At 42.5% G+C, this 72,089-nt stretch overlaps 1 protein-coding gene and 1 long non-coding RNA gene across 2 annotated transcripts; both read right to left on the bottom strand.

Moving 5' to 3' along the window:
• Window positions 1-27,235: 27,235 nt before the first annotated feature.
• On the bottom strand, window positions 27,236-32,056 carry LOC123458506. Its single transcript, XR_006635694.1, has 3 exons — window positions 31,957-32,056; window positions 28,824-28,968; window positions 27,236-27,832 (listed from the first exon to the last, which is right to left on the bottom strand). It is a non-coding gene; the product is annotated as an uncharacterized LOC123458506 (long non-coding RNA).
• Window positions 32,057-38,203: 6,147 nt separating this feature from the next.
• Sox11 (SRY-box transcription factor 11) lies at window positions 38,204-47,163 on the bottom strand. The gene has a single exon (XM_004656883.2). The coding sequence runs from the start codon at window positions 47,092-47,094 to the stop codon at window positions 45,751-45,753; it is 1,344 nt and encodes a 447-aa protein (XP_004656940.2). The 5' UTR covers window positions 47,095-47,163; the 3' UTR covers window positions 38,204-45,750.
• Window positions 47,164-72,089: the final 24,926 nt, after the last annotated feature.

The raw sequence follows: 72,089 nt of genomic DNA, 5'->3' as shown, positions 1-72,089 counted from the left end.
GAGCCAAAGCCTCAGAGGCCCCCAACACCTCAGTACTGAAGCAGACCAAAAATGAACCCAACATGGCTCAGGGAAATCTTGCGGAAGAGGGGGCAGAAAGAATGTCAGAGTTACATGTTGGGTCATGATTTGCAGAGACATTTATCATACTGATAACTGGGGGCTAACTCCACAATGCACGACCCATTTTCATTAACAAGGAGGGTCTAATGGGAGGGGGTAGATCACAGATGAGCCTAAATAATGGTACCAAACTTCCTGTATTTACTGACAAGAAAACTAATTAATTAAATTTAAAAAAATAAATAAATAATTCCAGACATATGCAACACATTGTGCATCTGGCTTACATGGGTACTGGGGAATTGAACCTGGATCCTTAGACTTTCCAGGCAAGGGCGTTACTGCTAAGCCACCTCTCCAGCCCCCTACCCAGCCTTTGTTAAAGTTGGTGAAGATAGCTGGGCATGGCAGCACACGCTTTTAATCCTAGCACTTGGGAAACAGAAGTAGGAGGATCAGCATGAGTTTGAGGTCACCCTGAGAATACAGAGTGGATTCCAGGTCAGCCTCGTCTAAAGTGAAACCCTTCCTCAATAAATCAAACAAACAAAAAATCTGGTAAAGCTGGAGAGATGACTTAGTGGTTAAGGCACTTGCCCGCAAAGCCTAAGGATCCAGATTCGATTCTCCAGGTCCCACGTAAGCCAGATATACAAAGTGGCACAAGCATCTGGAGTTCATTTGCACTGGCTAGAGATCCTGGTATGCCCATTATCTCCCTACTTATGTCTCAAATAAATAAAATTAAATATATTTTTATAAGTTTTTTAAAAATTGGTGAAGCTAATTCCATGGAAGGGCCTGGCAAACATTTAAGCAGTTTAATGAGTATGTCATTACTACTGTGGTGGCTTTAGTAGTCTGACTGATGAAACCAGGTGTGATGGCTTATTTCTGATATTCCAGTACTCACAGATCCACATCCTTGGAGACCTGGACTGGCTTGCAGAGTATGGTCCACCTTTGCAGAATGAGATATTCTGTTTTCCATTCCTTCTCTGCAGTCTGTGCTTGAAGACCCACACCAGGTTCCCAATGCCTCTGTGCCAAATCTGTTCCGGATCATTCTCTCTGTTCTGGCCCATCTTAGCAGACCCACAAGCTCCTCTCCTCTGTGTGAAGCCTGGTGGAGGCAGGGAAGCTCCCATAACACTTCTGAGGCCCTGGCCACCTGCCCGCACTTCCCTTGCCTGGTGTCAACAAGGTGCAAGAAGTGAATCTGTGATACCTCCTCCTTCCCCTGTAGAGCTTCCATCTTCGAGGATAAAATCCAGTACAGTGAGCCCTTGTCTTCTGCATCAGTTCCCCAAGTTAGCCATGATGCAAAAATATTAAATGGAAAATCCCAAAACTCAACAATATATAGGTTCTAAATCACTTGCTGCTCAGAGTGGCATGACAAATTCTCTTGCATATCACTTGGCATATGACTTCCCCTTTTATCCAGGGTATCAGCTTTATATGCTACCTGCCCATTAGTAACTTAGTACTTGAGTCAGTCAGCTTTCTGTTGCTGTGACAGAATACCTGGGAAGCTCCACTGAAAGGAAGAAAGGTTTACTTTTATCACAGGGGTTCAGGCCATAGTCACTTGGCCCTTCTGCCTTTGGGAAGTACATTTCAGTACACCATGGCAGGAAAGCCTGACAGAGGAGATTGCCCACCCTAAGATGGCCTAGAAGCAAAGTGAGAGACTGGAAAGGGTCAAAGCTCAATGCCTAACTCACGGCTGTGTCCCTCAGTATGCACTTCCTTCCTTTAGGCCCCACCACCTAAAGGTACTGCCACCAATAGCAATAACACCCCATGGTGGTCAGCAGGCCTTTAGCCAAGGAGCCTTAGGAAGACATTTAATGCTTAACTACAATGGAAGTCATCTCCATTGTCAGATTCATGATGGTGGTACTGCTCCACTGCATTCAAGGGATACTAATTTTATTCAGTAAAGGCCCAACACAAGAGAGTAATGGTGTTTCCAATTTCATCCCAGTATATATGATAATGATTCTATTTTATTCTGAGTTATGGCTGATATCTAACTGAACCTAGTTTAAGGATTAACCTTTCTAGGCATCTGTAGGAAAAAAACAAACACAAGCTATAAGGGGTTGGTACTAGTAAAAGTTTCAGAAATTCACTATAGGCTTAAAACACCTCCCACTTTTCTTGGACAGAGGATGAGAATAGCACCTCTAGTGCTTTCCTAGACCAGATGAAACAGGAAACCATCAATGGCATGCCAAACAAAAACTATGTGTTCCCTGAGTCTCAGTGGCTGGCAGGGTGCATCCAAGGTGAGAAAAGGTTGGATTGACTCCATCTGTCTGTCTTCTGGAAGTCTACTGGCCATTCTTGCTGGTCCTTGGCATTCAGCAGTGTTATCCAGCTCTGAATGTTCATCCTTACTGAGCATGTGCCCAGAATGTGTCTGTCCAGTTCTCAGCATTCTTCCTTACTTAGGATGAGACCTTTATGTGTGTGTCCAGTTCTCAGTGTTCTTCCTTTCTTAGCATGTGCCCTGTATATGTTTGTCCAGTTCTCAGTGTTCTGTCTTGCATAGCATGCAACCCATATGTGTCTGTCCAGTTCTCAGCATTCATCCTCACTTAGCATGCACCCTGTAAGTGTCTATCTAGTTCTCCTCATTCTTTGTTACTTATCGGCATCTTCTATGTATCTCCTGGTCTCAGCGTTCTTCCTTTCTTCGCATGCAGCCTGTATGTGTCTGTCTAGTTCTCAACCTTTATCCTTACATAGCATGCATCCCGTATGTGTCTGTCCAGTTATGAGCATTTTTCCTTACTTAGCATGCACCCTGTATTTGTCTGCCCACTTATCAGTGTTCTTCCTTACTTAACATGCAATCTTAATATGTCTGTAAAATTCTCAGCATTCACCCTTATTTAGCACACAACCCTTATGTGTCTGTCTAGTTCGCTGCATTCTTCCTTACTTTGCATACACCCTGTATGTTTTTGTCCAGTTCTCAGTGTTCTTCCTTACATAGCATTCAACATTTATGTGTCTGTCCCATTCTCAGCATTCGTGCTTTCTTCACATACATCCTGTATGTTCTAAGCATTCATCCTTACATAGCATGCAATCCATATGTGCCTGTCCAGTTCTCAGCATACACCCCTACTTAGCATGTGCTCTGTATGGGTCTATCTATTTCTCAGCATTTTTTTGTGACTTATCTGCACCCTTTATGTAACTCCTGGTCTCAGGGTTCATCCTTCCTTTGCATGCGTCCTGTATGTGTCTGTGAAATTCTCAGCATTCATCCTTACATAGTATGCAAACCCTATGTGCCTGTCCAGTTAACAGTGTGTTTCCTTACTTAGCATGCACCCTGTATGCATCTATCCAGTTCTCAACGTTCTTCTTAGTTAGCATGCACCCCTAAGTGTCTATCCAGTTCTGTGCTCATTCTTATATGCATGCATCCTTTATTTGTCTGTACTGTTCTTAGAGGACCACCTTACATAGCATGCACCCCTATGTGTCTATCCAGTTCTGTGTTCATTCTTATATGCATGCATCCTTTATTTTTCTGTACTGTTCTTAGAGGACCACCTTACATAGCATGCACCCCTATGTGTCTATCCAGTTCTGTGTTCATTCTTATATGCATGCATCCTTTATTTTTCTGTACTGTTCTTAGAGGACCACCTTACATAGCATGCACCCCTAAGTGTCTATCCAGTTCTGTGTTCATTCTTATATGCATGCATCCTTTATTTGTGTGTACTGTTCTTAGAGGACCACCTTACATAGCATGCACCCCTAAGTGTCTATCCAGTTCTGTGTTCATTCTTATATGCATGCATCCTTTATTTGTCTGTACTGTTCTTAGAGGACCACCTTACATAGCATGCACCCCTATGTGTCTATCCAGTTCTCAGCGTTCCTCCTTGCTTAGCAAGCACTCTGTATGTGTCTGTACAGTTCTCAGCTTTCATCCTTAAATATCTTTCAATCCTAATTTGTCTGTCCAGTTCTCAGCATTCTTCTTATATAGTATGCACCCTGTACGTGTCTGTCCTGTTATCAGTGTTCATCTTTACATACCATGCACCCTGTATATGTTTATACACTTCTCAGCTTTCATCCATATTTAGCATGCAACTGGATGTGTCTGTCCAGGTATCAGTGTTCTTCCTTACTTAATATGCCTGTACAATTCTTAGCGTTCACCCTCATTTAGCACAAAACCCTTATGTGTCTGTCCAGTTCTCTGTATTCTTCCTTAATAGCATTTACCACCCCATATGTTTTTGCCCAGTTCGCAGTGTTCTTCCTTACTTAGCATGCACCCTGTTATTTTCTGTACAGTTTTCAGCATTCATCCTCACTTAGTAAGTGCCCTGTATGTGTCTGTCCAGCTTTCAGCATTCATCCATACTTAGCATAGACCCTGCTATTTTCTGTCCAGTTTTTAGCATTCAGCCTTACTTAGCATGCACCCTGTACGTGTCTGTCCGATTCTCAGTATTCTTCCTTAATATCATTTACCATTATGTGTCTGTCCAGTTCTCAGGATTCTTCCTTACTCAGCATGCACTCTGTATGCGTCTGTCCAATTCCCAGTGTTTAATGCATGCCTACCATATGTGTCGGTACCATTCTCAGCATTCATCCTTACATAGCATGCACCCTGTATGTGTCTGTCCAGGTATCAGTGTTCTTCCTTATGTAACATTCACCCTGAATATGTCTGTACAATTCTCAGCATTTACCCCTATTTAGCACACAGCCCTTATGTGTCTCTCCAGTTCTCCACTTTCTTCCTTATGTGGCATGCACCCCATATATTTTTGTCCAGTTCTCAGTGTTCTTCCTTACTTAGCATGCACCCCATATGTGTGTGTCCAGTTCTCAGAGTTTTTCCTTACTTAGCAAGCATCCTGTGTCTGTCCAGTTCTCACCATTCATCCTTACATAGCATGCAATAAATGTGTGTCTGTCCAGTTCTCAGCATTCTTCCTTACTTAGCATACACCCTCTATCTGCCTGTCCTGTTCTCCGTGTACTTCCTTACATAGGATGTGACCTGTATGTGTCTGTCCAGTTCTCTGCAGTCTTCCTTACTTATCATGTACCCTGTATATGTCTGTCCAGTTATGTGTTCTTCCTTACATAACATGTGCCCTGTTTGTGTCTGTTCTGTTCTCAGTGTACTTCCTTACATAGGATGTGACCTGTATGTTTCTGTCCATTTCTCTGTGTTCTTCCTTACTTAGCATGCACCCCATATGTGTCTGTCTAGTTTCCAGTGTTCTTCCTTAGTTAGGATGCAACCTGTATCTGTGTGTCCAGTTCTCAGCATTCTTCCCTACTTAGCATGCACCCTGTATCTGTCTGTCCAAGTACCAGTGTTCTTCCTCATTAAACATGCACCTTGTGTGTGTCTGTCCAGTTCTGTGTTCATCCTTACATACCATGCACCCTGTATATGTTTTTACAGTTCTCAATGTTCATCCATATTTAGCATGCACCTGGATGTGTCTTCCAGTTTATCAGTGCTCTTCCTTACTTAACATTTACCCTCAATATGTCTGTACAATTTTCAGTGTTCACCCTTATTTAACACACAACCCTTATGTGTCTCTCCAGTTCTTTGCATTCTTCCTTATTTTGCATACAGCCCATGTGTTTTTGTCCAGTTCTCAATGTTCTTCCTTACATAGCATTCAACCCATATGTGTCTTTCCAGTTTTCAGCGTTTTCTTTACTTAGCGTGCATATTTTATGTGTCCATCCAGTTCTGAGCATTCATTCTTACATAGCATGCAATCCATATATGTCAATCGAGTTCTCAGCATTCTTCCTTACTTATCAGCACCCTGTATGTGTCTGTCTATTTCTCAACATCTTTTGTTACTTATCAGCACCCTCTATGTATCTCCTGGTCTCAGCATTCTTCCTTCCTTTGCATGCATCCTGTATGTGTCTGTCTAGTTCTCAGCATTCTTCCTTACTTAGTATGCAACCTGTATGAGTCTGTCTACTTCACAGTGTTGTTCCTTACTTAGCAGGCACCCTGTATGTGTCTGTCCATTTCTCAACATTCATCCTTACATAGCATGCAATCCTGATGTGTCGGTCATTTATCAGCATTCTTCCTTACTTAGCATGTACCAAGTTATTTTCTGTCCACTTCTCAGCATTCATGCTTACTTAGCATGCACCCTGTATGTGTCTGTCCAGAGATCCTCTTGTCCCTGGACAGCAGTCACATTTTCTTAGTGTTTTCTCTAAATACCTTGGCTAACCTGACCATTTTTAAAGATAATTTTCAAATAAAGATTCAATCGCAGATCCTCCAATTGGGCACTGAAAACACATTCACCATAGGTACCCCTTTACTTTGTGATGCTCTGCCTTGTCCCATCAGTGCAGAGCCACTTCTTCACCTGACATGACTACTCCTTATTTTCAGCTATGCAATTTAGTCTCACAGTGGAATTAGCTCATCTAGAAATTCTGGTCCTACTTCTTGCCTGCATCATGAAGGTGGGGACAGGAAGGACAACTAAGGAATACCTGATGTTGGTTTGACCAGGCATCCTGGTACAGGTCTGAAGTCCCAGTGCCTGGGAAACCATGGTAACAGTTCCAATACATTCTGAGCTACCTAGAAAGACAATATTATGAACGAGAAAGAAAGAAAAAAAGAAAGAAAGAAAGAAAGAAAGGAAGGAAGGAAGGAAGGAAGGAAGGGAGGAAAAAGAGAGAACAGATAGAAAAGGAAGAAAGGAAAGAAGGAAGGAAGGAGAGGGAAGGAAGAAGCAGGGAGAGAGGAATAGATGAAAGAAGGGAAAGAAGGAGGAAGAGAGAGAGAAGGAGGGAAGGGGAGGGCAGGAGGGAAGGAAGTAAGTAGACTTGTTGTTTTGAGTCTTCTGATTTTACGGTTTACATATTCTCAGTGTAATCTCCTCTCTGACACCATCTGCTTCTTCAGATGGGCCCAGTGGACCCCACAGAGAAAGTCCGGTTCCACCCACAGGCATAGGAGTATGCAAGACCCCCTGAAGCTAATGCTGAAGCCCCCCCCCCCCTCCACCATACACACACACATACACACAAGTGGATTCTTCAGAAACACGCTTCTTCCCTTGGGAATCTGCCCAGACCCTGAGAGCCACTGTCCTCCAGCAGATATCCCACATAATCCCTACCTCCAGGGGTCTAGAGTAATGGTGTCCTCAGAGTATTTAAGTTGCTAATCTCCTGACCCCTCAGGAGACCACTCAGTAAACATTTTTAGCCTTTAAACCAAAGCAGCAAGTGCTGCCTGACTCCTTAGGCCTAGCTGTCCATGATAAAGCCTGGGACTCTGAAAGGAAATTTCCTGGCTTGCATGAGGACCAAGTCTGCTCTGAGGCACCTGGATCTCAGGTTTCAAGGCATGCTTCCTGAGACTGCAGGGTAAACAAGCTTTACTCCCTTCTGCAGTTGAATCTTCTAATTGACTGAGAAAACAAAAGAAAAGCCCAGGCTTTCCTTATCTGACCTCGGGAGATACCACAGACATGTGCTTCCTGCCTTCACAGCGCACCTGGAGTTGGGAGTTAGGAATAGTCACCACAGTCATCCTCCAGCCGGAACTCCTGTATCCTTTTTCAGACTCACACCTTCTAGGAGAAGGCAAGACAAGTAGCTAGAAGGTCAAGATACAGTCACTGTCTTTGTTAGTCTTAAATAACAGTATTATTGCTATGTGTCCCACAGACCAAAATCCACCTTTAAAAATATTCAATTCAGTGGTCTTCAGTGCACCTTAGCATATACATACCAGAGCACTTCATCACCATGAGAGATATGGTGTGATAACCAGCATCCTGTTCCCACCCTGTCCTAGAAATCAAAACTTTACTTGCTATTTCTCTCTAGATATGAAGACTAGCCTGAGAGCTTGGTTTGTATATGAAAAGCTATGTTCAGTAAGCAGAAACAGAATCCAGAAACCCAACACTAATTCAGGCTAAATTTTCTAGGAAATTCATTGGGTATTAAAGAAAAGTTTGTGGCTTTTTCTAAGGACTGAGGAGTCTAGGAGACTCCCATCACAGAGTAACATAACAAATAGGAAAGAGGTTTTCACGTCCACTTTGAGACTCTTCTACTGTGCTCTGGCCTAGAGACACCAAATGACTGAGAGTACTGGGTCCATCAGTGAAGCCACCAAGAGCTGCAGGAGTACTGGGGTCCTTCAGTGAAGCACAGATACCCACATAGAAAAATGTCCATATAGGCACACTCAAATAGACACGTATAACATGCACACACAGACTCATGTTTATAGACAAACTTGTATTTATAGGTTCATACACACACTTATTACACACTCATAACACACGTGCACACACAATCACATGTACAAACATAAATACACACACACACACACATGGACACACACACATACACTTGATACACACAGGTAAAAAAGAATCCCTCTATTTCTGAATACTTACTCCTAGTAAGATTTTTATGAATGACATGATATGCATATTATTTTCTTATGTATTAGAAAGTCAGAGACAGGAATATTATTCCCCTTTCTCAGGGAAACTGAGAGCCATGCACCATGAAGCTAGTTTGAGGGGTCTGGACCTCTGTCTCCTCCAGCAGGCTTCTGCCCACTCTGACTCAATGATTGAGGAAGTAGAATCCCTACTCATTCTGAGAACAAACATTCAGAATGTGTAAAGACAGGGAGGATATCCAGTTGGGTAAAAGACAGAGAGAAAGGAGCCTGGGAACAGGAGGAGAGGGCACATGAGCTGAGTCAGGCAATATAGCAGAACTGGGATTCTGCTTCAGACTGGGCACAGAAGCAGGGCTCTGACTCCCCACAGTGCCATCCTAAGTGACAGAATCTATGTGACTCTATTTATTAAAAGGCTTATGGGGTTCTGTCTAGAAAAATGAAAGGCTGATATTGCTAAACAAAGCCTTAGCAGGAATGTAGAGAGTAGGGCTCTTCAGTGTCCCATTTGTCCAGGAGTTAATACCTTATCTAATGAGCTCTTCCCAAGTCCTATGTACCCACGGTCCATCCACATCCAGGCCCACGTAGACAAAGGGTGATGAAGCTGCAGATTCAACCAACGACCCTGAAGAAGAGGCTTCTAAGAGGGCTGGGCAGATGGCCATCCCCACTCTCATCCCTGGAAAGCACAGCATGGGGGAAACTGACCAGTGTCTTCAAGGAGAGAAATATCACTCCTGGGATCACAGCTGGATCCAAAAAAGAAAGGACTGACAGATCACAGCACTGGAGAATTGCTCAGCATTCTCATGCAAATAAAAAGTCACCTGTATCCAACACCCTTCTGTGAGGGTAGCCCAAACCCACAAGCCTGGACCCAGAGGATGTGGGTCCATAGGAAAGTTTACCAGTCTCTCTGTTGGTTTTCTCATCTGTAAAATCCAGACAATCTCCATTGAGTTGTGAGGATTAAAACCATGCATTCTTGAGAAGCAGCTTCAGGCACATGTGAGGCTTGCAGATGGAGCACCTCTGCTTGTTGTGTCGACTGCCCTAGCCCCCAGCTCAGGACTGCAGGTCTGTGTTCTCCACAGGCTGAGCTCTCCATCGACTATTCAGATGAAGAGGGTTCTGCAGAAGGGGTCTTTTGCCACTGCCAAAGAACTCCAGATATATGTGTCACTTTGTGTGTCTGGCCTTACGTGGCTACTGCGCAACTGAGACCGGTCAAAAGACTGCAAGTAAACATCTTTAACTGCTGAGCCATCTCCCTAGCCCCAAGACCAATTAATTCTTCAAAAGGCATTTAAGACTTTATCGCTAAATTTCCCCAAACAGGCTAAGTTTGTAAACAGTGACATACATCAGAGAATAGATTCTGGAGTCCCCTTCCAGACACTGCTGCCTTGAAAACCTTGCTAGCAGTACTGGTGGTTCCAGGGTGGTTCTGCAAGCACAGGGCATTTGATCCCATGGTTGTTTTCTAAAATGTCATATCCTCTGTTTTGTCCCTGTGCCAGATATTCACTGATTTTATAAATAATGCTGAAGACAGTATGTTTGCTCATAGTGTGTTATAAAAGGGGTAACAATGATGAGTTTACCTTACCAAATACAATTATAGAGAGGACATATATAAAATCACTGAGGTAAACAGGCGTAAAACAACATAATCACTTACAGAAAAGAATAAAATTAATACCTACAGGGATGGAGAGATTGTTCAGCAGTTAAGTACTTGCCCACAAAGTCTAAGGACCTAGGTTTGATTCCCTAGTACCCATGTAAAGCCAATGCACAAGGTGCACATGCATCTGGAGTTGTTTGGATTGGCTAAATACCCTGGTGTGCCCATTATCTTTTTTTTAAATTTAATTAATTTATTTATTTGAGAGCAACAGAGAGAGAATGAACATGCCAGGTCCTCCAGATGTGTGCACCCCTTGTGCATCTGGCTAATGTGGGTCTTGGGGAATCAAGCCTTGAACCGGGGTCTTTAGGCTTCCCAGGCAAGTGCTTAACCACTAAGCCATCTCCCCAGCCCAGGATCCTGCTTTTTAACCCAGTCTGCAAACCTGTGTCTTTTGGTTGGGGTTTTGAGGCCGTTGATATTAAGAGTTATTATTGAACAGTGTGGAGGGCTTGGCACACATTGCTGCTGTTGTTGTCTAGGAGTTGATGTCCACCCTCTGCTCATGCCACATCATTTCCCCCTGCCATCATGGTGCCTCCCCTCAGTCTGTAAGCCCAAGTAAACATGTTTTCCCCACACACAAAAAAGAAAGGTGTGCATTTATTCTTGCCATTCTTGTTTTGTCCTTCTTCAGGTTTTTCCTTTACTTTCTTGTATTAACTAGTATTTGAGTATGGTTTGCTTTTTCCAGGTTCCTTATATGTCTGCTTCTCTTTCTCTTTAGCATGGAGGAAACTTTTAAGTATTTTCTGTAGAGCTGGTTTAGTATTCATTTAGCCTGTTTTTGTTGTGGAATGTCCTTATTTCTCCCCCTATTTGGATGGATAGCTTGTAGGATAAGTAATCTTGGTTGACAGTTGTTATTTTTCAGAACTTGGAATACATCACTCCAAGCCCTTCTGGTTTTGAAAGTTTGTGCGAGTAATCTGCTGTGATCCCGATGGGCTTGACTTTGTATGTGACTTGGTTTTTCTCGCTAACTGCTTTCAATATATTTTCTTTGTTTTGTAGTTTAATTATAATATGATGATGAGGTTCTTTCCTGATTTTATATGTTTGGCATTCTATAAGCTTCCTGTATCTGCATTGGCATCACTTTCCCTATTTGGGGAAAGTTTTCTTCTATGATTTTGTTGAAAATACCTGTTGTGACATTGTAGTGAATTTCTTCTCCTTCTACAATGTCCTGAATTGTTATGTTTAATCATTTCATAGTGTCCCAAATGTCTTGAAATTCCCATTCATGCCTTCCTATTAGTTTGCTTTCTCTCTGTTGGCCTGTATTGGATCTGCCACCTGGTCTTTTTTTTTTTTAATTTTTATTAGCATTTTCCATGATTATAAAAAAAAAATCCCATGGTAATTCCCTCCCTCACCCCCCCCCACTTTCCCCTTTGAAATTCCATTCTCCATCATATTACCTCCCCATTACAATCATTGTACTTACATATATACAATATCAACCTATTAAGTACCCTCCTCCTTTCCTTTCTCTTCCCTTTATGTCTCCTTTTTAACTTACTGGCCTCTGCTACTAAGTATTTTCATTCTCACGCAGAAGCCCAGTCATCTGTAGCTAGGATCCACATATAAGAGAGAACATGTGGCACTTGGCTTTCTGGGCCTGGGTTACCTCAATTAGTATAATCCTTTCCAGGTCCATACATTTTTCTGCAAATTTCATAACTTCATTTTTCTTTACTGCTGAGGAGAACTTCATTGTATAAATGTGCCACATCTTCATTATCCACTCATCAGTTGAGGGACATTTAGGCTGGTTCCATTTCCCAGCTATTATAAATTGAGCAGCAAGAAACATAGTTGAGCACTTACTTCTAAGGAAATGAGATGAGTCCTTTGGATATATGCCTAGGAGTGCTATAGCTGGGTCATATGGTAGGTCAATCTGTAGCTGTTTTAGGAACCTTCACACTGATTTCCACAATGGCTGGACCAGATTGCATTCCCACCAGCAGTGTAGAAGGGTTCCTCTTTTTCCACATCCCTGCCAACATCTATAATCATTTGTTTTCGTGATGGTGGCCAATCTGACAGGAGTGAGATGGAATCTCAATGTAGTTTTAATCTGCATTTACCTGATGGCTAGTGACGTACAACATTTTTTTAGATGCTTATATGCCATTCATATTTCTTCCTTTAAGAATGCTCTATTTAGCTCCAAAGCCCATTTTGTGATTGGCTTGTTTAATTCCTTATTATTTAACTTTTTGAGTTCTTTGTATATCCTAGATATTAATCCTCTGTCAGATATATAGCTGGTGAAGATTTTTTCCCATTCTGTAGGTTGCCTCTTTGCTTTTTTCACTGTGTCCTTTGTAGAGCAAAATCTTTGTACTTTCATGAGGTCCCAGTGATTAATCTGTGGTTTTATTGCCTGAGCAATTGGGGTTGTATTCAGAAAGTCTTTGCCAAGACCAACATGTTGAAGGGTTTCCCCTACTTTTTCCTCTAGCAGTTTCAGAGTTTCAGGTCTGATGTTAAGCTCTTTAATCCATTTGGACTTAATTCTTGTGCATGGAGAGAGAGAAGAATCTGTTTTCATCCTTCTGCAGATATATATCCAGTTTTCCTAACACCATTTGCTGAAGAGGCTGTCTTTTCTCCAATGAGTATTTTTGGCATTTTTATCAAATATCAGGTGGCTATAGCTACTTGGGCTTACATCTGGGTCCTCTATTCTGTTCCACTGATCTACATGTCTGTTTTTGTGCCAGTACCATGCTGTTTTTGTTACTATGGCTCTGTAGTATAGGTTAAAATCAGGTATGGTGATACCACCAGCCTTATTTTTGTTGCTCAGTATTATTTTAGATATTCAAGGTTTTTTGTGACTCCAAATGAATTTTTGGGATGTTTTTTCTATTTCCATGAAGAATGCTTTTGGAATTTTGATAGGGATTGCATTAAATGTGTAGATTGCTTTTGGTAAGATTGCCATTTTCACAATATTGATTCTTCCAATCCAGGAACAGGGCATGTTTCTCCACTTTCTAGTGTCTTCTGCAATTTCTCGCTTGAGTGTTTTAAAGTTCTCATTGTAGAGATTCTTTACTTCCTTGGTTAGGTTTATTCCAAGGTACTTTATTTTTTTTTTTGATGCAATTGTGAATTGGAGTGATTCTCTGATTTCATCCTCTGTGTGTTTGTTGTTAGCATATATGAAGGCTACTGATTTCTATGTATTTATTTTGTATCCTGCTACATGGCTGTAGGTTTTGATCAGCTCTAACAGTTTGCTAGTAGAGTTTTTAGGGTCCTTTATGTATAGAATCATGTCATCTGCAAATAATGATAACTTGATCTCATCCTTTCCAATTTGTATCCCTTTTATGTGTGTCTCTTGCCTTAATGCTATGGCTAAGACTTCCACAACTATACTAAACAAAAGTGGGGACAGTGGACACCCTTGTCTTGTTCCTGATTTTAGTGGAAAATCTTCCAGTTTTTCCCCATTTAGTAATATGTTGGCTGTAGGCTTGGCATAAATAGCTTTTATTATATTGAGATATGTGCCTTCTATTCCCAGTCTCTGTAGGACTTTTATCATGAAGGGATGTTGGATTTTGTCAAATGCTTTCTCTGCATCCAATGAGATGATCATGTGATTTTTGTCCTTCAACCCGTTTATGTAATGTATTACATTTATAGATTTGCATATATTGAACCATCCCTGAATCTCTGGGATAAAGCCTACTTGGTCAGGGTGAATGATCTTTTTGATATACTCTTGTATTCTGTTTGCCAATACTTAGTTGAGAATTTTTGCATCTATGTTCATGAGGGAGATTGGTCTGTAATTTTCTTTTTTTTGCTCTGTCTTTGCCTGGTTTTGGTATCAGGGTGATGGTGGCCTCATAGAAGGAGTTTGGTAGAATTCCTTCCTTTTCTAATTCCTGGAAAAGCTTAAGAAGCAATGGTGTTAGCTCTTCCTTAAAGGTCTGGTAAAATTCAGCAGTGAATCCATCTGGGCCTGGGCTTTTTTTAGTTGGGAGATTATTGATAACTGTTCAGATCCCCATGTTTGTTATAGGTCTATTTAAGTGATTAATCTCATTTTGATTTAATTTAGGTAGGTCACATAAATCAAGGAAATCATCCATTTCTTTCAGATTTTGATACTTTGTAGAGTATATGCTTTTATAGTATGTCCCTATGATTCTTTGAATTTCTCTGGAATCTGTTGTTATGTTACCTTGTTCATCTCCGATTTTGTTAGTTTGTGTCTCTTCTCTCTTTCTTTTGGTCAGATTTGCTAAGGGTTTATCAATCTTGTTTATCCTGTCAAAGAACCAACTCTTTGATTCAGTAATTCTTTGGATTGTTTTTTTTTTTGTTTGTTTGTTTGTTTCTATTTCATTAATTTCTGCCCTAATCTTTAGTATTTCTTCCTGCCTACTGATTTTTGGTTTGCCTTCTTCTTCTTTTTCCAAGGCTTGAAGGTGAAGCATTAGGTTGTTTACTTGCGACCTTTCTAATTTCTTAATATAGGCACTTAAGGGTATAAATTTACCTCTTAGAACTGCCTCCATTGTGTCCCAGAGATTTTGATATGTTGTGTTCTCATTATCGTTTGGCTCTATAAATTTTTTGATTTCCTTCTTGATTTCTTCATTGACCCATTTATCATTTAGTAGTGTATTGTTTAGTTTCCATGATTTTGTGTATGCTCTACAGCCTTTCTTGCTACTGAATTGTAGTTTCATTCCATTGTGGTCAGATAGAATGCAAGGAATTATTTCAATTTTCCTGAATTTGTTAAGATTTGCTTTGTGTCCTAATATATGCTCTATTTTAGAGAATCTTCCATGTGCTGCTGAAAAGATTGTATATTCTGCAGCCTTTGGATGAAATGTCCTGTATATATCTGTTAGGTCCATTCCTTCTATGACCTCATTTAGTCCAGATGCCTCTCTGTTTATTTTTTCCTGGGATGACCTGTCAATTGATGAGAGTGGGGTGTTAAAGTCACCCACTACCACCTATATTGTTATTGTCTTTGTCAAATATCAAGTAGCTATAGCTGCATGACCCAAAGTCCTGGTCCTCAAATCTATTCCATTAGTCTATAGTCCTGTTTTTATGCCAATACCATGCTGATTTTATTACTATGGCTTTGTAATATAGCTTTAGATCAGGTATGGTGATGCCTCCAGAGGTATTGTTTTGCTAAAGATATGTTTGGACATATGAGGCCTTCTGCCTTTCCATATGAAATTTGAGATCATTTTTTCTATCTCTGTGAAGAACACTGTAGGGATTTTAATTGGAATTGCATTATATCTGTATATTGCTTTTCATAGGATTGCCATCTTCACAATGTTCATTCTGCCTATCCAGGAGCATGGGAGGTCTTTCCATTTTCTCAAGTCCTCCTCTATTTCTTTTTTGAGTGTTTTTATGTTTTCATTGTATAGATCTTCTTTGGTTAACATTATTCCAAGGTATTTTTGTTGTTGTTGTTGCTATTGAAAATGGAACCATGTCTCTTATTTTTTTCTCTGTATCTTTGTCATTTGCATATAGAAAGGCTACTGATTTTTGTACATTGATTTTGTATCCTGCTACTTTGCTATAGGAGTTAATCACCTTCAGGGGCTTTGGGATGGAGTGTCACGGGTCTCTTACATATATAATCATGTTATCAGCGAATAGAGCTAACTTAACTTCTTCCTTTCCAAATTGTATCCCTTTTATTTCTTTCTCCTATCTAATTGCTTGAGCTAGGACTTCCAGTACTATATTTAAGAGAAGAGGTGAGAGTGGGCAACCTTGTCTTGTTCCTGATCTTAATTGGAATTCCTCCAGTCTGTCTCCATTAAATATTATTTGAGCCTTAGGAGCTTGGTATATTGCCTTTATTATGTTAAGATATGAAGCAAACATGCCAATTCTCTCCAATGTTTTGATCATGAAGTAATGTTGTATCTTGGAAAGGCCTTTTCTGCATCTATTAAAATGATCATGTGGTTTTTATGTTTAACCTTGTTTATGAGGTGTACTACATTGATAGATTTCCATATGTTGAACCACCCCTGTGTTCCTGGGAAGAATCCCACTTGGTCAAGGTGGATAATTCTTTTGATGTGTTGTTGGATTTGGTTTGTGAGGATTTTGTTCAGGATCTTTGCATCTAAGTTCATCAGAGATATAGGCCAGTAGTTTTCTTGTGGCATCTCTGCCTAGTTTTGGAATTATGGTGATACTAGCTACATAGAAGAAGTTGTGGAGCTTTCCCTGTTCTCCAGTTGAGTGGTGCAGTTTGAGGAAGTTTGGTTTGAGTTCTTCCGTGAAGTTTTGATAGAATTCAGCTGAGAAGACATCTGGTCCTGGACTCTTCTTTTTGGGGAGTTTTTTGTTTATTATTACTTTTTCATTCTCCATAAGTTTGATGGGTTCATTGACAAGATCTGACTATTACTGATAATGTTGTATTGAAGTTCCCAACTATGATGGTGTGGTGATTATTTTTGTTTTATTGTCAAGTAGGTTTTGGTTTATGAACTTGGTGTCCCTGTGTTTGGTGCATATAGATTTATGATTGTAATATCCTCTTGAGGGATCATTCCCTTGGTAAATGGGAAGTGGCCTTCTTTGTCTTTTTTGATTATTTTTGGTTTGAAATCTATTTTATCTGATATTAATATAGCTACACCTGCTTGTTTCTTATTCCCATTTGCTTGGAATAATGTTTTCCACCATTTCACCCTGAGGAGTTGTCTGTCTTTAGTGGTGAGGTGGGTTTCTTGAAGACAACAGATTGAGGGGTCTAATTTTTTGATCCATCCTGCTGGCGTGTGTCTCTTGATGGGTGAATTAAGGCCATTAATATTTAGAGTAAACACTGTGAGATTTGATTTGATTCCTGCCATATTGTGATGGTATATATGGTTTGGTGTTTTCATGGATTTTGAAGTTTGTTGTGCCTACTCTGAGTTTGGTTTTTGTGATATGCTTATTGTAGGCATTTGAGTTTGATTATTTGATTCTTCTCTGTGAAGTGTTTCCTGAAATACTCTCTGTAGGTTTGGTTTTGTGTTCAAATAATGGTAAAGTTGAGTTTTTTTCATGGAAAGTTTTTCTTTCACCATCTATTATGAGGGATATTTTGCAAGGAGAGTAGTTTGGTTTGGAAGCCATAGGTTCTTAGACATTTTAGTGTTTCATTCCAGTTCCATCTAGCTTTCAGTGTTTCCATTGAGAAGTCTGGAGTAATTCTGATAGGGTTACGTTTAAAAGTGGTGTGCTATTTTTTCCTAGCTGCTTTTAGGATTTTCTCTTTGGTATCAGTGTTTAGAGTCTTAATGACAATATGTCTTGGAGAGGTTCTCCTTTGGTCCAGTCTGTTTGGGGTTCTGTTAGCTTCTTGTATCTTGATGGGCCTATATATTGATAGAGTGGGGAAGTTTTCTTTGATTATTTTGTTAAATAAGTCCTCCATGCCTTTTGACTGAATTTTTCTCCTTCTGGTATTCCAATGATCCTGATATTAGGACATTTAAGTGTATCCCACAACTCCCTCATGTTCTGTTCACTTATTGAAATTTTTGAAATCTCAAACTGTTTCTTCCATCTTGTCTTCAGATTAGAGTTTCTATTCTCCACATGGCTGACTCTATTCTTGAGAGCTTCTAGAGAGTTTTGGACTTGTTCAATTAGGTTTGTATTTTCTACTACTTTTGTATGTATAATTTTCATCCCTCTGTCAAGCTCCCTTTTCACAGATGATTGTTGTGGTCCTCTTTTTATTCAATCTCCTCCATATATATTAACTGTCTTTGAATTCCTTCCATTTTCTTAACTATTAGGTCTAGTCTAGAGATGGCAGCATCCATATGATTATCGGTCATTTGTTGATTTTCTGCATGTCCTACCAGTAGTTTGGTCAGGGTTGCATTGCTCATAGCTTCATTTTTGTGTTCTGATCTTAATGATTCTTCCATGTTTTGATTGGAGATATTCATTGTAGGACTGGGTGATCTAAGTAGATTTTCTTGCATTTGATTTTCCATGTTATTTTGTTTGTACTGTGGTCTGCCCATCACAGTGTATAGGCACACAGGTGGGTGGATCAGCCTGGGCTCAAGGACAGTGGGAAGCTGAAACAGCATGAGGCAGTTGCCAAGCAGGCTGAGCTTTGGCTCTCACTTGCCAATGCCACCTGAGCTCCTGGCTAGCAGGTGTGCCAAAGTTGTCTAAGCAGTAAGGCACCAAAGCTGTCTGTGCTTGTGCTAGGGTGGATACTGAGGCACCAAGTACAGAAGCAGCCAAATCTCCAGCAAGGTGGAACACTGGGACCCAGAAGCAGTCTGAGCCCCCTCCCCCCTCCCCGTAACACAACAATGGTGGTCAGCTGGTGTGGCAGACAGAGAGGGATTGGCACCTGAGCTGAGGCAGGTGGGTAGGCAGAGACAGCCTGAGCTCCCATGGGCAGTTGGAGTGGGCCTGGTCTTGCACTTGAATATGTGATGGCCAGAGCAGTAAGTGAGCCAATGAGCCAAGCAGGCTTAGCTTGCACAAGCAGGGATCGGCAGTGGTGCAAGTGTGTTGGGGAAATTGTTCTAAAGAGACTGAGCTCCAATGGGCCAGCAGATGGAGCCTGTCCAAGATCACTTGTGGGCAGGGGTATCAGGGTGATTGCTCCTGGGCTGTGAGGTAACTGGAACTGTGTTGGCCTTGGACCCTTTTCCTACAGTAAGTGCAGGAGTATCCTGAAGCTGGGACTGTGGGTGTGGTGGCTGCTTGGAGGTGGGGGGTACTGGTGGGCTACCCTCACAAGAAGGAATCAGTGCTTCCCTGTTTCTTCCCTTTTGTGCCCTCCCACTGGCAATCTATTGGAGATTTCTCTCCTCTAAAAGACCCAGTGAACCTTAATGTCTTGCCTTCCTTTTCTGGGGATGTGTGGAGCAGTTAGGTGGTTGCCATCGTGGCTGGAAGTCCCCTAATAACTTACTTTTAATTGACAGTTGCCCCAACAAAGTAACCTTTAAGTAACCTCCATTGTTGGGTTTTTCAAATGCTATAAAAATCCCTTGAGATGGGATGATGCAAGGAGGGTGTATTTGAAAGGACAACCTCTTTATGAAAGATATTCTATTCAATATGTCCTAAGATATATAACACCCCACTTACTTGGCCTCAAATACAGTTTGCAGAGCTGTGATTTTAAAACCTTAGTCATAGAAATTTTCAAGTACACACAGCTGCACAGTGGATGGTTTGGCTCCACCCTCTGTACCCACACTAGTGTCCTAAGGAGCTCATCCTCTGAGTTCTTTTGAAGACAACCCTAGGTATTGTGTTCGGTCAGTGATTTCTAACTATCTTCCTTTTAATAAGCTGATAATGTTCCAGAAGAACTTTGTGGCCATTAATTTTATTGATTTATTTGTGCTACAATTTTCTTACAAAGCATAAGTCAGCTATGACTCAATTGGAGCCTTCCAGAGAGATGGATAACTGGTGGAGCTGGCAGTAGGAACAACTCTTTATTCAGTGCTCTTTCAATGCTGGCCCTGATCTATGCCAAACACTCCAGGAATATAATTGTTAGGTGAAATATTTTGTTCAATCTTAATCAATAGGTACACAGTTGAACAAAGATTAATTATTTAAGAACCTGAGATTCTTCAGGTGTCATATTGGAAAAAACACTGTTGATATTCCACTTGTCCCTAACAGAAACTAGCTATGTGCAAAGGACCTATCATGACCACCAGGCAGGTATGAGTTCTGGGGACAAGGCTGGTGTGGAGTCAGAGTAGGGCTGACGGAAAGGTGCTGGAGGGAAGCAGGTACTATTTTGTCTCTAGTAATTTCAGACACCTCAGAGGAGAAAGCAGCTATCCTCCCTTTCCTCTAGCAGAGAACAACAGCATGACCTGGAAGCCTCCAGGGAATGCCAACAGCACAGCCTGGAAATAGGCAATGATGGACACTTTAGATCTGAATGACTGAAAGAACAATGATTGTTTCCCATCAGAGTCAGCCCTTCACTGTGACTTATACAAAGTCATGCACTTGACAAAAGTGACCTTAATTTTCTAGGATTAAGCATCTGTTACTTAGTATAAGATCCCATTATGGATATTATATTCAGTTTTATAATACAAAGAAAATCATGACATTCCCATGCAACATGTGGCCTTCAAAACCTTCCCTTTTTGTTAGCATTACATGATACAAGTTCCACTCATTTATTTCACCTGCTGAAATAGACACAACCAGATCATACATTCATTGCCACAGCTTCTGACACACCTGAGACCTGACAATAGAGTTGTGATTCTGTGCAGGTTGTGGTGGTGAGCCACACGATAGTGACAGCTAGTGACTTATGAGAGGCATGGTATATTTAGTGTCTAGGCTAGTACATTGCTACTGACTCCAGACTGTACAATCTTCCCACAAAAAGCAGGGGTACTCAGCTTTGGTCTGGCCATAAATTGATGGACCAAGGCCACAAACAAGAAATAAACTTTTGTGACAGACGTGGTGGCACACACTTTTAATCCCGTTTGGGAGGCAGAGACAGGAGGATCTCTGTGAGTTCAAGCCCAGCTTGGAACTACACAGTGAATTCCAGGTCAGCTTGGGCTAGAATGAGTCCCTACCTTGGGAAGAAAAGAAAAGAAAGAAAGGGAGGAAGGAAGGAAAGAAGAAAAGGCGGGAGGAATGATAAAAAGAAAAGGAAAATAAATCAACCTTTGTATTTTGAACCATAGAAAATTCAAAGGAGGAGGCTTATTTGTTTTTTCATCCTGACTAACCTGGCTAACTTTCTTGACTAGAAGAAATTTAGAAAGCTTAAACTTCATTGGTATTGTCCTTGAAACTCTAAGAGGCAGGGGAGCTGTCTCAGTCGGTAAAGTGTTCGGCACACAAGCATGGGTACCTGAGTTTAGATCCCCAACACCCACATAAAGCTAGGCATGGTGGTACCTGTCTGAACTCCCAAAATGGGTCAGAAGGATTCCAAGGGTTTGATGTCTAGCTAGTCTAGCCAAATCACTGAGCCCTGAGTTGAGTCAGAGACCCTATCTCATAAAAATATGGGAGAAATGGGGCTGGAGAAATGGCTCAGCAGTTAAAGTACTTGCCTGAAAAGTCTAAGGATCTGGGTTTAATTCCCCAGTACCCATGTTAAGCCAGATGCAAAAGTGGTGCATATGTCTGGAGTGTGTTTACAGTGGCTAGCGGCCCTGGTGTTTTCTGTCTCTCCTCTCTCTCAATCTCTCTCTCTGTCTCTCTCTCTCTCATAAATAAGCAAAAAATATTTTTAATAATATTGGAAAAATGATAGAGAAAACCACTCAAAGTTGATCTCTGAACCTCCACATACATATATGTACCTTTAGCCATACACATATGTACATCCACTTGCATATGAACACATGAATACTACATGTATGCACGTGCAGAGAAAAATAACAAAGAACTCTGAGCTATAAATTATTACACTGGGAGCTGCTGCTTTCATATTTTAGTAACTTAGGAAAAAACATTTGAAATGAAATGGTATTATACTATTAACAATGGCTGTCTTCTCCACAAAAATGAATCCCCGCATGTTGAGTAGAATAATATGATAAACACTGTATGATAAAACATGTTACTACTAGTTCACACTGTGACAGGAGTTGTGTACATGCAGACATGCTTCCCTGGGTGTTGTAGAAATTTTAATGCACCAGTGAGGCCCTGAGGTGGAAGCAGAAACATGACCCCTGTTTCACCTCCACGTTTTTGCCTCTCATTTGTAGTCTCAAGTCACTCCTCCAGCTCTCAGTTGTCACTGCTGACAGATGTCATCATCAGGGGATATGTGCTGGAAGTGGTTGTAAGGTCTGGGTTGTAATTCAGCCCCAGGTCTCACATCAGCTCCTAGAGATGGTGGCTTGTACGATTGAGCTCTGCTTTGCATAGTGCCTTGACTTCCCCAATTCTAGAAACTGTTCCCAGAAGGGAAGTCCCCTGATTAGTTAGCAAAGGAGCCTTTGTACTGAATGTGTTCTTGAATGCTGCTCTCTCCACACCAATAGCCTCTCCATAGTTCCTTTTAAGTTGCAAAAGGCATGTACAACTTTCCAGCCTCTTGGGATATTTCTTGTCCAAATGCTCTTACCATAATTTCATGGATGTGGTCTCAGGTATATGCTAATGGTATTTTCATGGAATTACAAGGGAAAAGACACAATATTGGAGGTGCTGACCCAGAACTGGTCCATTGTAACTAATGCAGGGAAATGGAGGATGGTGTAGCTGCCAGGTCTGAGGCAGAAAATCTAAGAGAACTGGCAGACAGACAGGCAAAGTGTCAGGAGGCCTGCCTCCTTCTTAGCCTGGGAGACAGAGTCTCTTCCAGGACACCCCTGCTTCTGGTGATTTGCTGGTGACATTTGATGGTCCTCTGACTGTAGGTATGTCACCCTGACCTCTTTTGGTCTTCTTATGATGCTTTTCCTGTGCCTGTGTAAAGAAATTCCCCCTTTGGAATCTGAGCCCACTCTCCTCCAGTATGATCTCATCTAAGGAGGTACATCTATGATAACTGTTTCCAGGAAAGGGCATACACATTCAGATGCTTTGGTTAAGACTGCAACCAATAACTGATCAGACTGGGAACATTGCTCAGAAATTATATGAGGTTCACAAAATGTGGCTTATGTGTAGAATTGTGAACTTAGTTCAAATTGCTTACTTAATTGGCCTTAGGTATATAAGGACTTACATGTCAGCGAGACTTTCAGTACTGTGTGAGTTCCATCCTGGTGTCCTATAAATCAAAGGTAAGTAAAGCCATCTGGATAGAGGTCATCTTAAATATATATAGCAGTCTTTTTGTCTTTTCCTGTTATTTTTGAGACAGAATCTTACTGTGTAGCTCAGACTGGCCTTGAACTCAAAATCACCGTGTCTGCAGTATAAGCACAGCAATTATAGGTGTACATAGCTGTGGGTTCCTGGATCCTTGGGCTTGCCATGGTCCCCCAAGGCATCTCAGGCAACCATGGAGGTGAGCGGGCAAAAGTAAAGACTTTCAGGAGATAGTTTCTATGAACAGTTCTCCCGATTTATTGTCAGAGAAATGGGTTTATAAGCAGTTGAGGGTCCTAAGGGGATTGGATATACAAGGTTCCTTGCTGATGCCAAATTAGCATATGGGTACATTCACTCCAGCACGTAGGCAATGGTGGGGGGATTCAGGTGATCTAGGACCTCAGGGGGATGGGGTGTGTGAAGGTGCTGGCTAATAAGGAGCTTCCAAGGCAACTGGCCAAAGGTCACAGGGCTATGGGCCTAAGTTCAGGGGTGCTGGGCTTGGAAGGGGAGTGGTCTTCTGTAGCCCAGGGGTCTTTAGCCATGCCTGGCAGCTCAGGCCCCTTTCCTGAAGGCTCCAGCCTGTGCCTGGCAGTGCCCAACGCATAGCCACACTTTGCTTCTCTCTGTCATGTGTGTGTACGTGTGTGTGTGTGTGTGTAGGTCAGTGGTCAACTTTGAATGTCTTCCTCAGTCATTCTTCACCTTCTTTTTGGAGATAGTGTCTTTCACTGAAACCTAAGGTCACAAATTGAACTATATTAGCTAGCCTCTCCAGTTCTAAGATTACAGATTAGCATCACCACATTCAGCATTTACATGGGTCCTGGGAAAAGAACTCAGGTCCTCAAGCTTGTGCAGCAAGCCCTTTACACAGGACTAAGCCATCTCCCCAGTCCCCAGTCCAACATCTCTTGCTTTCTTACTCGGAATGCATTGCTGTAGCTCTCCACAGCTAGATGGTACACAGAGAGTCTGGCACTAAGTTGTCTGTCTTTATATTCCTGATTTATATTACAGGTCTCGCCATAATAAGAACTTAATGAATGCTTTTGGGATCCAGAAGAAAGAATGTTGAATATAAGTATAAACTCATAGTAACAACTTAGGGTTGTCATATATGCAGACATCAGTTACTGTACTTTACACAATGAAGTGACCCCCTGGAGAGACTTGAGATACTGGGGACAATTCAGACATACACTAAATGTGTTTAAATAACCATCCATGCTGTGTTCTGATCTAGACATCTGGCAGCTCTAATACTTCCTCAATGCTATTTTTGGGTTCTTGTCTCCTCTAACAGACACCTCCTTTCTCCTATTTTGTTATTTTTTTAAAGTGTGTGTCACCACACTAGGCAACTAAGGAATTATTTACTTATTTATTTTCAAGAAAGAGAGAGGGAGCAGATAGAGAATGGGTGCACCAGGGTGTCTAGGCACTGCAAACAAAGTCCAGATGAATGTGCCCCCTTGTGAATCTGGCTTATGTGTGTTCCAGAGAATTGAACCTGGGTCCTTTGGCTTTGCAGGCAAGTGCCTTAATTGCTAAGCCATCTCTCCGGCCCTTATTTTGTCGTTTTTATAATTTCCACTTGTATCCCATTGCATTCCCACCTCGGAAGGCTTTGACACATACTCTTCCCTCTCTTTCAGTCACTCCCCACTTTCTTCTAGGTTACATTCCCAGGGCCTTAGGGTTGGAGGTGGGGCCTTCACTGGCAGGTCTATGAAAGTTTATTTTCACCATGGACATCATCACTCTATTCCCACATAAGTCCTTGCCACTAATTGGCAGAACTTACTTGTTTGCTATATTCTTATCTAGCTCCTTGGGAAGAACTAGGTCATTTTAGTTCATAGTGTTTCCTTTGAACTTGGCTTGAACTTGGATGAGATCCTGCTAGAAAGGGGTACCAGAAAGATGGTATGTTGACTGGGCAAGACACCTTACATTGTTAGACTATCTGGTGGCTTGATTGTAATGTCACCATAGCCTCAGGTGCTTGTGAGTGATTTCCTGTTTAGTTCCCACCTAGTAGAGTCTTTGCAATGTACACAGTGTCACTGGGGGCAGAGCAGACCTTGAGGTGGAGTCCAGCCCCGTATGTTCAAAGTCAGCTCATTCTTGCTGGTGCTAGCTTTTGTCTGTCTTCTGTGGATGTGGGATGAGGTGAGCCTGCTGCTTTCACTATGAGGAAGCTTCCCATGGAAACTAAATGCCTGAAATAAAACCTTCCCTCCCATAATCCTTTCCTCTGGTTGGGTGTTTATCTCAGCAATGTTAATACCACAGACTTCATCTAAAATTAAATGCTTTTAATGAGGCTTGTCTTCATGGGACAGGCCGTGTTAGCTGCTTACACTGGTCAGATGCCATGTGAGTGGGGCACAGCTCCCAACCCTCAACTTTTCAGCTTCTGTGATGGCTGAGGTTCCGAAGGAACCAGAGGAGAGTCAGGAGAGAACACAGTCATCCCTGAAGCCCATCTTGCACTTTCAATGTTTTTTATGGTGTTGTTGGAAGTACATGTTCCTGATAGAAAAATAAAGGATTTGTGGATTCTGATTCTTTACACATAGAAATACTCTTACAAAAGCCTGAGCTTCAGCATCCAGACCAGAGATATAAACCAGTGCTATGGTCACATGTCTAAGTCCCTCTTCCCAGCATGGTGACAGTGTGCAGATGTGGCTTTCCTCAGCACCTTCTTCCTGCAGAAGCAGTGACAGTGAAGACGCAGGACTTACAGAGCCTCTCCAGGCCTGTGGGAGGCAGACCCAAGATACCAACACGATTTGCACAAGAAGATGTAGATGCCAGTCATGAGGGTTCCTAATCAGTCCTGAGATAGCATTTGCCTTCTGCTCTTTTGGGGCATTCTTATCAGCCATGTAATGTGTTCTCTTTGGAGCCATACAGTGGATGAGTGTCTTTCCCCAAATTGACTGATAAATTTCATTCATCTTTTTCCATTGCTGTGTTCTTCATATATGAAACCTCATTAGGTCAATTGCACATTGAGCATAATGCCTTAGTTCAAATACCATGGAAAGTCTAGCTAAGGTTCCTTCATCCTGCTGATGCTCATAGAACATAGATGTCTTCTAGAGCTCATGTGAACAGATGCTATGTGGTAAGCATCACAGGGTAATCCTGATGGGATCTCATGGCACTGATACTCAAGGAAACTCCTATGTGAAAGCTACACTACAAGCTTTGTTGTAGGGGAGGAGTTCTGGTGCAAATACACTGATTGCCCTTTGAAATTCTCTTTAAAATAACTAGAATACCATAAACCTTCTCTAGCACATTACATGAATAGAAACAAGGACTTTCAGGAAATACTTAGCATATCATAAATCTTGTTAAATACATACATGTTTACAGAATAAAAACTATTGATATTTAACAGTGGTTGATTCTGGGTGCATAATTGTATGCTTTGTTCTCTATCTTATGATTCTCACATTCCAGAATCCCTTGTAATGTTTATACATGAAAGACATCAAAGTGCATTTGTGAGACTGGAGGAGAGTTCATTGGGTCAAGTGCTTGTCTTGAAAGTATGAGGACCTGAGTTTGATCCCCCAAACCCAAATAAATATAGTTATCTGTAATTTCAGCTCTGGGGAGATGAACACAGGTGGATCTCTGGTGCTTTCTGCCTAGCCATGGTGTCAATGCAACAAAGTTCTTGAGGATGACACCTAAGGTACTCCTCTGGCTTCCATGTGGATGGGCACATGTGCCCATATGTACCAACACACATACCAATATGCATAAACTACACACACAACACATAGTCACAAAATTGCATTTACTTTCATCCTATTTTTGCCTTCAAAGAAACCTTAAATAATAGAGATTAAATAGAGATTTCTGTATTCAGGTTAACTTTCTATAAGTATATTATATATTATAATATTATATTATATCTATACACACACACATATATATACATATACATATACATACATATATATATATATATAAATATATAAATATATATATATATATATATATATATATATATATATATATATATATATGAGAGTGGTTGAGATAGAGAGAGAAAGAGAATGGGTGCACCAGAGCCTCCAGCCACTGCAAACAAACTAGATGCATGTGCCACCTTGTGCATCTGACTTACATGGGTCCAAGGGAATTGAACCTGGGTCGTTTGGCTTCATAGGCAAGTGCCTTAACTGTTGAGACATCTCTCTAGCCCTTATCTTAACTTTATAGACAATACAAAAAGAAGTGTTTCCAAGTTGATGCAGGAAATTTTACATATAAACATACACACAAACACAGATGCACATAAGTGGTATTCGCCTGTGAGTGCTTTTACTCTTCCCAGAATCAACATGGCCCTCCCCTTAGGAAACACTCAACCCTGTAATTACTGAGACACAGAAGAGAGGGGCCAAGCCTGCTTCATTCTGGGAAAAACCAAGAGAAACCCAAGTTCCTAGCCCATGGGAAGTACCTCTCCTGAACTTGGCATCAGAAGTGCAGGAGATATCTCAGCCCAGCAGTGGTGAGTGGAGACAGAGATGCCCCATTAGTGTGGGTCAGAGATGCAGTGAGGCGGTATGCTCCATGAAGTTCTGAGGCAGCAGCCCGGAAAACGACCACAGAGGACTGCTTGCAGGGAAGGGTTAGTTGGCATGGTGCTGGCTTTGCCTCTCATTCTGCAGCCTTCCTGAAGGTCCACTTCTTGTAAATTTGTCTTCTACCTTTAACCACAGGTAGTGCTGGTGAGGATGTGGTCACAGAGCATGCGACATGCATTCAGTTCCATTCTGAACATGATCCTGGAACTCACACAAGACGAGATTGCAGCTCCAAGAGTACAGAAATGCATGCTCAAAAGCTGCTGGTCTAGACGCTAAACACGTAGCTTCTAGTCTAGGAAGCCTGAGTCCATTAGTGAACTCTGCTACGAGGTCAAGAAAAGTAATAGCTAGTAAATATTTTATCAGCATTGTTTGAATCTTGCTAATGGGAAAGCCAAATATTTCAAAAGCAGCAAGAGTCACATTCAGAAGAGACAGTTCCTCAATACTGGATGCCTGCTGCTTCCTGGGACTCATGGAGAATAATTAGAGAAGTCCAGATAGAATTATCTGGGCAGCAGGAGCAGTTTTACTTTGTATGATTAACTGGCACATTTTCTTACCTTCTTTCTCACCTCCATCATGGATTTAGAACTAATTTTCTAACTGTGATACAGTAAATTTACGGCTATGTTAATACTTTAATATTTTTCCATCTAGGAAATTAAATGATTGGCTTTTATCAGGTTTTTTTAAAAAAATTAACTACTAAAATGCATTAAATATAATAAGACTCACTACACAATGTCTCTCACCCTGAAGTTTATTAGAAGGCTTTACAAACCAAAATAAAAATAACCAACAGTAATAGCAACAAAACAACAAAGCTTAGAGAACCCCAATCCATCATGGAAATACAGTTATGGCTGTTTGTTTTCTTAGCCTATTTGTAAAACCTACCTCCTCTCAGGAAAAAAAAATAATAATAATAAGCTTAAAATACTATAAAAATGACTGGCTCTCTTTTCTGACAATAAGATTTGCTAATCCTCTTTCAAGAGAAGCTTCACTGAGACTTGAATTATCAAGGATAAGATAGTCTGGGAAAAAGAGAACAGTCATTCCATGTAGTAGGGCATGCAAACAGAAGCAGGGCACAGCCCATGCTCACCAATGTTGTCTCCAAAAGCTGGCCCTTCCCACAACACAGACAGCTGTCTGTGGTTGTCAGTACTCTGGGGCCACATTCAAGGGGATGCCTGCATCCTCTCTCAGGTGAGCCCCCTATCAGGGGCTCCTGTAGATGGGACTGATCCCTGTGGATGTAAGAGGGGGACATAGTACGGTTCAGTTTTGTTAAACAACAAAAAAATAACTTTACTAAGTGAGGTAAGACAGGTTCAGAAAGTCAAACACCACATGTTTTTTCTCCTATGCATAGTCTGGCTTCAAATGTTTATACTTGTATGTGAGTTGTAGCAAGAGTCATAGTAGAGGCCATGAAGCTAGAAAGGGGCCATGATGGTGGAAAGAAAGAAGAAGACAAGGCATACAGACAGGGTATAGTAAATATGTAAATAGAAAGGTAGAATGCTGGAGGTGGAATGGACTAAGTTGACTTAGGAGAGGGGGTGGAGAGGAGATGAGGTGGGAGGAGGGCCAATCAAAACTAAAGATGTTATGAATAAGTCATATTGAAACTTACTTACTTGTTAGCTAATTAAGGAAGATATGTATATGTACATTAAATAAAACGGAGAGAGTTTGGGCAGAAGTATCCTGTATGGTTGGATAATGCTATGCTAAGAAACTATATGTTGTTACAGAAAAATTTCAGTGCCAGGGGTGAAATACTACCCACTGAATTGTTGGTCATGTAGATCTATGAAGCCCCCAAAATAACATTAGGCCATTTTCAAGGCTCTGGGTGCCCACCAGAATTAGATGGTAATACCCTATTGCTGAAGACACCAAGTCCTATGGTTACAAGACTCTCAGAAATCAAGGTAGAGGTGATCTGGAAAGCATATCCCCTTTTGACTAGCACCAGCCTGTGGTGGGAAAACAAAATAAAACAAAACAAACAAACAAACAAAAAACCAAATGTTTTAACCAAACAGTGGCCCTTGCAACCTATGCAACTGGATTGCTAAGCAAGATGTGCCCATTAGTACAATAGTGGCATGTCTGTTATGACAAACTACTTCTTTCTGATCAGATTTGAGGCCCGTTCCACAGGAGGGTATTCATGCTTGATATTGAAAACCTAGTAAAAAGCCTATGTCTTAGAAGGTTATCCTTAGAAGGATAACTACTACTGTTGCTTGGCTACATGGATATATTATACCCACCAAAATTGTCCTTTAAATACTTAGGTTTATGTCCATGTATTAGTGCTGCTCTCACTTTTGTTTAAAGAAGTGTATTTTCAGATGGCAGTGATGGCTGGGGAGATTCAAAACTTGTCTAAGTACTGAGAAAAAGATGACAGCACCATACTAACCAAAGCTCAGAGACCATAGTTGAAGAGGTGACAGAAAGAATATAAGACCCAAAGGGTGGGAAGGTGCATTTTGGAATTCTGTCCTAGACAAAGTGATAGTTGTTTTGATGACCCCACAGCAGCTATAACTACCTGCAGAAGATCTGTGTAATATTGTGACCATCAATATGTTATTGTAATGAGGAAGGACAAAAAGGCATTAAAATTAAAAGAAGAAATGGTAGGAAGGAAGAGGGTTTCAGAGGAGGGAGGGAAGGATAGGTAGTAGAAGAGAATTACATAACTTTTTAATAAAAGCTTTTAAAAATGAGTGGGTAAAAAATACTTATAAAAAATTTAAAATGATACATATATATGTGTAAGAAGATTCTGTTTAAAAGTAATTCACATTTTATCCCCTTCCAGTCTTTATGATTAAATAGGATTGAATAGGACCACCAACTTTCAAAGTTTCACACAGACAAGCTGCATCTACCACAGCGACTTTAGCTGTCCCCTAGATTTACAATGTGAAGACAGCTTGGTTATATTGTGTGATCCCTAATTTTTTAATTTTTTGGTTTATTTATATTTATTTATTTGACAGCAACATACAGAGAGAGAATGGGCACACCAGGGCCTCCAGCCGCTGCAAAGGAACTCCAGACACGTGTGCCCCCTTGTACATCTGACTAATGTGGGTCTTGGGGAATTGAGCCTCGAACCGGGGTCCTTAGGCTTCACAGGCAAGCGCTTAACTGCTAAACCATCTCTACAGCCCTAATTTTTTATTCTTACCACATTTGGTAAAGAATTATCATGAAAGATTACTAGAAGAAATCAGGAATTTTACTTTGCAATCTAGATGAAGAACCAAGGTCCAAGGCTGATGTAAACTGCCTAGTTGAAGTTACTACTCTAAATGATAAGTAAGTACAGCATATGATTATATCTCATAAGTAAAGACTGGTAGCTACCTATCCTCTAAGTATAAAAGAGACATCTGCTGGGTATGAGGTAAGTATCCAGGGCTTATTGGGATATTCTCAGCAGCATGACCAGCCCAAGCTGGGTGGACCAAGAACAGGACATGGAGGCTCTGTGAGAAGCCCAGAGGTAGTTGGTTTCAGGTTCACCTTGGATGCTTAGTTAGATCTGCTCAAGTTGTCTTTCTCCTGCATAACTTCTTGTGACATCTGCTTTCACTTTAGCCTAGTGTTTTACTCTGAGGACCGAAAGGATATAGCCCCCTGACTTTCAAAGTTTCTGCAGAACTATTAAAGAGGGTAAACTAGCATGCACTGGATTATCTGCCTCATTCTGACCAGCTAGCTCTGTAGCAATCTGTTTGTCATACAGGTGATTCTGGTAAGAGCCAAAAGCTCCAGCCCTCCATATGAGTGAACAGAAGGTGCAGGAGCAGGGTGTGTGGTGGGAAATACCTTTCAAAGGGAACATGTTTGTGTCAAATATTCAATGTCCACTACAGATAGCATTTCTGATTGGGTTTGAGTCCCATTCCATAGGAGGGAATTCATGCCTGATATTGAAAACCTAGTCAAAAGCCTATGGCTGAGAAGGATGGACCCCAAGTGCATGCAGTAGGTAACCAAAGGGTCTCTTCTAGGTCAGCTATCTAGCTAGGAGAGGGAAATTCAGAGACCATGTTGGCAGAAGCCCAACAGGACTGCCCAAACCCAACTTTGAAATTTACTAGCTTTATGACCTTCACACAAAAAAAATCAGTTTCTGCCTGCTAAACAGGAGCAAGAAGAAGCCATTTTTCACTGGATTACTGTAGATTAATAATCAACTAATTTACCTGAAGTCATGGAGAGTAGTTCCCCACAACCAGTAAGCACAGTTGCTGTGGACTACTGTGCTCAGACCAAGTCCACCACCAAATCATTCATGCTTGAGCCCTGAAGAAATGCAGAAAAGAGGTTATTAAAAAAAGATTATTTTGCAAAAAGCAATAAATGGAAGTTAAAATCACAAAACAAGATTTCTAAAAATTAAAGTAAAAACAACTTGAGTTTGCCTTGCATTCCCAGTTTGGGAAGATTGGAAGCAAAGTTTCCTGCATGGTTAAACAAGGCCCCTGAAGTATATGGAAATCTGCTGTGACCTCTACTAACTTGCTCAGGGAGAATCCCATACTGGTCCAGGGTAGTGTTCCATCAGCTTCTTTTGGTCAGGTGTTTTGTTCCAGCAACATGAAAGCAACTTCACCACTCCTGTATTTGCTTCCCTAAGTGCTGGGATTACAGGCATGAGGCCTTTCGCTCAGCTTTTATGTGGGTACTAGGTACCTGAACTCAGTTCTTCATGCTTGTACAGGAAGCACTTTACCCACTAAACCATCTCCATAGACTATGGAACATATCTTTGACACAACAATTTTAGTTTTTATATGATTTCCTCACTAATGTAGGGCACTGGGTTGTAAAAGTTGTGACCAGCAGCATGAGACTAGGCTGGTCATGCTGATTAAGAACAGAGATGTGAGGCCTTGTTCCAAACACTCTGGGTGGCTACTGAGGGAAGTGGGCCCAGAAGTCTGCTTGATTATGATGTCTGGAAACTAGACTTGTATTTCATGAAGTTCTAATATCTAGATTAACATTGGAGTCTGTGTATGCTGTCTCAGCTGAAGAGTTTGTCAATGAAAATAACAGTATCCAAATAAAAATTAGTCAAATATGTCAAATTTGAGTTTGAGAATTCACTGCTTTCGGATGTCATCATTCCTGCTCATTACTATGGCACTCTCAGAGCTTCAAACCTATAGATCAATACCAAAGCAACAAACCAAGCAGCCTGTGGTCACATACCGTTGCTGTTTTGGCAACTTGAAGGTTTGGTGGTTTTCTTTCCTTTCTTCCCTTCCTTCCTTCCTTCCTTCCTTCCTTCCTTCCTTCCTTCCTTCCTTCCTTCCTTCCTTCCTTCCTTTTTTCTTTCTGGCTTTGTTTTTTTAAATATCTATGTGCATATGTATACATGGGTCTGTATTATGCCATAGTTCATGTGGAAGGTCAGAGGTCAACATGAGATGCATGCCAGTTTTCAGCTCCCACTTTGGCTGAGGCAGGGTGTCTCTTTGTTGTTTGCTCCTGAATATTCCAGACTTGTAGGTCCACAACCTTCCAGGATGGGCTACTCCTGTCCCTGTATCCTACCTTGCTATAGAAGGGTTTGGATCACAAATGCCCCTACTACCACATCTGTCTCTTTGCATATAATCTGGAGATCTGAACTCAGGCACTCATACTTGCACAGCAAGTGTTTTAGCCACTGAGCTATCTTCCCAGCTGCATACCTTAAAGACATAAAGGCGAAAAGCTTCAGCAAGAGTTCATTTATCCTCTGTGCAGAGCTCACTCTGTCTTCCTCATTTTGCCTATCTACATTACCTGCAGTTCCAAAAGCCTGCATTTATCCCAATGCCAGCAAAGTCAGCATTTACTACAAATGCCTAGCAGCTGCTTGCATTATTCATTAGGCTGAAAGAAACCTCAGGTAGGATCTACTGAGGCCATTGGGTAATTCATAATAACATGAAAGACCAGAGAAGAAAGCAAGTTTCTTATGCCTCCATGGCCAGGCTGCTGATTCACCAGGAAGGGAGGTCATTGTTCCAGAGCTCACCAACTACCCTTTACAGTGTAACACATCATTTCTTCTCTGATATAAACATAGCCTCTGGTCTAGTCTCAATGAGCAAATCTATCTGCTGAACTTTTGAACAGGCACTACTGATATGTGTTATTTTAAAAATGATATCAAGGTACAACCATTAATGCAGTCATTAAGTGCTAAAAAAGAATCACCTGAGCTGGGAAGTGCTCAGTGGATAAAGTCATCAAGCCTAAATGCCCAATTTTGAACCCCAGATGGCCCATCAAAGGCTGGAAGGATCTTGGCATGGCACTGTGGTGGGGCTCAGAGATAGGAGAATTACTACAAAGCTTGCTGGGAGCATATCAGCACAGCCATAAACAACAGTGAGAAGGAGGGAGATCCTTCCTGAAATGGGGTGGAAGGTAAGGGAGGACAGACCTAAAAGTTGTCCTCTGACCTCCACATGCACTCTATAGCAATACACACACACACACACACACACACACACACACACACACACACACCTTTTCATTGCCATTAGCCATAAAATCAATATGAAGCACTACAGCACTTTTGTTCAACTAATACTCTCTGATGAGTCAAAGGATGCTGGCAGCCTCTTTAGAACTAAAATCACCACAGTAGAACTCAGTTTCTCAACACTTAATGTTATGCAGTCTATCCATGAAATCTCTTACAAATAGTTTCAGGCTAACAGTTATTAGCATTTTGGATGTGACTGGATGATTGTAAAAGTAACAGTATATTTAAAATGATTTCTGACTCTACTTTTTATACACTTCCACATAGACATGACTCCCTGATATTGGGAGGTGGTGAATCAGTCTTGGTGCTGAGCCTGCCTTTAACCAGAGAGCTTCAGGAATGGTTGCTGTGATTCAGGACTGATAGTTCCTGTCCTGGTCCTGAGGTGCTGCCATCTGACCCTTTCCTCTGTGTGTTTTTAGAGCTCCATTCTATTTCTTTTACCCAGGAGAATGGCCTCCTTCATGTGTCACTGAGTAGGAAGAAAACATGTGCTATTCGTGGGGAGGAGGGGTGTTGTACCTGCCAAATTATTAAGTTATGTATAGTTCACCTTTGCCCTCCATCCAGAAGGAAAATCCAGGGAGGAAGGAGGAAATCAGGGATGCCTGGCTCTTTCCTTATAGAAAGAGCTCCTTCCCTACATCAGGTTTCCCTGCCACCTAGGTATGGGATGAGGATCCTATTGTACCTTGCACTTCATGTCCATTGAGTGGGTTCTGGACATAGGCTTCAGGTGCTGATCCATGAGTCCTGAAAGCTTTCACACATGCTTCATAGCAAGGTGAAACCACTGGCAGAGTTCTGTGAGGGTGTGGACTTCACTGTCCCTCAGAGACTCCTGTAGAAGTTCCAGGACAGCCCTCAGCTAGAAGATCATGTGTACATGTGCAGAGTCCTCCTGGCTGGAAAGTGTTCAGAACTAAGGCACCAGGTCAGTTTGTTTGGATTGAGGTGATTTGGCTGCCAAGGCTGTGGGATTCCTGTCTGTCCTGCAGCCCTGGGATGGTAGGTAACTTCACAGTCATCAAGGGTCGGGCAGACCTTGTTACATTCAGACCAGCCTCAAGGGCATTGAGGGAAACACAGAGGGACAGCCAACTTTCTTCAGGACTTGTGGAGTGGTATGAATATAATGCCTCCCATAGACTCATGTGTTTGAATATTTGGTCCTTGACAGAGTGAGGTTCTCTGGGAAGGTTGTATAATGTTTAAGAGGTGGCACCTTGGTGAAAGGAACTGTATCACGGGGGTGAGCCTTGAAGTGTTATAGCCTGGTCTTTCTCTCTCTCTCTCTTCCCTGATAATATGATGATGCAAAACTGGCTTCCTATTCCTGCCAAGTTTTCCCTGCCATGATGGACTCTACCCTCTGGAACTGTAGGCAAATGAAACTACTTTCCTTCCATAAGTTGCTCTGCAGGTATTTTGTCCTAGCAATGAGAATGGAGCTAATCCAGGCTGTATCTTCTTTAATCATGAGAACATGGAGACACTGATGTGGTTGTGTCATCATCTCATCTCCCAAACAGCCCTTTACCATCTACTTCTCAATTCTTATGGTATCAGATAGACAGACTATACTATTTCTTTTTCCTAGTCACTTCCTCTCTTTCCCTTAGTCCACACACAACAAATATCATGCCCCGACATCTTTTATCTTTCTCCTATCCACTTTAACCCATGTAGCTCTCTGTCCATCTTCTCCCTGCCCTTCCTACTGCTATGAGAAGTTTCTGGGCACCTGTCAGTGAGGACTGGCTCCAAAAGGTGTCAAATAATTCAGGCTACACTTCCTGTTTTGGTTTGATTCAGGTGTCCCCATAAACTTAGGTGTTCTGAATACTAGGTGCTGATGGAGATTTAGGAATTAATGACTCCTGGAAACAGCGTATTGTTGGGGGCAGGCTTACGGGTATTTAGCTAGTTTCCCCTTACCAGTGTTGGCACACTCTCCTGTTGCTGTTGTCCATCTAATTTTGGCCAAGAGGTGATGTCCACCCTCTTCTCATGCTATCATTTTCCCCTGCCATCATGGAGCTTCCTCTGAAGTCTGTAAGCCAAAATAAACCATTTTCCCACAAGCTGCTCTTCGTCAGGTGTTTTCTGTCAGCAATGCTTGCTAGAACTTGTTCCAAAAATACTTGCATTTAGAAAATATTCCTCAGTGAAGAGGATTTGGGCAAAAGTGATTCTCCCAGAGCATCTTAGTTCCATTTAGAATGTGGGGGAGAAAGATGTAATACCTAACTTCACACTCTTCTGCCTTCTTAAATATACCACAATGAACCCAATTTAAGGATTTTTCTCCTGATGAGTTAGCATCACTATTGTAAACTCCGAGTTTTGCAATGTGATATGACACAGTGATTTGGAGGGGGGGGAGGTTATTGTCATGCAAATCAGAAGTAAGATTTATGGGAATATCTATCCCCTGGCCCTGCTGAAGGGATAGGAGGGTAACAGGGACCCTAAGGCTCTGACCTCATTCCCATGACCTCACAAGAAGTATCCTAATTATTTCTCTACATTCCAGGTTTCCCTCCATTTCTGAACCCAGCATTTCAAGTTGCAGTGGCTGCCTGAGTCTTCATTTTCTCCCCAGGCCTCTCAGCTTTGTCTTGGCCAAAAAAGAACCAGGCCTGCATGTGTGTTCTTTTTTTTTTTTTTTCTCAATTTTTATTAACATTTTCCATGATTATAAAAAGTATCCCATGGTAATACTCTCCCTCACCCCCCCCCACTTTCCCCTTTGAAATTCCATTCTCCATCATATCCCCTCCCCATCTCGATCAATCTCTTTTATTTTGATGTCTGCATGTGTGTTCTTAGTTCCATCTCTGGAACACAGAAAAGCCCAGTTATTGAGATAGACAGAAGTGTCAGGCAGCAAGCCAGCCTCCCTCCAGAGCCCCTGGTAGAGCCTTTGTCCAGTAAGAACTGGGAGGGTGTGAAATCCTTCAGTACGGAGTACATGAGTGGTAAAGTATCTAACTTAGGCAGAAAGCCTGCCTGTGGCTGTTTCCTAGAAAGAGGAGCTACCTTGACTTCCCTTTTATATCCCTTGCAGTTCCATCCAGCTTTGTGTCACAAAATTTACAGCTCTGCAACTCAATCCTGACATTACAAAGTATGACAGAGCAAATCTGCTGGCCACAGGCTTCCTCCCATTGCCATTTCCCTGATTATCAAAAGGAGCAACATTTTTAGTGAAATATGTGCTTTGACCAATGTCAAAATTAGGCTTCATTACCTTGGCTTCACCAAGCTATTCATTTCATGAAACTATTTACTTTCCAGTAGAACTAACTGGTGGTTTTGTGACAGCAATATGATCATCAAGTTCAATGAGAGTGTAGTGGGTATGTGAGAAAAGAGAGGACTTACATGGCTTGATAGGCAATCAGTGCCTTTCCTTTCTTTCATTTCCAGATTTGCTGGGAGAGGTGACTGCTTTCATATTTAAAATGTTTTCTTAGAAAAATAATTTAAAAAACAACCAGTACCATTTTAAACCAGAAAGGCCAATAAATTTATCATTTTTTCCCCATTATACCTTAAGAAAAGCCCTTGTCAGTAAAAAGCCAATCAAGAATTGACCACCATAAGGTCTTGACAACACACTGAATATCTTTTGTTGTGTTAATCCCAAGGAACTTCTTTTAATCCATGAAACTTACACAGGGACTATTTTTTTGTTTCCTCCCAAATAATCAGAACCTACCAAAGTGAAAGATGCAAAGATATTCAACAATGTGGTAAAACTATTTCCTAAAACAATTAGTTGCCACACAATGATCTGGCATTTGTTCTTTGGTTGGTAGCAGGAATCTGAACGACCAAGAACCTGAGAGTGGGTGTGAGCGGTGTACTATGAGATTTGTGACAATACACACAAACAGTTCTACAAAAGCAAATTTAATATGCAACAAACACTCACCATGTAAACACATCTTTAAAAAAATCTGATAATAAGTCCAAGGATCACTTGCAGGCTTTCATAAAAGCATTTGATATCAAGAATCTCAATACAGAATGATTTCTATGTCAAAATACATTTACACCATAAATTGTTTATAGAGGGAAAACAGAACCAGATACAAAAAAAATAAAAATAAAAAAAACATGGAGGAGTGGAGTTTGCTGGCATTGACTTCAACAGCAGCAACTGCCCCTGATAATTTTCCTTCATCTTCTACTTCATACATTTCTGACAAACAGGTTAATCTACCCCTCTATTCTTCACCTATGCTTTTACTCACCCTATTGGCCAGATAAAAATACCAAGACACGATCACCATGCTTATTCTCCTGTGGGCAGCTAGGCAGCCTGCCCAGAGCATCACTTCCTGAGGGTCCCAGTCCTGCCCAGGCTGCGGATAGGGTTGGGCGCTGAGACACCAGGACTTTGAAGCCTGTCCTTAACATCAGCTTTTAGACAATACTTTAGGAGTCACACAGTAGTTATCCAATGCTAAACTGGAAAAAATATAAAAAGTCACATTAAGAAAAAAACACATGTGGAGATTGATCACACAACTTTATTAGAGTCTTTTGAACAAATGTATTCCTCTGTGAAAAACTCTTGCAAGAGACATTGGAGTGTACTAGTTTTCAACCCTGAGCGTTAACACTGCATACCAAGGAGGGCGTCAGGAAGCTGGTTCGATTGAAGCACAAGCACAAGCCACTGATACTCTCTATGTGATCAGATTTTTACAAAAAAATACATAGTTTTCAATAAATAATGCTTAATTTTACAACTTTGATACAGCAATGTCATACACTGTTTTAACACACTAAACTCTGCATGCTAGATAGTCTACCAGAAGACACGACTTTGCCATGCATTTTTCTTTCCCCCCAGTGCTATCAAACACTTCATCCTCAGCGCACTGCCTCAGGTAGCTTCTCCCTCTCTCTGTGTGACAGCAACAGGTCCTGCGCTGGCATGCAAACTCTATAAAAGGTCCCCCCACAACCCACTCAGACTTCTAAACAAAAAGGGCTTTTTAGCTTTTCCACTCCAAAAACCTGGAGTGGCTATGAAAGTTAAGTTTCATGTGGCCTTGGAAAGTACATTAGTTAACAGTGTCATGCTGAAAACTGTTCTCAGACTTCAGGTGGCTCAGTCCTGGTGGCTGGCACAAAGAACTATGGGATGCCATGGCCACTAGGTAGTCCCCACCTGAGAAACAGGCCTCCATTTAAAACAGTCCATTTGAACAAAGGTGTCACAGAACAAATGCAAAAGACTCTTAAACCCACAACATATGTACAAGAGCAAAAGTAGACAAGGTGGAAATCCATGACAATGGTATGTAAAGTTTCTCCCTGTGTGATTCAAGGGATGAGGCAAACTGTTTTTAACATAAGCTGGGTGAAGAAAAATGGGATGGAGAGCCCTTTGTCAATATCTGTTTGATCAAAATTCTTTCTATGGGATACTTTTATTATTTCCAGTCATTGTTTTTTGGAAAGGGCGCTGTAATGTGTCTAGTAAAATAAGCATCACATTAAAAAAATGTCGTTGAGGACTCTGGAGGAAATTCTATTTTTTAATACATTTTCAAACCTGTCATATTGCTTTATTTTGTCATTTTTCACAGAAGGGAAAATCAAGTCGATGTGACTACATGAAAGAAGTTTGATCAAACAGTAAGACTGGAGCCTCCACATACGCACATCCAGGTTGTTACGGTTGCCAACTGCTCCTGGGAAGAAGCCACATCTGAACCCCTGCCTATTGCTCTCTGTGGCTCCGTGGAGAAGTCTGTCTGCATCTGAAGGCAACCAGAAGTTCCCAGATCGTTAAAACCATCCTATCTGTGCACGGGCCGAGGCACTGGGTCTTGAAAGAATATCGCTACCCAAGAAAATTATTACTTTTATACATGGGACGTTATGGACGTGTTTCCCTTTGTACGCCATGTTATACTTTCTGCACTTTTGTGCTTTTATTGAGTACAAAAATAGGTCTCCTTTAAAATTCTGTTTAAGTTCACTAAAAAACTACTTGTTTGTGAAATTCTCTTATAAACTCACTGCATCCACATGGAATAGATAAAACTAATCAGGCAGCTAATCTAGGTAGTGTGAAAAATAAGACCATGAGAAAAAAAATGAAGTTAGGCATCAAGAAAAAAAGTCAGCATTAAGTGAAATGGAAGCAAGCTTGGCTTTATCAATTTTGTTTAAGTTTTATTGTGGTTTAAAACATCAGTTTCACACACATACATACACACACGCACACACACAAAAAAAAAACCAAAAACCTGAGTTCTATTGGAGCAGAATTGTTTTGTTTTTGTGTTTTAAATCAGCAAATCAAAAGGGATGTGGTAGAACAAATCAACTAGAATGGACAGTGAGAAAGAATCAATAATTAAAATAAGCCAACTCTCAGAAAAGCATGTCAAGAGTCATTACATGGAGACGGTTACTTTGGGAACTTGTGAATTCCTGTCAGGAGGACACATAAGGCTCACTGTTATCCTCACAGGCCATAGGCTATACAAAGGGTAGTTGAAACTGACATTCCTAATGTAAATTTTTATAAAATTTGGCCCTTAGAATAACTGAGAAATATCCTGAAAAAAGCTTCCCTGAAACTGCAATAAAGAAAGTTTCTTATCTACTGATAAAATCGACAACTCAGTAAACTAGTTTCGCTGGTCTTCCTACATAAGAAAAAAGCACAAATATAGTTGCCTCAGAAATCTGTTAAAAGCAGAGGACCTCGCAGGAAAAAGAGTATAAAGATTCTAGAAATGGGAGAGTTTAAGAAAACCTCTCTTCAAAGTGTCCACAAAGATACATATGCCCATTAGAAGAAAAAGTAAGAATATACACATCAGTCATATCAGAGAATAAAAAAGTTAAGAGTGATCTAATATTTATATTGAATGACTACTTAAAAATTGAGCAATTTATTTGCGCATTTTCCAGGATTCCTTGGGCAGAGCTCATTTGTAAATTGAGGTGAATAGCAAATGCCCATTTCTTACACCATACCACTTATCAAGATGACTGTAGTTTAATTCCCCAGAAGAGGAAAAATGTAGGTCTTGCCTTTGAATTTGTCTCTTTCAAAACAGCTAAATCATCCTGAGGGCTACTCGCATGCATATTTAAGTCACTTCCCCTCCATTAACATTAAAAAGAACCATGTTGGCCCAAAAGAGCTGCAATGACTATTTTTTTTTTCTAGCTAAAGGATCATCATTCTACAAATAATTTGCCCAGTGACCATAGCCATTCATTACACACATAGTATTTCCAAAGCACAATTTAAGTACACTGCCTTTTATTCGCATTATCTCTTTTTAATAAAAAAGGATGCGTATCAGAGGGTAAGAACTGGAGATTATTTCTACAGCTGAATTAATAAGAGAAGCTGGTTCAAAAAAATTTTTTAAGATGGAAATCTTGCCAATCTGCAGTCTGTGAACTAGTTCTATAGAGCAGGGTACCCACTGGCTAGACTGCCTAGAACACAACGCCCACGCCCACCCCCACGTTACCATCTTGAGATACTGGTAATGCTCAGTTAAGAATAGGACTTCATTAGGAGACAAAAAAATGCAATTTAACTTTTATTGAAGCCTATCCAGTGGCAAGAATACCTTGTGATTATGTTTTAGACATTCAATAAAAGATTTCACTGGGGGTGGTTTCCTCAATGCATCCATCTAAACACCTTTAAATAGTATTAAAAGCGCTTTCGAGCGACAGTCCTGAGTTCTAACAGTTTTTTTTTTTTTTCTTTTAACCTCCAACCAACTATTGTCCCTTGTTTTTCTTTTAAGAAACTCGGCCACATAGCTTAAATAAAAAAAGAAAATCACGCCTATGTTGCCACTCTGAGGCCAAATTTCAAGCATTTCTAATTGATTTAAAACTCACCACAGAAAAATGGCCAGGATTCATCTACAATTTAAACATGGTACACATGCAAATTTTAAGATCTCAAGATACATAGAATCATCAGCCTCATAAATGGGTTTGCCTTTTCAATAAGTTTAGAAACCGCAGCAGAGGGCGGCCACGTAATATCACCAGCACAGAGAAAAGTGTCAATTGTAAACCGCTGGTCGAATTAACCGTGGCTAAAATAAACGTCCCGTCAAAGCCTACATCTGTAAGCCGCTGGCGGGGAGGGGTAGGAATAAGGTAAACAACTGCAAAAATCCACTTCTTCACAGAGAACCTTGCTAACACCATCAGCCTTTCTTTTCTCGAGCCAACCGCTGCAATCGGACGGTCCTTGGAAAGGAAAAGCCACAAAGAAGAAACCTGTCCATCTGCAGACCCGGCTCGCGGGCTGGGATGGAGGCGGGGAGAGGCTGGCGTAGGGGGAGGGCTGGCCAGCGCGCAGAGGAGTGGGCGGGGAGGCAGCTGGGGCCCCTCGGGCCTAGCGGCTCCGGTTACCGTGCAGACGCCTCCGTTTGGTCTTGCCAAATCTCAGTAAGCCTGGAAGGCCAACTCTAGGGCCGTCATTTCTGGAGGTTATAGGGAGCCTGGCTGATTTTGCACCAAGTTTCAATTAGCCCCTGGGAAGCTCCTCGATTGCAGGCGCACCAGCTCGGTGGAGTTGAGCTCGCGACTGGCGCGCTGGGCCCCACCGGGCCCTGGCGCCGTCTCCCAGCCTCCCTCTGCGCGGCCCCCAGGAAGGAGGCGGTGAAGGGGGTCGGATCGGCTGTTCCCTGGTCGAGAGGACCGGGCTAGGATGGAAAAGGGACTTGGATGAGAGATGAACTGGCTGGATAACCTATCCCCCGAGCTCAGAGATCACTCGCGATGGGTCACGCCCGAGCCCCAAGGAGGCACTTGGAAGGTCGCCAAGGTGCCTGGCCACCTTTCCGGCGGCCACCAGGCGTCGAAGACGCGCCTCCTCCTGGGGTTTGATTTCTTCCTCCCGCCCCACGACTGCCTGCACTAGGACGGGAGTCTCCACGCGCCCACAGGATTGCAGTGGGGAGGCAACCTGGCGCATGCGGCCGAAGGGCAAGATGCCCCGGGTGGGGTTCCGAGTCTCTGCCCTTAGAGCTCTAGGTCACAGCCGTGGTCCAGGAGCTCCTTTCGCTCACGCATGTCCACCCGAGGCTAAGACTGCACTTTCACCGCGAAGGGAGCAGCTCGCGTCATATGGTACCATGTCCCTCCAGCGGCAAGCAGCCGCTCCCACCCCTCGGAGGGAACCCGGCTCTCCCAGATACGCACGGTCCCGGGAGACCCACACGGACTTCTCTCCCGCGTCGCCGCTACAGGTCAAGAACTGTGGTGGCGTTCTCCTGTAAGCATCTACCTCTGCGCACACGCAGTGAAGCCGCGTAAAGAAAAAAAAAAAAAATTCAAAACAAGAAACGTCCGTCTCCTCCCTCGGAATGGGAGCGGCGGGCATCTGAGCATCCCAAGAGCTCCCTACCCCAGGGCACTGTCACCACGACACACCACCGGTCCGCGGACCCGCGCGAAGAAATTATACGCCCCGCGGGCGCAGCCCCAGACTGCCAGGGCAGGCAGTCTGGTCCCCTCGCCACGGCCCCTCCCTGGCAGCTCCACCAACCCTCCGGGATGGAAGAGGGAGGAGGTGAGAAGGAAACGGGGGAGTGGGGGGGGAGGCAGAGAATGTTTTTCCCTGGTCTTTCACAACTAGCGGGAGGAAGCGGAAAAAGAAATCTGCCTGCCAAATGAACACTTGCAACCTAATGTCTCTAAATGCAGAAATCGCTTCCAACACCCTCATCCGCGCACACAACAACCTCACCACCACGGAACGCGCTGAAACAGGGCCTCCAGTTTGACTTCCAGAGAGACTAGGGGTCACGCGAGCGGCTATCAGTTCCAGCTGATTTATTAAAATTGTCAAGATACAGACTTCCAGCACACACACAAAAAAAATTTAAAAAACAATAAAAAAAAATAAAACCACCAGGCAATGATGTTGACAGTGCATTGAGTCTGCTTTGCCACCATTTGCTAGTAAATCTGCAGATGGTCTGTATTTTATTTAGATTATATTGCACAAAATGAGAAACTTTTAAAACTATGTGCCTTTTTTTTGTTTTGCTAAAAATCGAGAATCCAGTTTCAAACCTTCCATCTGGGGCCCCAACCACATATCACAGCGTATGAGATACATAAAGTCCTACTATGATACAGTACATATACAATCTTTAAACTAGGATAACAGCTCTGAGGTCTATATCACCATTTTCAATAAATCTTTACCTACAAATATTGAACAAATCTCTACTATAGCTGTACAAAAAAGTTTGCTTTTTTTTTAAACCACAAGGCCTTTAGATGCAAGGATTATTTTTAAATTTTTAATCCTTTTTAAACCAGGACATAACGTACCAACATACTTGCATGCTTAAAAAAAAGGAAAAAAAAATAAATCAAAAGGGAAGAAGTGCCTGAAAGTCTTACTGAAAAAACACAGCAAGAATGTTCCCTTTTCACTGTACAAAAATACGCCTGAAAATATATTAATTTTTAAAAAAGACTGAGGTCTGTTATGTATCAAAAATGTTTCAATACCTTTTGTACTGAGGTCTAGGCTGTCTGGTATTCAATCAAGGAGGTATAAGGGAACAAGTTACAAAAAAAAAAGTTGGCAAGTAGAAATCACATTTGTAAAACCATAAACAATTTGATCTGAAAAGTAAACTCTGATCTTAAGTCAGTTCACAGTTTTTTTTGTAAGCGTTTGTACAGTCTGCATTTTTTCAAGCTCCCTGCAGTTTTGTTAAGAATCGGATGCATAGAAGACATCAGTTTTCTCCCTCCAAAAAAATAAGGTAAAATTAAAAAAAGTTGCAATGGTCCCTTCTTTGTTTTTAAAATCGCCAGTTCTTTAAGATCTCTTAAGAAAAAAAAAATCACCAACTCCCTAGAGTTAACAGTTGTGCTGCCACAAGGGTCCTCTGCAGACGTCTTCCAGACTTCAAAGAAAGACAAGCTTCAAACAGCGCCTTCCGGAGCGGGTCCTCCCTCCCCTCCCCCGCCCGGTCCCCTCCGCCTTTGTTGCAATCACGAATTTCAGGAAAAAGAAATAGTAATTACAAAAACACATTTGGGGGGGAAATCACAACTCCAGACTAAGTGTGCACTACCTTGAGACACAATAAAGGAAGGGAAGGGGGAGGGGAAGACAAAAAAGGACAGGAAAAAAATTTAAAACTACTCATTTCACTTTAACTCCACGAAAAAAATTTCATCATCGTTTCCAATTTCTTTGCGTCACATTTTATCAACATCATCAGCATCTTGTTCTCTCCCCTCTACCCTAACCACCACCACCACCACCATCACCACCACCACCACCATCACCACCACCACCACCACCATCAACACCTTCATCATCTTGACCATCATGGTCTCCTCCCAAGGAGCCCTGCTCTGCACCCGCGCAGAGAAAAGAGCCAGGGGCCGGGCACGGCTTTCAATACGTGAACACCAGGTCGGAGAAGTTCGCCTCCAGCCAGTCCCCGGCGATCATCTCACTCAGCTCCGGAGTGCAGTAGTCGGGAAACTCGAAGTGGGAGCCCAGGCTGCCCTCGCTGAACGAATCCAAATCCTTATCCACCAGCGACAGGGACAGGTTCCCGGCCGCCGCGCCGCCCCCCAGCTGCTGCTCGCTGGCGCTGTGCGCGCTTTGGGAGAAATTCAAGCTCAGGTCGAACATCAGGTCGTCGGCGTCCTCGCTGCCGCTGCTGCTGCTGCTGCTGCTGCCGCTGCTGGAGGAGGACGAGGTGGAGACCGAGCGCGAGGACGCGGGCGAGAGCGCGGGCTGCGCGAGCGGCGGCGGGTGCTGCTTGGTGATGTTCTTGAAGCTGTAGTAGAGGCGGCTGCCGCCGCCCGAGCCCGAGGTGGCGCCGGCCCTCACCTCGTCGTACAGGCTCGCCCCCTCGGGGGACTCGGCCGCGCTGCTCAGCGTGGGGCTGGCGGGGACTTTGGCGACGTTGTAGCGTCTCAGCAGCTGCGGAGGCTGCGGCTGCGGCTGCCCCGGCGGCTGCAGGAGCTGCTGGTGCGGCGGCTCATCGTCGTCGTCGTCTACCTCCTGCTTGATCCGCAGCTGCAGTTCGTCGTCGTCATCCTCGTCGTCGTCGTCCTCGTCCACGAACACGCACTTGACCGTCTTGCCCGCGCCGCTGCCGCCCGCGCCACTCACGCGCAGGCTGCCGAGCGCGTAGTCGTCCGCCGCGCCGCCGAAGTCCGCCGCCTGGGTCGCCTTGCCCGCGCCAGCCTTGGCGCCGGCGGCCGCGGGGGCCTTGAGCTTGCCGCACTTCTTGCTGGAGCTCTTGGAGGTCTTGGCGCCGCCCGCGCCGCCGCCCGCGCCCGCACCGCCGCCCGCGCCCGCCGCGCTCTTCTCCGGGCTCTGGCTCGCGCTGGGCTTGGCTGAGGGGTCCATTTTGGGCTTTTTCCGGGGCCGATACTTGTAGTCGGGATAGTCGGCCATGTGCTTCAGCCGTAGCCGCTCCGCCTCCCGGATGAACGGGATCTTCTCGCTGTCTTTCAGCATTTTCCACCGCTTGCCCAATCGCTTGGAGATCTCCGCGTTATGCATGTCCGGAGACTGCTCCATGATCTTCCTGCGCTCGATCTTGGACCATACCATGAACGCGTTCATCGGCCGCTTGATGTGGCCGGACGCCGTCTTGCACCAGTCTGGGTCGCTCTCATCCAGGGCCACCGGGCTGCAAGCCATGAATTCTCCCTCCTCCGTGTCCAGCGCCTCCCGGGGCAGGTTGCTTTCCGCTTCCAAGCTCTCCGCCTGCTGCACCATGATCCGCTGCGGGGCTGGGCTCTCCAACCCGGGCCGCTGGGTCTCTTGCGGAGGTCCCCCTCCCCCTCCCACCCCTCCACCTTCCCGAGCAAGTTGCAAAGTCCTCCGCACCCCGCGTCCGCGGCTCCCCCCTCCCCCCCGTCCCCCCTTCCAGGCTGCACACAGCTGCTGGGCGGATGCGGCAGCAACCGCCGCCCGCGCGCTAGGAGCTGTGGCCGCGACGGGAGAGGTGGTGGCGACGGCCGAGGTAGCCCAGGACCCTTGTCTCTCTCCCTCTTGCTCTTTTTTTCTCCCCCTCGCCCCGGCTGGTGGTGGCTGCCGCAAGCGCCGGACACCGAGCACTCCTAGGCGCGCGCGCGCTTCTTCTGCAAAAAGTTGAGGGCTCTCTCTCAACTAGTTATCAGGGTGTCATAAGGGTGACATCACTCCTCCCTCCAACCAATAGTGTCTTCCCGACTCCGCCCATCTCCCTTTATTAACTCTGAGGCGCCGCCCCCTTCACCCCGCCCTGAGGCTTGGTTTGCGAAGACAGGGTGTGTGTGTGGAGGGGGGGGGGGCTCTAGAAATATGTTATTTTTAAAAAATCCGCGTGTGCGCACAGATGCGTCTTTCCCCAGTATGCTAGGTAGCGGGAGCGGAGAGCGGGCAGACCTGGGCCAAAAGGAGCTCTCAGAGAGCTAACACGAACGCAGAACCAAGTTCTGGGGGAAATAAACCCAAGATCCCTTTGTGGCCACTCCCCTAGCCACACTGTATAAGCTGCTCTGGCGTCCTTCCGGCCTGTGGACCCACACTCGGGCGCGCTCACAGCCTGAGGCGGCTGCTGCTGCCCCACTAGGCTCGGGGTCCGCCGCGTCCCCTGCTCGGAGTGGGTGCAGCTGCTCTCCGCGCGCTTCCCGCGGGGCTCTCTCGGTCCCCTCCTCCGCGGCCTGGACCCCGCGCGGGAAGCCCAGGGCGCCCCGGGCCGGCGGAAGGTGGCGCTTTAACACCGCAACCTTCTCTGGGCACGTGGGCCCTTTTCTCCTTTTCTCTTTCTCTTTTTTTCTAAAGGCAAAGAAATCAATGTAAAGCCAGAGAGGGCTATGTTCTCCCATCCCCCTCTGCTTTTTCTCCCATGTTTTGTTTTGTCCCAATTCCCGGCCTGTTTTTTCTACTCGAATCGTGTTCAGAGACGTCTCCTGGGGGGGGGGGGCGTCGGCAGCGCTGCACCCCCACACCCCATCTCCGGGAGCAGGACGGAGTAACGGTTTGCGGGGTTCGGCCGGTGCCGGCTGCTTCACAAGTGGATCCAGAGACCATGGGCTGCTGCAGGTCCCCACTGCAACCCTGGGCGTCCTTGGAGAAAGGGATGGCGCTTCCCTCTTCACTCAGTGGTCCTCTGCCCCTCCCCCACTCCCGTTCTCCTTCGCCGACCTCCTCTTCCTCTTTGTCCCGCCTTCCTCTCGCGTCTGGGACACCCTTCCCAGCAGCCCAGTCTTGAAATCTTGTAATTGCCATTAGCGCGCACCTTCTGGGCCACTTGCTATTTTAGTCGAACAAAACCAAAGCTAAAATAAGGTGCTCTCGAGTTTAAAGTAAAAATATTTTGGATGTGTGTGGAAAGGTAGATGGGCTGCTTTTTGAAAAGCGACTCAGTCAGCCCGCCAGTTTATGTCAAGCAGGGCCAGGCCCGGTCGACCTGCTGGGCTCCTAGGAAACCCGCTTTCTTTGTGTTCTCTGGGTCCCAGCTACCATTTAGCCTAGTGAAAATAAAAAGAAACCCTCCCCATCCTATTTAATGTCGGTGCCATCCCCACACCCCAGCGCTGGGGGCTGCCAATCCTGAGTAGTTCTTGAGAATTGTAATCCCCCACCCCCACCCGAAGACGTTCACCAGAGAAATCTGCTGGTCTGGACCAGTGGAGTTATCCAGTCCCACTGCCCTTCAGACGCTGTCACTGCACACAGCACTACATTTCCTTTACTATTAGATTTCTCCCTCCCGAGGATAGAAAACAAGACCACGTTTTCACAGATCATTTTATGAAAAAAAAAAAAAAAAAAGCCCCTCCCTGGCCATATTCATCCTAAAGAAAAACACTGTTCCAAATACTTTTATTATTGAAGCCGTCTCGAACCATGATAATGCTGCTGCTGCTTCTTTAAGAGTGTGGAACCAGAGTTTACAACCATTCATGCTGGGTGACTTGAAGTGTGGCGATGTACAAAACTCAAGGCAGTGTGTGGAAATCCATCTTTCCCTTGGCTATGGCAGACACCACATCTTGTTTTTCTCTTACCTCATGCATTTCCCAGCCATTGGGAACACCAGGGGAGAGTGGGGTGGAGCCAGCCTGAATCCACACTGCCTATCCCCCCAGAGCATAACAATAACACCCTAGGTAGAGGGCGGCAGGAGACATTTCAGCTCACCTTCCTTGTTTGCATGGAACACATTAGGCACTTATCATTTTATTTTATATTTTATTTGTTTAACGGTTCATTTATTTAAAGACAGCATCTTAGTAGCCAAGACTGGCCTTAATCCTCTCCTCTTGGCCTCCAAAATACCAGTACTAGGTTTACAAGGATGAGCCACCACCCCCTGGCACCTACCACTTTAGACTGTGATAACGTCTTTGGAAATCTGCAGCATATTCCGTATCCATTTGCTGCTCTCACTGTGTGGATGAAACGTTGTATAGTTTCAGAATAAGAATGACCCTAGGAGAGGAGGATTGAACAATCATGGGATTTGCTCTCAGAAAGCTGTGGTGCTCTGGGAGAAACAGAGAGGAAAATCTACTCTTTCAAGTGAGAAATGAATCTACAGCTCAAAGATAGATGGGTCATTTGCTGGAGAGGACAGAGCCAAACTAAGGAGGCTGCTTTTGACTGTGAGAATCCAGAGGTTTGAGAATGACTAATGAGGGACTTGCTGAGTCTCTGAGTAAACATATGCAGAGGCTGGGGTGGGAAAGCCTGTCGCAGGTGCAGAGCATGTGGGAGAGCAGGTCCTGTTCCTTGCACTGAGGCAGCTTAAGAGGCTTTTTCCACAAAAGATAAACTAGATCAGTATTTTGTAACAGGGATCCACCATATATTTTTAGCATTTTCCCAACTTAGCCAAGGATTTATGCTTAAGGAATGGAAAGGAAAAATAACTAACCTGTATACTTTCCTTTTTCTCATACTAAGAAAGAAAAAAATGCAGTTTTTGAAAAAAGGAAAAAGAAATGAGAATACATTTGAAGCCCTGACTGCTATATGTAGGAACAGTATTTATCCCTGAAAAAAAAAATAGATGTTTGTAACATCAGTAATGAGCAACTATAAATGGATTTTGACTAGTAAATATTTAGCCTTTTTAATAAAATCATTTAACAATTAAGTAAATTAAAATGGGTCTGTTGTTTCTTAAAATCGCTGAATTTAAATCTGGTTTGGGTCCAGCAGGTATCATCTTAGAGACAATATACACTTCATTTTCGTGTGTATATTTTCCTATGTGCACTTATTCATAAGTAAGATATATTGCTTTATTGTTAAGGTTGAACATTGCTGAATATATAATTAACCTTCAGTCTGCCTGGTCATACTTGATCCAAGCCACCGATGACTGTATTTTTATGGTTATTTTTAGCTTTTCTCACTGCATCTTCACAAAATACTTGCAAGGACTATTATATAAGAAGATAATTTACAAAATGTCAAAATGAAAAGACAGCAGAATAAATTTGAAATGTACTAATTTTCTTCAGAAGAAACACTATACTATGCAAATAATATCCTAAAATTATCACGTGTAAATATTTGACTGTTTTAACTGAGCAGTATGTTAGAAGCATTCCAGCTACTTGCCTCTGTATCCCCTTCTCTGATAAGAGACCATGTAATGTGTCCTCCTTCTGCCAAGATGAGCTTTTCCATTATTCTGTGAACAGCTTTGTCTATATATGCGGCTCTACTTCGGGCGTGTGTGCATGTGCACTAGGTTTTGTTGTGAAAATGTACTTTATCTGTCAGGAAATGTATAACAAGTTAGGAAGCCAGTACCTTACCCTTTATTGGCCAGCATGTCTTCCATGTCCCCATAATTTTGAAATGGGGAACAATAGAGACCCCAAAAAGAAAACAAAAACAAACAAACAAACAACAAAAAACCGCTTGCCTTGTGAAGGGAAAAAGGTTTTACTCTAAGAACAAACGGTTTCATGGAACGTGAAGCTGGAAGTGTATGGTTCCATATTCCAGGACCTGAGTCCAGAGTTTGAACTTGAATAACTTCTGTCCACTGAACATTCCACATTAAATGTTTCCCAGAGGTGCCAATGAATAAAACTTGAACCTACCCTACACTGGGTGCACAAACATTCATATATGGAGACTTTAGGCATCCCCTCATTTGGTGAATACATGCACATAGATGAAAATAAAATGAGGGAGCCATAATGTATATTCTATAGCATGTTTTAGAGGCATCCATCAAGGTGCCTCCAGCACATATCATAAATACAACTTGGCCTGGTCTCCTCATTATGCTTTAGGGCTTTTGTTTATTTATTTGCATATGTATGTGGAGTGGTGTGTTATGTTTGACGTATACATACAGTGTGCAGACACACTTCACATGCATGTGGTGTTCAGAGAACTTTGGGTACCTTTCTCTATCACTCCCTCAACCCAGAGCTGATCTTTTGGGTCCCTGAGCATCAGTGTTTCTCTAGTCTCTGCCCTCCTTCAACACATGTTACAAATGTTTGTGACCACACCCACCTTTTATGTTGGTTCTAGAGAATTAACAGAAGTGGTCACAGGTCCTCCTAAGCTCTTCCCCGGCCACCAGTCCTCATGATTAAGTTACAAGAATTTTGCATAGCTGAGCCATCTCTGGAGCCCTATTTCAGCTCTATTGCATTCTACAAATGCAGAACTTTCTCTTCATCTCAAGGCATTTGCACCTCAAGTGCAAAGCTGAAAGTCTCCTTCTGAGGGCCTAATAAAAAGGTAAATGTAATGTAAAATGCTCTCCCTTCTCAGCATGCACATACAGGGACGTGTGCACGTACACACACACACTAACACACATTCTCATTCACATACGGATAAATGAAGTTACCCTGTTTGTTTCAACTAAAACATGAACATGTTTCAATAGCTAAAATATATTTCCCATGGATCTTTCATTTTATCATCCAAACCATGTCACTATACATCTTGTTCCATTAAAACAAGAATGGTATATGTATAATGCAGAAATGGGGCTTTGAACCTGAGTTTGCTCATGATTTCATTCATAACACACATATGCTGTAATTATAGGTGTATACCAAAATACTTGGCTTCTCCGTTTTTTTTTTCTTTGTTTTAAACAGGCACCAAACTGGTCTCCCAGTCTGAACATTGAAACAGTTTATTCATTCTCACATATGATGTGGACCATACCTCCCAAATTTCATGCTCCATGGTTATTTGTCTTTAGATTGAACATCTCTCCCCTTCACAAGACATGGATTTTTCTTTTTCTTTTGGCCTCTCTACAGTTATTCTTTTCAAATTTAATGGGGACATAGAAGAGATGCAGATGAATAAAGGGTAGGGTATTGGCTTGCAAACTTATTTTGTACACTAACTGACACTTGAAATATTTGAAATATATATTTTACAACAAAATCCAGTGAGCATGGGTGAATATGAACACACATGCAAAAATATGCATATAAAGTTTATGTTAGCTACTAGAGAAATACTTGTGGTCCCTGATCATACTGTTTTCTCTGTTCACAATGTTCCTATTAGCCTGGCACTTGCTAGTATCCTTTACAGGTAAAAAAATCTTATTTTCATTAAAGAATTAATTATTCACCATTTTGAGTGGTGAAACATGACATTAAAAATAACATTTGAAGGGACTTCCGGTTAAGATGGCAGCTTAGGAACCACACCAAAGCAGCCTAGTGGAGAAAAAGCCAAAGAATACCCAGCAAAATACACTTTTACTAAAAAGTGATGTGTATGAGAAATTAAAATGGCAGCAGAGAAGTAGGAGAGATCCAGGGCATCCAGAGCCCACACAGCAGGCCTAAGAGGCTCCGGGAGTGGCGGCTCCAGCTCCAGCTCTGGCATTGGCAGAGCTGGCTCTGGCAGCAGCAACAGCACCTCCGGCAGTGATAGATCCAGCAGCAGCAGCAGCAACTCCAGCTCCAGCAGCGGCAGCAGCAGCAACAGCACTGCCAGCAGCAGCTACAGCAGCCACAGTAGTGGTGGATCCAGAAGCAGCAGTGGTGGATTCAGCAGCTGCAGCTTCAGCAGTGGCAGCAGCAGCAGGGGCTCCAGCAGTGGCAGCTCCATGAGCAACAGGTGCAATATCTGTGGGGCCACAGCTGCCAGGTTTGGCTTGCCCCACAGGAAAATCCAGTGCCCAGCTCCAGAAAACAGAACAGCACTCCAGTGAATCCAGCCAGCCTACTTGAACCCACAGGGCACCAAAGAAGCACACATAACTGAGACCAAATTCATCCAAAAACGTAACTGGGATTGTACCAGGGAAGGGTCTCACTTGGTCACAGGCTGACTTGGAACCCTCAACAGACCAGAAATCTTAACCTCTTTGATGATAGAGGATCTGGTTGTTATAATACCTACTCTTGTATAAATAATCAGTGCTATCTTTCATTGAATGTGTACATTGTTTAGTTATATTTTAAAATATATCTGTATTTTGTTCCACTCAGCCTACTTGAATACTCCCATAGCAGGCAAACCCAACCCCTAGGAATACCATTGTAGATACTCTGAGAGTCCTAAGAGCCACACCTAACAACTTAAGCTCCTACCCCGAAGATATATAACATCAGATCAATTGATAACAGCAAAGAAAACCAAGCTAGCTAGAAAATACAAGAATTAATTAATCCAAGATGCAAAAATATATACATTATAACACAAGAAACACTAAAAATCAAGACCATATAAATCCACCAAAAAGTATTAATGGGGCTGGAGAGATGGCTTAGCGGTTAAGCGCTTGCCTGTGAAGCCTAAGGACCCCAGTTCAAGGCTCGGTTCCCCAGGTCCCCCCTTAGCCAGATACACAAGGGGGCGCACGCGTCTGGAGTTCGTTTGCAGAGGCTGGAAGCCCTGGCGTTCCCATTCTCTCTCTCTCCCTCTATCTGTCTTTCTCTCTGTGTCTGTCACTTTCAAATAAATAAAAATTAAAAGAAAAGTATTAATGCATCAGAAATGACTTCCAGTGAGAATGAGTTAGAGGACATGCCTGAGAAAGATGTTGAAAGAATGATTGTAAATATGTTCAAAGAAATCCAAGAACAAATCAAAGGAATCAAAGAGGAAATAAAATGAATCAAAGAAGACACAGGACACCAATTTAATGAAATAAAGAAGTCAATACAAGACATAAATAAGGAAATAGAAATAATAAAGAAAAACTAGCCAAATCACTAGTAATGAAGAACACAGCTAATGAAATAAAATACTCTGTAGAAAATCTCACCAGTAGAATGGGTGAAGGAAAGGACAGAATATCTAAGCTAGAAGACCAGGTGGCAGATCTAATACAGTCCAACAAAGACAAAGACAAACTAATAGGAAATGAATCAAAGAAGATGCAGGACACCAATTTAATGAAATAAAGAAGTCAATACAAGACATAAATAAGGAAATAGAAATAATAAAGAAAAACTAGCCAGAATCACTAGCAATGAAGAACACAGTTAATGAAATAAAATACTCTGTAGAAAATCTCACCAGTAGAATGGGTGAAGGAAAGGACAGAATATCTAAGCTAGAAGACCAGGTGGCAGATCTAATACAGTCCAACAAAGACAAAGACAAGCTAATAGGAAAGTAGGAATGGAAATTTCAAGATATTCGGGACACAATGAAAAGATCAAACATAAGAATTCATGGCATAGTAGAAGGAGAAGAATTTCACTCCAAAGGCATAGTAGGCATCTTCAACAGAATCATAGAAGAAAACTTCTACCAAATTGGGAAAGAGGTGCCAATGCAGATACAGGAAGCCTTTAGAACCCCAGCCAGACAAAACCTGGGAAGAACCTCTCCTTGCCATATAATAAGCAAACTACCAAACACACAATCCAAAGAAAAAATATTGAAAACAGTTAGAATAATCAAGTTACCTACAAAGGCAAGCCCATCAGGATTACAGCAGATTACTCCACACAAACTTTAAAAGCTAGAAGGGCTTGGAGTGATGTATTCCAAGTTCTGAAAGATAACAACTGTCAACCAAGATTACTTTATCCTGCAAAGCTATCCATTGAAATAGATGGAGAATAAGGGCATTCGACAAGAAAAGCAGGCTAAAGGAGTATTTGAAGACAAAACCAGCTCTACAGAAAATACTTGAAAGAATCCTCCATGCCAAAGAGAAAGAAAAGCACACATATAAGGAACCTGGAAAAAACAAACAATACTCAAACACTAGTTAACACAAGAGAGCAAAGGTAGAACCAGAACAAAAAAAGATAAATGGCAAACATAAATGCATACTTTTCAATAATACCTCTTAATATTGACGGCCTCAATGCCCCAACCAAAAGACAAAGGTTTGCAGACTGCGTTAAAAGCAGGATCCTACAATTAGCTGTCTCTAAGAAACTCACCTTTCTACAAAGGATGAACATTATCTTAGGGTGAAAGGTTGGAAGACGGTGTTTCAATCAAATGGGCCTAAAAAACAAGCAGGGGTTGCTATTCTAATATCTGACAAGGTAGACTTCAGTCCAACGTTAGTCAAGAAAAATAAAGAAGGTCACTTTATATTGATAAAGGGCACACTCAAACAGGAGGACATTATATTCCTAAACATATATGCACCTAACATACGGCTCCCAAATTCGTCAAACAAACACTATTAGAACTAAGGTCACAGATAACACCAAACACGATGGTAGTGGGGGATTTCAACACCCCACTTTCATAAAATGACAGGTCATCCCATGAAAACATAAACAGAGAGGCATCTGGACTAAATATATCATAAAAGGAATGGACCTAACAGATATATACAGGATATTTCATCCAAATGCTATGGAGTATACATTCTTTTCAGCAGCACATGGAACATTCTTTAAAATAGACCATATATTAGGACACAAAGCAAATCTTAACAAATACAGGAAAACTGAAATCATTCCTTGCATTCTATCTGGCCACAATGGAATCAAACTACAAATCAATAGCAAGAAAGGCTATAGATCATACACAAACTCATGGAAACTAAACAATACACTACTAAACGATGAGTGGGTCATGAAGAAATCAAGAAGGAAATCAAAAAATTCATAGAATCAAACAATAATGAGAACACAACATACCAAAATCTCTGGGACACAATGAAGGCAGTCCTAAGAAGTAAATTTATAGCATTAAGTGCCTATATTAAGAAACTGGAAAGGTCACAAGTAAACGACCTAATGCTTCACTTTCAAGCCCTGGAAAAAGAAGAGCAAGGCAAACCAAAAATCAGTAGACAGGAAGAAATAATAAAGATTAGGGCAGAAATTAATAAAATAGGAAAAAAAAAATCCAAAGAATCAATGAAACAAAGAGTTGGTTCTTTGAAAGGTTAAGCAAGATTGATAAACCCTTAGCAAATCTGACCAAAAGAGAGAGAGAAGGGACACAAATTAAGAAAATTAGAGATGAAAAAGGCAACATCACAATAGACACCAGAGAAATTCAAAACATCATAGGGACATACTATAAAAACATATACTCCACAAAGTATGAAAATCTGAAGGAAATGGATGATTTCCTTGATTTATATGACCTACCTAAATTAAATCAAGATGAGATTAATTACTTAAACAGGCCTATAACAAGTATGGAGATCTGAGCTGTTATCAAAAATCTCTCAAACAAAAAAAGTCCAGGCCCAATGGATTCACTGCAGAATTTTACCAGACCTTCAGGTAAGAACTATCACCATTCCTTCTTAAGCTTTTCCATGAAATAGAAAAAGAAGGAATCCTACCCAACTCCTTCTACAAAGCCAGCATCACCCTGATACCAAAACTAAGCAAAGATAGAACAAAAAAAGAAAATTACAGACCAATCTCCCTCATGAACATAGATGCAAAAATTCTCAACAAAATATTGGCAAACAGAGTACAAGAATATATCAGAAAGTTCATTCACCTGGACCAAGTAGGCTTTATACCAGAGATGCAGGGATGTTTCAACATATGCAAATCAATAAATGTAATACATTATATAAATGGACTAGAGGACCAAAGTCATATGATCATCTAATTAGAGGCAGAAAAAGCATTTGACAAAGTCCAACATCCCTTCATGACAAAAGTCCTACAGAGACTAGGAATAGAAGGATCATATCTTAATATAATAAAGGCTATTTATGACAAGCCTACAACCAGCATATTACTAAATGGGGAAAACTGGAAATTTTCCCCCTAAAATCAGGAACAAGACAAGGGTGTCCACTGTCCCCACTTTTATTTAATATAGTACTAGAAGTTTTAGCCATGGCAATAAGGCAAAAGCCACACATAATAGGGTTACAAACTGAAGAGGAAGAGATCAAGTTATCATTATTTGCAGATGACATGATTCTATATATAAATGACCATAAAGACTCTACCAGCAAACTGTTAGAGCTGGTAAACACCTACAGCCATGTAGCAGGATACAAAATAAATACACAGAAATCAGTAGCATTCCTAAATGCTAACAACAATCACACAAAGGATGAAATCAGAGAATCACTCCCATTCACAATTGTATCAAAGAAAATAAAGTATCTTGGAATAAACCTAACCAAGGAAATAAAGGATCTCTACAGTGAAAACTATAAATCACTCACGTGAGAAATTGCAGAGGACACTAGGAAATGGAAAAACATTCCTTGTTCCTGGAGCGGAAGAATCAATATTGTGAAAATGGCAATCTTACCAAAAGCAATCTATACATTTAATGCAATCTCCATCAAAATTCCAAAGGCATTCTTCAAGGAAATAGAAAAAAAAAATCCAAAAATTCATTTGGAATTAAAAAAAAACCCTCAAATATCTAAAATAATGCTGAGCAACAAAAATGAGGCTGGTGATATCACTATACCTGATTTTAACCTATACTACAGAGCCATAGTAACAAAAACAGCATGGTACTGGCACAAAAGCAGACATGTAAATAAATGGAACAGAATAGAGGACCCAGATGCAAGTCCAGGTAGTTATAGTCACCTGATATTCGATAAAAATGCCAAAAATCCTCATTGGAGAAAAGGCAGCCTCTACAGCAAATGGTGCTGGGAAAGCTCGATATGTTTCTATAGAAAGATGAAAATAGATTTTTCTCTTTCTCTGTTCACAGGAACTAACTGCCCTCCAATTGGACTGGAGGCTTGCTCTATGGGTGGGGGGCGACACATTGCTGATACTGAAAACTTAAAACAGGGGTAGTCATGAGCCCTAGGGGTGTAACATCTGCTGATGTCTGGAAAAATGTATATACTATGCTTATCAAACTGCCAAGTAAGCATTTCTCTTAATATTTATACCCTTATATTAATGCTACTCTCACTTTGGGTAGGGAATCTTCTCTTTTCAGATGGCAGTGACCTTGGGATGACTCAGAAGGTATCACAGTGCTGGAAAGAAGTGACTGTTGCACTGAGTAACATCTCGATCACACCTTCCAAGGTTCAGAGTCTAATGTGGAAGAGGTGGCAGAAAGAATGTAAGAGCTGAAGGAAGGGTAGGACTCCTTACAATGTGCCCCCTCCAGACATAAAATGGCCTAGATATCCATGACCTCACAGTACCTGACACTACCTAAACAAGACCGTCATAAGAGGAGGGAAAGATCATGACATCAAAAGTAAAAGAGAGACTGATTGAGATGTGGAGGAAGTATGATGGAGAGTGGCGTTTCAAAGGGGTAACTGGGGGGAGGGAGGGTATCACCATGGGGTATTTTTTATAATCATGGAAGTTGTTAGTAAAAAAATTAAAATAAATATAAATAAATAAATTGTATTTGATTTGACATGTTGGGGAATTATTTATAAGGAAGAAGTTAAGTAACTGTTTCCTAAACATATATGTCTCATGTTGGTTAGGTTATGGTATTTCAGTGAAGGTACTGCCTTCTAACTTGCTGGAGTTTTCTCAAGACCCAGTATCCCCTCAGGAATGGAGGTCCTCGTGTCTGAAGGACTATGGCTGGGACAGGGTTCCAGCATCATAGCCTCATATGCTATTCCTCTACCATAGGATCAGGAAAGAGATAACTGCTCAATGATGGAAGGCCCTTCCAAAGTTTGCCTATGAGGGAAGGGAGCAGGAGGAGCCCCTCCCAGGATCATTAAAAGCTGTTTTCTAGATTTTGTATTTCCATTTGCATATGTGTTTTTGTCTTATGCACCAAAGAAGATGCATCATGTGGTTTCACTGTGTGCTGTGAGTGTGAGCATGTGTGTGTTTATGAGTGTTTCAGTTTTGAAAGATTAGATTGAAGTTCACCAGACCTGAGTTCTTCAAACCTGAATCTTGTCCTGGTGAATTTGTTTCAAACACTCTTAGCTAGAGAAAGCACCCATGTCCTTGGTTGTGAACATGACACTGCGGACAATGAATACCACTGAGGGGAGCCACAGGTTGAGCTAACTTTTCCAGAGGAGACATGAACAAATACCTATTCATCCTAGGTAGAACACCTACAATAGATAAGGGATATTATTCCATCCATGTCTACTTTAGTGAACCAGCTAGTTGTCTGGGGTTACTTATAGGTGTATAGATGTGGGGCTGCCTGCAGTGTATAGATGACCCCAAGGCAACTGCCTAAAAGGCCACACAGTATAAGCTATGGCTCAGAGAAGCTGAACCCAGGGAATTCACTGCAGGACTTGCAGGCAGCTCACTGACAAGAGAGTCACTCCTCTACCAATGGATTTTTGCTTCTGTAATCTTGGGGAAGAGCCCTGGGGATCTTCTAAGTTCTAACTTCCTGGGACTTGTTTATCTCCTGAGTCTCATGAGCCACGCTCCAACTTTAGGAGGGAATATTTCATTTGGTAGTAACTTGCCATACAGCAGGGGACACAGACAGGTAGGCAACAATTGTTGGGCCAGGAGTATCTTGCAGGTTTCTGGGATTAGGTTAGTGCATGTGAGGAGGAAACAGGCCTGCCAATGCCAGAGAAATTGGTTGTGTCAGCTAGTGTATTCTCTTGTTCTGTTGGATGATGGGATGAGGTCAGCCCTAACAATGCTTCTTTCTCACTGGGCAACAGGGCTGTAACCTATGCTCCATTCCATTCCCTCAACCCAGGAGTCCTGTAATCAACTCCATCTTTTTTGAGTTTGCTTCTGTGGTCAGGAGTCCTCTGTTTCCTTCTTGCCTGGCTCTTCCTGTGTCAGTTGTTTTGTTGCTTGTCTTCATACAATCAGAATATCTAAGTGGCTGTGTTTTTAGATTGTGTTATTCCAATGGTCTAGGCAGAGCTGAGGAAAGCACGAAAAATATTTTTCTAAGTAGTCACTCATGCATAATAAACAGTAATTGTGGTAGTTGTAGACAAAGAGTGACCTTGAACAAGAAATAGTGACCTTGAATAAAAACTGGATGACCTTACAAGTGGCATAGACTTGTCATTCCTCCTTAAAGAGGGGAGGCACTCTCCTTTCTATTGGTGGTTATCACCCAATAGCTATTTTTTTTTCTGAGTAACAGTAAAATAAAGGACATTTGCTGGCTGGGGACAGGGACACAGAGAGCATGGCATGAAAACCATTTTCCTGTCATCATTAGCTACACCTACAAGGAGGGAAAGTAGAGACAGAAAGACCTGCCAGAACCTATTATCAGCCAGCCTCCAATCTTATCAGTCCTGTTTTAACAGTTTGTACTTGGGCTGGGCTAGTAGCTTAGTAGGTAAATTACTTGCCTTGCAAGCATGGGTACCTGAGTTTAATCTTTAGAAATCATGTGAAAATAACCAGGCATGGTGATTGCTGTCTGTAATCCCAGTGAGTGGGGGTGGCATGGGCGAGGAGGGGGAGAGCAAAGCCAGATGAAGACATGTGCTAGCCTACTTGGTGAACTCTGGGCCAATGAGAGACCCTGTATCCAAAACAGGTGGGTAATGCTGAAGAAACACACTCAAGGTTGTTTTCTAGCCTCTACATGTACTTGCACACACATTCTGGCACACACGTGCGCGCACACACACACACACACACACACACACACACACACACACAATAAATATATTTTTTAAAAGTCTTTTATTTTTCAGACTACTAAAAATAGCATTTAAATGGAATAAAAAACCAGATCCCTTAAGTCTGTGGATTCTATCTGTCTTAGAACATGGGCATTACATTGTGTCCTTGGTACCTAATGCTGTTAACTGCTCCATTTCTTCCCTGACCATTCCTTACTCCCAGCTCTGCCTTCTGTCTACTGTGCCAGTAGGTTTAGGTCACTAGAAGAGGAGGGGAGAACCAACTCTCCTCAGAGCTATGGTTGATACTTTCCCTGAGCATGCACAGCACCCTGGCCTGGGGGAACCAGCCATTGCACTGTCACTGTGGATGGCTAGAAGAGTACTCCCATTGCAAGGTAGATATCTGTTATGAGGTAAGGACTCCTATAGCCTCTCAGTAGCTTCCAGTGCCCATGACAACATGCATATGACTCAACAAGTCCCACACAATCCTTTCCAAGGGCTCTGTGCCAGCCATCTTCCTCCCCATACCTGATTCACAGGAACATTCTGAGCATGGGGAAGCATTTCATGCCCACTGACTACTACTTTTCAGTTTGCTCTTCTTGTAATAGTTCAAGTCCCACCTAGCTGTCCTTTCTCCAGATAAGGCTATGATTTCAATCTTCATGGGGCCCCATTTGCATCCTCTCATATCTAGTTGGGACCTCACAACATGGGACTGGCCATCAGTGTTCCTAGGTAGCCTCTTTGAGCTGCTGAAGGAGGATAAGAATGGAGAGAGACCTGGACCAAGTCCAGGGCTGGAGAGATGGTTTAGTGGTTAAGGTTCTTGCCAGTGATGCCTAAAAACCCAGGTTCCACTTCCTAGTACCCAAGTAAGCCAGATGCACAAGGGGCACATGTGTCTGGAATTTGTTTGCAATGGCTACAGGCCTTGGTGTGCCCATTCTCTCTCTCTCTCTCCCTTTCTCTATCTATGTATGTATCTCTCTTTCTCTCTCTCTCCCTCACTAAAATAAGTAAAAATAAAGAAAATGTTTTTAAACCACTAAGCACAGTGGTGATTTTCAGAGCTTGGCATTGAGTGGGAGTTGCCTGGAAAGGGATTTCCTAGCCTTTTCTTGGTGATTTTTCCCTTTGCAATGGGATATTCATTTTAAATATGCCATTGTATTTGTTTCTTTCCTGTTCCTGGGACAAAATACCTAATAAAAAATCAATGTAAGGGAGGTAGCGTTTATTCCAGCTTAGATTCTAGGCTATAGTCTATGGTGGTGCGAAGGCATGGCATCAGCAGCCTAAAGCATCTGATTATACTAAGTTCACAGTGAGAAGAAGAGAGTGAGGAATGAATACATATCTAGCTTTCTCCTTCTTATACAGTCCAGGGACCCACCCTATAGAATGGTGCCACCCACAGTTAAGGTGGCTCTCAATTAACCTAATATTTGGCAAATTTAGGGGCTAACCTAATCTAGATACTCCCCGCCCTCATGGGTGATGCTAAGTCCTGTCAAGCTGATAATCAACATAAACCATCACAATCCCACCTGTTGTCAATATCACAACAAACATATTACATATAAGTTACAGCCCACTACCCATCATCTCTATAGATTCATTGTCATTTCTTAATGCAAAATGCATTCAGCCCAACTTCAAAAGGCCTCACAGTCTTTAACAGTTCCAACGTTGTTTAAAAGTGTAAGTGCAGAGTCTCTTCTGAGACTCAGGCCAACTCTCAATTGTGAGCTCCTACAACATCAAAATATGAGTTACATAACTTCCACCATGCACCAGCACAAATAAACACCCCAATCCAAAAGGGAAGAATGAATAAATAACTAATTTTTAAAAACATCATAAATAGTGGGCTAGAGAGATGGCTTAGCAGTTAAGGTGATTGCTGGCAAAGCCAAAGGATCCAAGTTTGATTCCCCCATGTAAAGTCATATGTACAAAGAGGCACATGTGTCTGAAGTTTGTTTGCAGTGGCTAGAGGCCCTGGCATACCCATTCTCTCTCTCTCTCTCGGAACACATCAAGGAATTATCGTTCCAAATCAAGTCCAAAACCCAACAGGGCAAACTCCAAACCTTGCACCTGGGACTCATAATGGTTTTCTTTGGACTCCAAGGGGTTTGTGTAGCTCCAACCACTCAGTTGTGCCTCTCTTGAATCATGTTAAACTTAAACATAATGGACTGATCTGCTGGGTGGAGGAAGTCTCCATATCTATAGCTTTCCTCAGCAGACACACTATGGTTCTAGCATGTCCAATGTCCTGGAATCTCCATTGTAACCTATGCTTCACCTTCATGGCTTCATGCAGTGGCCTTTTAGGGTCTCCCTGCAGGGACTTCAGGCCTTCCACATACTACTAGGCCTCAGAAGCTCTCTAGAACTGTAGTTCAATACTTCACAACCCCCTCAATCTTGGTATCTTTTGTGTCTCCAAAGACATCATGTAGATGACACAGCCAAATTATGCTAAACGCTTGGGATGATGCTCTGACCCTTGGATTACAGATGCAGAGATCTCTGAATGGCTTCCAGGTTGGCCTTGGAGTAACATTTCCCTAGGTAGTTGTGTGTTAGTTGTAGGAACCCCTCACTTTAGACTTTCTTCCTCTCAGTGAGTTTAGAATTTTACAAGACAGAGTCTGCGATGAGAGGGGTATTGCCCTTAGGAACATTTTTCCAATTATACAAGTGCAGGATTTTGTTTTAATGGGCTTATCTCCTTAACAATTGCATCTTCTTTCTTAGCACTAATCTGAATACTATTCTGTCCTGAGATTTCCTCCACCGAACAAATCAGTCCATTATGTTTAAGTTTAACATGGTTGAAGATTATTAGGCTAGAGTGGAATGCAACTAGTTTCTTTGAAATCATGCAGCACTCTAACACAAACTACCTTTACCCCAGGTCCTACTAGATCCTTGTTTCCCTTTGAAACCTCCTGAGCTAGATCTTTACTCTCCACACTTCTCTGAACACATTTCTCTTCTAGGTTCTCACCAGAGTGGCCAACTAAGTTCTGCTTATACTATTGTTCTGAATTCTTCCACATTTCTTCTGATAACCCATGCCATAGGCCTATGAATCACATGGTCATGTTCACCACAGTAACAACTCTGCTTCTTGGCATAGTTTTCCTGTGTTAGTTACTTTGTTATCTCTGGGACAAAATACCTAACAAAACCAGCTTAAGAGAGGCAGGGTTTATTTTAGCTTGCAGTTCCATGATATAGTGAAAAAACATTGTAGTAGTTTGAACTAATGTCTCCCAATAGATTCCAGAGTTGATTAAAGCTTGTAACTTGAATTTCCAGCACTGACTGGAGGAGGTGTCACCATGGGCAGATCCTAGGGTACAGCCCTAAAGTGTGTTTGGGGGAAGATATGGAATTCCAGCCAAAAAGGTTTGCAGAGTGCTTGAGCTCTGCCTGGGGTTCCTGGAGTGTACTTTCTTTTGTGCTGCTGGTGGTATTTCTCTCTGTGTGGGCCTATGAAAGGGGAATAGCTCCTTTTGCCATTATGGAACTTCCCCTGGATCTGTAAGCTTCAATAAATCCTATTCCTTCCCTATACTGTGCTTGGTTCATAATTCCATCCCAGCAACATGTAGCTGACAATAACAGACATAGTGGCAGGAACTTGAGGAAGCTATTTATATTCAATCCCCAGTGAGGAAGCACAGAGTAATGAATGGATGTTCACCAGCTCTCTCCTTTTTGTACAATCCAGGACCTTAACCCATAGAAGGGTGCCACCCACAGTCAAGGTGGTTCTCCTCACCTCAACTAACATAATCACAGGTCTTCCCAAAGGTTAGCCTATTTTAGATGACCCCTCACTGATGATTCTAGGTTTTGTCAAGTTGAGAATGAAAACCATCCCAGTCCTACGCTGGTATTTAGGAAGTGCATAAATTGACCAGTTTCACAATTTGCCTCAGGATAAAATGTTACCTTGAGGCCCATCCACATCTGATCTATACTTACAAGTGATGCAGAGTAGATGAAGATATTTGGATATGTTAAAATCAGGTGAATATATTTGGTATATGAAAAGAACATAAACCTTTTGTGGTCAGAGAATGAACTGTAATGGCATTGTTTTATTCCTCCATAATAAAAATATTGATACATGGTATTTGGACATCTCCAAAGATTGCCTTACTTGCAAATGATAACTTACAAGTCCGTTATATGATAGATTATGTCCAATATGGCTGATATCCTCATTTAAAAAAAGTCCATAGGTATTTAGACCACAGAGATCTATGTTGCAGTTGCCTTCTCATTGCTGGGACAAATACCCCACCAGAAGCAGCTTATGGGAGGAGTTATTTTAGGCTTACAGAATCCAGAGGAAGTTCCATCATGGTGGAAGAAGATGCGTTGCTTTCATAGATTCATCTACAGCAGAAAGAATAAAATCAACACCAGTAATCAGCAACCGCCAGAGCTCAAACTACCTCTAAATATACCAATTAGGACTAAATCTCTGTCCCCAATGACATACCTCCTTCATCAGGGCTATGCCCACTGGAGACTTAAGTAGGAAGCTTAACCTTAATCAAAAATACCTCAGACTATGGGAAGGGGGAGGCATATATTCACATCAAACCATCACAATCTGCATGGAGGGACTGTGATGAGAAACTGCCTGGAAAGAAGATGACTGTAGGACAAAGAGTCCTGGGACACCTTCCTTCCAGATGGAAGGATTCAGCCCTGACCATGGCTCTTCACAGACTTATGACCCCTGGGCCTGGAGACAAGACATGGCTGTCACTAAGATCCCAGTTAGCAGTCCTCTGTTACAGTCTCTGAAGAAAGTCCTCCAGAAAGGAAATCAGCAAGCTCTGGTGGGCTTTCCTCAGGTGTGCTTCCAAAGAACCATGGCTGACAGAGAGGCCTAAATTCCCTGAAAGTCAGGTGTAGTTCCTACCTGCCTCTGTCCATTCTGTAATGTGCATAGTGCAGTTGCAACTGCACAACTGATGAAGAAACCACTCTGCAGCAGTGAGGAGAGGAGAGCTAAGGAATGGAAAAGTAGAAAGGGGAAATGCAGTTTTCCCTTCTCTAGAGTATGTTCTGTTTCTGACTCTTATGTGGACAGTGCTCACTGGCCAGGACATTAGTTGTTTCTTTCATGTTCTTCTTCACCTTGAACTTGGTGGTGTTTGTCCATGTGATGATGTTTGGTGTTCTCAAATCACCTTGCTAGTATTTTAGTGAATGAACACCTCCATATTTTTTCATTTTATTCTGGAGTGGGTTTATAGGGACTGCCTTGGGGAATCTAGTGTAACCTGAGATGTTTTTGTGTATCATTCCTGATGTATTTTCCAACCAGAGAACCTTGATTCTCTTCCCCTTAGGGTGTATTTAATAAGGAGATGTCCCCTCATGAAATAAGATTCCTAGGAACCCTTAAGACCATAAAATCTGCATAAGTTCATGTACATATACAAATAATGAAAAGTCTGATGGTGTTTCTCAAAAACAACTCAGAGAAAGTGTCATACTCTATATAAAGAATCTATGAATAGGTCAGAGAGTAAAGCCATGGAACCAGATGATCATCCATGACCTACCCCAATATGGTTGATGGACCCAGGCAATTAGTAAAGCGCTGGATGAATATTGGGTGCATGCCCTAACACAGGCAGGCGCTAGTTCCAGTTTTCTCAGAATAAAAATCTCTCCAACAATCCTTCCAGGCTTGGTGCATATGTCTTTTCATTCAATTCTCTAATTCTGCCTCTTGGGGAAATGCTATAGCTTATCCAAGCATATTTGATATTTTACTCAGGATTTCATTCTGCCCTTCCTAAAACCATATAGCATGCCTCTATTTAACCTCTTGTAGGCAGAGGGCAAGAGGATATTTAGCAGAGTTCTGGGTGAGGGAACGATTGCACAAGTTAAATGGTGGGGTGCCTATTTTTGGAGCTAACTGTGAAGAATAGGATCTGAGTATAAAAGGAAAGGAATTTATAGTATTTCCTGACCATGTATTTACTTGCTCAACTACCTCAGCGGAAGCTTGTTTATTGTGTCAATTCTAATTACAGCTATTCTATAGAACAGTATTATCCCACACAAAAATGGACTGAAGTCAGCCCTGTGTGACAAAGACAAAGTGTGTGATAGAATAAAATTCGCCTCCTCCTCAGACAGATCAAATCTAAATTCAGTCACATTCTCCAAAAGCACAAACAGGAGACTACACAAACTTCTCCCATGAGAAACAAATAACTTGCCTTAAGTGCCAAGATCATGTGTGGCATGTTGGCTGCCTGCTGACATGTTCATTCTCATTACCACACTCTGGTAAGAGCTCAACCTTCCAAGGACACGTGGGTGCTGCTTTTCTGGGTGGGTGCATTACAACCCAATTACTGGTCTGCTTCCATGTGTGCAGCATGCTGAAGTGTGGGGTCTCCTAGAGGATGCTTAGCACACAACGGAAGTTCATATGTGATGGCTCAGAAGCTCCCTTTACTGCAGTCTAGACTGCATTTCCCATGAGCCTGTTTTCACATCAGTTAAATGGCTCAGTACCTCCTTCCTGTGCCTAGGGGTACTGTGAGATTGAGAATTAGATGTGACATTCTTTAAAAATACTGCATATATTAAACAGTGGAGTTGTGGGATTCACTGTAAGGTCGTGAAGGCCTACATCAGTCTCTGTGGGGTAGTAGGGGTAGGGGTAGGGGACTTCAGGGTATTCCTACCCATCTTGTGGCTCTTGCAATCACTCTGACCCTCTTCCACAAGGTTTCCTGAGCCATGGAAGGTCTGTTGGCAGTCTGATTAAATGTTGAATTCTTTGTAGACTTGTATTTCTGCTTTGATAGGTTGATCATGACAGACATGATATTCTTTAATGTTTTTTTTAAATTTGCTTTGTATGTATGTGCACATGCATTCACATGCAGATGCATATGCTCTTGGGCACACATGTAGAGTCCCGAGAAAATTGTTGGGTATTCTCTTCTCACTCTTCCATTTTATTTACTTGAGACAGGATCTCTCACTGAATTAGGAGTATACTGTTTTTTGGCTAAGTAGGCTGACAACTAAGTCCCAGAAATCTTCTTGACTTTGTCCCTACCAATGCTGAGGTCACAAGCATGCATGGGTACTGGGGATTTAACTTAGGTCCTTGTGCTTGTATAGTAAGTGCTCTTACCCAGAGCTATTTCCCCAAGCCCCATAAGACACAACATTCTTATGAACTGCTGTGTGTTTCCAAAGTAGTGTTATAAAAATAGGCTATTAGTCTTTGGTAACTCAATAAAGGACATTATGAGCATTTCTTCTAGAGATGCTTATGTTTACAATGCAAGAGTTGTTTGAATGTTTCTGGAAAGTGTCCACAGAAATTGACCTTTGGTTAAAATGGACTACCCAGACCTGAGGGCCTGATGTAATCAGCATGCATGTGAGCAGCTGGGCAGGGCCACATGTGTGTGTACCCCCAGCCCTGTGTGGAGTGGAGACTGGAGAGGTGCTGGGGCTGGGAAAACAGCACACTCACATTTAGTGAGAGACTCCACCCCAAGAGAACACATGGATGAGACATAGAGAAAGATATCTGGCATTCTTCTTTGACCAACAGAGCCCATGCATCTGCACATACCTATGTATATAATACATATGTTTGTGTGTGCACACACACACACACACACACACACACTCACAATCCCACACATATATTACACATATGCAAAAACATCTCTGGAAGAAAGTAGAAAGCATGAACAGTCAACACAAAAATCCATCTTACAGTCTTACTTAGGGAAAGTTTTCCTAATAGATAGGTTAGGGGCCTGTCTGAAATTTAGTTGTAGAATATCAATTGTGGGGAATTCTGGCAGTGAAAACCTGGCAGCTGTGTGGTCTGTAGCCAATAGGTGCAAGGTGAACCAAAATCAGCTGCTATTTTTTTCTTATTTCTCTCTGTGTGTGTATGCTGAGGCATACACCAGAGCTTTTCGCCTCTGTCAGCAAATGCCAGATGTGTGTCTGGCTTTATACATGCATTGGTGACCAAATCCTAGGCCATTAAGCTTTGCAAGAAAATGCCTTTAGATGCTGAGCCATCTCCCCAGTGCTGTGTGTGTGTGCGTATGTGTGTGTACGCTGGTTGTACTATTTCAAAATTCTGAGATTTTAATCATATGAAGTGCTGAGGGCAAATAGAAGAAGAGCATTTGTGAGAAAGAGGACATTATGGAAGACCTTATTGATAGTATGCACAGACATACTAGTACACCCACACACACATCCTCACCTCAAACGTATGAACATTTATACATACACACACACCACATGCACAAAATTGGATATAGACTATTTTGATGTCAGAGAGTATGTATGTTCCATATTAAATAAATAAAGAGAATCATTTATCAGTTTCTTATGTCACAAATGCACATATTTAGACTCCTTGTGTGTTAGAGTATCCATAATTTTAATCACCACTCACTTATTTATCTGGCCAATCAAAGCTTCTTGAACATTTGTCCTGTCCTCATCACTATATTCCAGCCTGTGCCCCAAGACCATGAAAAAACAAAAGCATAATCAAAACCCTGCTCCAATTATGTCATTGATTATTATTTTGGTGGACCTTGGGAAGGAAGGTCTTATAAATGCTTTTAGACCTTTTCCTTGTTGATAAAGTGAGAATAATAAAATCCTCCACTTTTTCCTAGATTTTTTGAAGATCAATGTGACAACTGATTGTCACAGCATTGGAATGTATAATCTGACATAAAAGATCTAGGGATGACTGTGTGCTTTGTTCACTAATTGTCAAATGACCCTTTTGCATGCTAAGGTATGTGGCCAGCATGCACATACTTACGTGTTTTCAAATGTGCACAAAGAGACATACAATGCATTGGGGGTATGCATATATGAATGCTCTTTCCTGAGGTTCTTCTGATTGGCATAGGATGGATTCTCAGTGCTTCTGAATCTCTCACACACAGCACTAAAAATGTGTGTTCATACACTGGCCATTTGCTTGTTTTATTCTGGGGCAAAGGAATAGATCTTTTATCGCTCCTGAAATTAACAATAGAAATATCCAACTAAGATTCATTAGAATTATCCTAACCTAAATAGTTCCTGAGAATACAGTGGAAGGAGGTGGTGTGAGGTGCAGCAGCAAGTCTGGCCTGCAGATCACCTAAATTATTAGATTAACACTAGTTCAAGCATCATATGCATTTTTTTGTTTGTTTGTTTGTAGTACTCACTTTCCACGTGTGGTAGAGGTGTTCATTCCTCTGACAGTGTCCTTGGTCTGAAGCTGCACCTGACGGCCAGAGCCTGCAACCCCAGCGCGCAGGACACATTCATGGTCAGGGAGACTGTGAGTCTGTGGCTGGCCTGGGGTACAGTGAGACCCCAACCCCATTTGAAAAGAACATAACCCTTGAAAAAATAATAATGTAATTAGTCTGATATCTTCAACTATAGCATGAGAACACAAGGTAGGAACATTCCAGATTAGAGCTAACCTTCCCCACTCACACATTGTCATACTTTGACTCATTCAAATAAAGTTAAACCTATACTTTTGGCATTTTGAGGAATTGCTTTTTAAAATATAAACACTACTTTAAAGAATCAATGTTTACCAGCAGATGGGTGCTAATGTGATATTCAACCTCATGTAACTTCTTTCTGTCTGAGACTTAGACCCAGTCCGCTCCCTCACCTGGGGGACATGACCATAGGGTGTGGACAGTGAGCTGGAGTTGCTTCTTAGGTTACCTCGAGAGTGCTCCACGGAGTATGTACAGACAATGTGGAGGAACAAAGAAACCCACAGGCAGGAGTACTCCAGTGAGTTATGTTTATATGTGAGCATCATGTCAGTGCTGGAAAGCAGTGCAGGACAAGCTCACGCACTGCATTGTACGCAAAGCATGTTTCTGCAGGTGCATGAGTTATTGCAAGCACAGTTCCTTATGCTGATATCCCACATGTCATTCAAGATGCTCATTTGGACTGAATAGCCTTTAATGTCATGAGGATATTGAACGCGGGGGGTGGGGGTGGGAACCCAGCTCACAGGAAACTCTTACTCTAAAGCGAAATAATGTTTTCAGCAGCATTTCTGCTGCCACCACAGCAGTTTCCACTTCAGCTTAAAGGGTCGGTGGTGTTGATCGAGGCAAGGGTAAGAAGCCTTTCCCTGAACCTCCCAGTCTGGGGCTACACCCGGGGTCCCTGCCAGGTTGGGGTCCACGGTGGTGACCTTGCGTGGCTGTCCCCAACTCCGTGCACCACTTCCATGCCCGCAGCAGCTGGTGGAAACAGCGGTGTGTCCCCAGCGTTCAGAAACTCGCCTGGATCCCCAGCCGCCTGCCTGCTGCACAGCTCTCCAGAGAATCGCCCGCCCCTTTATGGAAGTGCTGTTGCCGCCTTATGGTCTTCCTTCTGCCAGCTGCCTCCTCCCAGGCCCCCTCCGAGGAGCAGCTCGGCCACCTGCGGGGTCTCCGCCCTCGCTGGCGGCTGCCACGCTGGCAGGTGCTCCAGCGGGCAGGCGGAGGGAGGCTGCAGGTGGACCTGGGCCAGGTGCTCGAGTGCTGGCTCCTCTGGATGCAGAAGGAGCCAGCGGAGAGAACAGTGAGAGGCAGCGCTGGCCGCCCGCCAGTGCTCTTGAGGGCCTGACACCGAATCAAGGCTGCTTCCAGGCCGCCTGGAGGCGGGACGCCCGGCTGCCCATGGCCATCCT

This window comes from Jaculus jaculus, chromosome 2 (genome assembly GCF_020740685.1).
Source record: "Jaculus jaculus isolate mJacJac1 chromosome 2, mJacJac1.mat.Y.cur, whole genome shotgun sequence".
NCBI lineage: Eukaryota > Metazoa > Chordata > Mammalia > Rodentia > Dipodidae > Jaculus > Jaculus jaculus.
The sequence above is the reverse complement of the archived record's forward strand: the minus strand, read 5'-3'. Positions and strand labels throughout refer to the sequence as shown.

What these genes read in the sequence shown, in the direction of transcription:
- Sox11 (XM_004656883.2), bottom strand. Translation starts at nt 47,094, where the DNA reads ATGGTGCAGCAGGCGGAGAGCTTGGAAGCGGAAAGCAACCTGCCCCGG.